At 37.4% G+C, this 72089-nt stretch overlaps 3 protein-coding genes across 3 annotated transcripts in view; all 3 read right to left on the bottom strand.

Annotated features, from left to right (window-relative positions):
* Positions 1-3626, bottom strand: part of LOC103697560 (inactive TPR repeat-containing thioredoxin TTL3-like) — a 4884-nt gene extending 1258 nt beyond the window's left edge. Inside the window, exons 1-5 of the mRNA XM_008779444.4 lie at positions 2192-3626; positions 1207-1402; positions 937-1121; positions 512-845; positions 193-397 (exon numbers count right to left, since the gene is read on the bottom strand). Of these exons, the coding sequence (XP_008777666.2) occupies positions 193-397; positions 512-845; positions 937-1121; positions 1207-1402; positions 2192-3126 (1855 nt within the window). The 5' untranslated portion in view covers positions 3127-3626. The remainder of the gene's footprint in view (positions 1-192; positions 398-511; positions 846-936; positions 1122-1206; positions 1403-2191) is intronic.
* Positions 3627-19323: 15697 nt separating this feature from the next.
* On the bottom strand, positions 19324-49727 carry LOC103695938 (SCY1-like protein 2). The gene is made up of 14 exons (XM_039119556.1): positions 49008-49727; positions 46520-46624; positions 44313-44423; positions 43614-43796; positions 41835-41961; positions 40211-40272; positions 40039-40125; positions 37959-38045; positions 36498-36611; positions 24274-24402; positions 22975-23037; positions 21202-21363; positions 20911-21029; positions 19324-20831 (listed from the first exon to the last, which is right to left on the bottom strand). The coding sequence occupies exons 1-14, from the start codon at positions 49497-49499 to the stop codon at positions 19898-19900; spliced, it is 2775 nt and encodes a 924-aa protein (XP_038975484.1). The 5' UTR covers positions 49500-49727; the 3' UTR covers positions 19324-19897.
* Positions 49728-52131: 2404 nt separating this feature from the next.
* Positions 52132-57498, bottom strand: LOC103695939 (ketol-acid reductoisomerase, chloroplastic-like). Its single transcript, XM_008777391.4, has 10 exons — positions 57155-57498; positions 56955-57047; positions 56174-56239; positions 54787-54927; positions 53962-54189; positions 53660-53777; positions 53448-53587; positions 53197-53364; positions 52847-53002; positions 52132-52733 (listed from the first exon to the last, which is right to left on the bottom strand). Exons 1-10 carry the CDS (start codon positions 57452-57454, stop codon positions 52365-52367), a joined length of 1779 nt encoding a protein of 592 aa, XP_008775613.2. The 5' UTR covers positions 57455-57498; the 3' UTR covers positions 52132-52364.
* Positions 57499-72089: the final 14591 nt, after the last annotated feature.

Below are 72089 nucleotides of genomic sequence, written 5' to 3'. Positions count from 1 at the left end.
AAATATCTACTATGCGGTGAAAAGGTGTATTTCATCTAAAGAGGCAGTTTGATGTAAGTAAGATTGATATAAACCTTTGCACCTGTAAAAAGAACATCCAGCTAGACTAAAGGAGGTCTTGAGCAAAGAGGACTACAATGTAGAAAGCTCGGTAGCTTGGAGATTTGATGCGAATAGAAAGGGAAAGCTCACCAGGTAAAGATATTGCTGCTTGGAATTGTTCCATACTAGTAATCTCCTCAACTTCCCCACCAAACTTCATATTAGAGACTTCCTCACCACGAGATGTTTTCAACGCAACCTGAGCATGGAAGAAGGCTTCAGCCACCTCAGTATTACCGGGAAGCTCTTTTCTTAGGGCTTCATAATCCCGCACAGCTTCAGCCCAGCGCTCGAGCTACCAACCCAATGAGAAACATTAAACAGATCAATCCAAACTGTTCTTGGTACCCTGATCTCACATGACATTGGTGAACAGAGGACAAGAAACAGACAATTAGAGACAATTTACCTTCACATAGGAGGCAGCACGTCTGAGAAGGGCCTTGGTATAACTGGGATGGATCCTGAGGGCTTCATTGCAATCCTCAATAGCTTTCTCCCACTGTCCAAGCTTCGACCGGCAAGCTGCTCTGTTGCAGTGGAGGACTGGGTTTGATGGATCATATTTAAGACCTTCCCCATACGCCATGCATGCCTCTGCGAAGTATCCAGATTTGAAGAGCTCATTTCCTTGAGCTCGAGCTCTGGACACAGATCTCACATTATTCAGCATTGCTGTCACATCTGCATTTGTAGGATCTATCTGCCTGCCTTTCTCAGCCATTGCAACTGCATTCTCAAACCTGTAAAAATCCCATTGATCATTCTCATTCATGCAAAACTTTTTTTTAAAAAAAAAGAAAACCTTGTAGAAATCTAAACTACCGAGCTCACCTTCCCAATGCCATATCAACTTGGGCTCGAACAATGTAGATATAGGAATCTGATAGCATACCAAAAAATTTGATCTGCAAGGAAGATGAGAATGATGTATCGAATTTAGGTGCACTTGATAGAGCTGAGTCAGCCTCGTCAAGTTGATGGAGATGGAGAAGGGCTTCTGCTCTCGATGCAATGAGCTGCAAATTCCAACGGACTATGACTTCTACATTCATTTATCCTCTCTAATGACTGCTAAGAAATAACAACCAATATGAATTTTACCAATGGAGAAGAGTCTGCCCCTGCTGCAATGGCTGCATCAGCTTCCCTTAGTGCGCTCTTCCAATCACCAATCTTCCTAGCATCCATACATTTGCCCAGATGTCTGTCCACTGCTTGGTGCTTCTGCAACTCAAAAGGCTCGGGCTGCTGGCCCCCAAAGTAGATATGCCGCTTTGCATTGTCAACCTGCCCCAAGCTGTCATAAGGAATCGCTTAAACAATGTGATATAGGAAAAACAATTGAAAGTTAAAAGGATTACACAAACCTAAATTGGGAAAGGATACTAATTATCGGGGAAAAAAAATTCGAGAAAGCATAAGAAACAGATTACAGAGAATCACTTCATTCTATGACGTTGAATAAAAGTTTATCTCAAAGCAGAATGACTGGATGAAGATGGACTAGCAATTCAATCATTTTTCAGGAAGAAAAGGTTCTTTCTACCATTAAATATCTACCAAGCAACCCTTCATATATAAATTTTGATGCCAAGTAGACCACAGACTCGTCGATGTCAGGAAAATTTATCATCAAAAATGAAGAGCCAACAGTAAAATTACAACTTCAACCAAACAGCGTAAAAAGACAACAAATAAACCAAGCAAAGCTGCAAATTATAAAGCAACTATATTTCTCCTACAACAGACAGCAAAACAATGTGAAAGGAAAGGGAACGCAGAGCAGCAGATCACACCAAACTACGAACCATGGGTCTGAGCAAGAGTCGGCTCATATCAGACGACAAAAGGCATTCACTGAGCCAGTCTCCAACAACCAAGGACAAACATGTGACAGGCAGATCAAAAGAAGAGATCTGTAACTAACAAAGATCGAATCTTTCTAACAACAAACACAGGCAGGCATCAGAACAGCACATCCAACTCATAAAGATCAAATATTTCCCCCAGTAACCACTTTACAAGGATCTAAATCTCTCGAGAAAGGAATTTAAATGAAGAAGAGTAAATGCATGGGATTTCTCACCGTAAGTATAGCGAAGCCAATCTCTGGTGTGCCCGGTCATTCACCGGATCCAGGCGGACCACCTCCTCGCACTCCTTCACCGCCTCCCCCAACCTGCCGAGCCCCATCAGCGCCGCCGCGCGGTTGCTCCGACACGATGCTAGGCTACTCCGGTACGCGGCATTGTGCCGGCACATCGCAATCCCTCGATCATAGAGACTCAGCGCCTCCGCGAACTGCCCCCTTTTGTACTGCTCGTTGGCCGCCCTGGTCACCTCCTGTAGATCCGAGCTTGCCATTGCCCTCCGCGCCGCGGAATCCCCCAAATTCCCCATCCCCGCCTCCCCACCGACCTTCCCCGAGACGGCGCCGGCAGCCCCACCGCGCATTATACTCCCGTGGCCGTAATTCCCGCTGCCGGATCCCAGCACGTCGCTCCTCGGCGTCTTCTGGGCGATCATGCCCGTCTTCCCGATTATCCCCGAGGGGCAGATGTTCCCCGCCGGAAGCACATTGGTCACCGGAGAACTCGCCGAGCTACTCCCGCCGCCGCCGGAGTAGATGAGCGGTCCAGGGTCGGTCCAGCGGTGGCCGGGCCGCGAACCCCTGCCGTCCAAGGCAGTGGGGCTACTCTCGCCGGAGAGCTCCCCGGAGTGGTTCCGCCTCCCGGGAGCACCGCCGGAGGCGAGGTTACGGGCGGCGGCGGCGCTCGCCCGGGTCTTGCCGGTGACGGAGCCGGAGGAGCTGGAGCTGCTGCTGGTGTTGGTGACAGCGGCCGAGGCGGCACGGGGCTGGAGCGGCGAGACGGGGGAGCCGAGATCGAGGGCGAAGTCCTTGGAGTCAGGCTTGTTGGCATCAAGAGCGAGGGCGGAGTGGAACCGACCGGAGGGAGGCTCGATCCCGGCATCAAGATGGGGCCTTTGTGTCCGGCCGGCCGGCTCGCCGGGGCGGGACATCTGGGCTCGAGGCGTCTCTTGGGCTCGCGCGGCTTAGATCTCCTCCGGCCACCACACCGCCCTTTGCTTTTCTTTATTATTATTATTATTATTTTCCTTCCCTTCTCCTCCACCACTCGGATCACCGCCCGTGGCTAGCTGTTGCAGCTACAAGAGAAGGCGAGAATAGGACGAGACGCAGTTTTTGGACAGCGATGGAGAGCTGAAGACATAGAAGAAGAAATAGACGAGGACCGAGAAAGAGAAGGGGTTTACAGTGGGAAGGATGGGGATCTCGTGATTTGGAAGGGAGAAAGCGAGGAATGAATGTGGGTAGATTTGGTGATGGACAGGAAAGGAGAAGAAGGGAGGAATACAGAGGAAGAGACGAGAGGAGAGGAGAACAAGAAAAATAAAAACAAAACAGGAGAGAGTATGGGACAATAAAAAGGGGCAAACTTTCGCTACTTCACCTCCCCCCTCCGCTCCCTTCTCTCTCTCTTTCTTCTCTTTCACGAGAACCCTTGCTGTCCTCTACCTTCTCCCGTCGCCATGTATAAATACGGTATTCTTCTTTCCTTCTTCAAATTTCGTCCAGAAACATTCAATCATTTGCCCATTGTTTCAGATTTCATCTCCACTTGTCTCCCAGATTTTCTTTTTTTTTTACCATTTTTTAGACTCTTATATAAACCTCATTTGTTCCCTTTTGTCTGTCGCATGCAAACATCTAAATCTGATAATTTTGACGGATACTTTCTGTCTTTCTGATTTTTTTATTTTATCCAATTTATATCAATCTTTACATCAAGAATCCAAGATCTGCGTAAAACCTTAAGCCCCGTCCTTATCTATCTCCACTGTAGGGACCGTATAGTTTCTTTCCTCGGCCCTTTGAATTGAGATCCCATCACGCTTCCATCTAATGAGCTTGGATTTCTTCCGGATTTTTTAAATTTTCTTATTTATAGAAATTTGCTTTCTTAAGAAAGATTTGCTTCTCGTTAATTGATCTTTTCGTGTGCAAATATTTATTTCCCGTTGTCTCTCCTCGCCCAATTTTCCATGCAAAATTTATGGTCAGATTCCGTACTTTCAACACTTCTCTTCTAACGCGTGCCAGAAGCGAGGAGAGATTTAAACCCCGCGCAGGATGACCCGAACACCCCCATCAACTGCACGGAATTACGAACAACCCAAGAAAGTTACCGTGAGACGGGCGGGGGCTTTTTGGTAATATGGATCGCCCTCGCGACAGGGGCAACTGACCATGTGCCGTGCGCTATGCCAGCTGGCTCCGTTTAGGGAACCTAGGCGCTCCATCGCCCTCCAGCTGCCCATCAACGGCGACGGTGACGGCTCTAACAAGATGCCGCGGAATATTCCGTCAAGAGGTGATCCAAACGTGGTTTACCGGACCCTTCGATCGAGACCCGATGGAGCGGCTTTTGACCTCGAGGAGGCGGCGAGTCGGGTCCGGTCACCACCGGCTCATCACGCGGCCTGCTCGGCAAGTTAATAAAAGGTAATTAAAATTAATTGTTGTGAATTAAAGCTAGGAGTGGGTTTTAAGACCATAATTGAGTGTTAATAAAAAAACATAATTAATATGGTCAGGCATCGTAGTTGCTAGTTACTGGATTCATGCTTTATTGTTTTGCACATTTTGAGTGCATAGAATTTGAATTAAGTTGCATGGATTTCTGTTCCAATTGAAACCATTTTTATATTTTTCAATGATTTTTTTTTTGCTCTATAGGAAGTAGGATGTGTAGAAGCTGGCTAAAAGCCAAGATAACAATTGGATCAAATTAGGTCCTTCTACAGCAACTACAAGAGGCTTTGCCAACTTTTCATATTGGTACCCTCTAGTGTGCAAGCAGGGTTTCCATGTACAACAAGTTAAATAAAGTTGAAAGATAGTATCAAAAGATTAATCAATTCATTTAAAATATCTAATTTTATAGGACACAATGATAAAAAAAAAAAAGTATAGGTTATCTAACCTCTTTATGTAGCTGCTTTTAGTACTATTAGTATGTTTTTGGATGTGATGATGAATGGATAAGAAATGATATTAGAGGAGGACAAAAAGAAATAAATTACAATTAATTGCATAACAATTACTTTTCTACTAAGTGAATTACAGGAAAGTTTACTCAGATGTATTCCATCTTTGCAAATGGATTAAATTCGGTTCATTGAATTTTAATATAGCTATCTGACAGCGAAAATCAACATAGAAATCTTGCTATGCATGAAGGGGTAACAGAAAGATGGTACTTTCCTAAATTTGCATCTAAAACTTGTTAATGAATAGGAAGGAATAATAGTTGTTTTAATGTATAGAGACTTCAGTAAAAAGGAAAAACGAAAAGAGAGAGTTTGATATTCCCAAGGCCCAAGCTCACTTATAAGACATGCTATGTCATTGCAAACTGCCTTGACAAACTATTTTAGTTTACTTTCCTGATTTTATCTAAAACTTGCTGATGAATATGAAGGAATAATATTCATTTTAAATATAGAAAGACCTCAGTAAATAAGGATATAGGAAGATTACAAAGCCTTTTTTTATTACTATGGAATCATCGCAACAACTAACCTACACCTATAAAATCTCTTATTGATTGTGTCTATGATCTTGTCTACACCTAACTCATCTATCATCGTGTTGCAAAATTAATATGTGATCAACCTTCAGTTACGAGGTCCAATATGATGGAATAGTTATGGATTCATCTTTAAAAAGAAAGGAGGGAGGTCTACCTTCTTAGAATTGAACTTGAAACCTTTTGTTACTAAGCAAAAAGGTATGATTGCTAGGGCAAGCCTCAATAGTTGTAGATTCATGCATATAGAAATTAGCTTACCTTTGTTTTTGTTTGCAAGGACTTATGCTGTTATTTATAAGTAGAGTTTAGGCATGATGCAAATCCTAGTGCAAGAATAAGTATGGTAAAATAGATAAATGACTAAACTCCTAGTAAAAGAATCATCTTCTTTCCTAAGTGTAAGAAGGTGTGTCATAATGTCAGGTTCAACATATATATCTAGACTAGTTTTAATAGATGCAATTCACATCATCCATGAGATTCTTAATTTGATGCGCGACTTACTTCACTCAAAACTTATCGATCCCTCTAATATTTTTCTTTAAACATCCAAATCTCTATTTTGCCAATAGAACCAAATTCTCTACCATCAAGGGTAATAGAATTTTTTTTTTTTTGGTAGTAAAGGATAATAAAAAAACTGTTAAATATAAAGGAATGAACGACCTTAGTGTTTCATTCCACCAATTGACCACTCATCAACCAATTTCTCTTAATAGTAGATCTACCATTATATGGTTTCCCGACGGCCAAGCCAATTCACAAGAAAAGCTAGAAATCTTTTAGGTCGACAATTAAGGATATAATTCTGACAATGTGATCTTGTATGTATTTGCTAACTATAGGATACCTTTTCTATGTATATTAAATATTATTGATGTATAAACTTTGAAGCTATAGTGATAAGCAAATCTATTGAGAATTATTCTTGTTCCCTCTAATGGCTCACTCTGATAGTATTCCTATATAGCACAAACATCTAGCATTCTTCTTCAACTTTCAATCATGCCATAACAAGAGTTCTAGATTATTGTGAGTGCGATAATTTCGGACATGTTTGTGAGATAATATTTATGGCATATAGATTTGTCTTTATTGATATCATGTTCTTGTGCCTATAAAGATTTAGAGAGAATACCATGTTAAGCCTTCATGGTTGAATTCAAATTCTTAGAAAAAGCCATACATACAATACATCTATACCTAATACTCTTTTCTATCGTGACAACTCCTCTTCCCCCTTATTTACCCCCTTGCCTTGATGGAAATTGGCTTCGCTGCGCCCTGAATAATCAAAAAGCTTTGAAAGAGAGCCTACATAAATAAATAAATAAATAATAGATAATTTGCTGAAATGATTTTTAGTATAATTTTTCAAAAATATTTATATGACATCTGATAATCCATAAAAAATATATTATAAGGTTTCATAACATTTTTTTTAAAAAAAAGGGTCTCACAGCCAGATATCCCAATCCAAATGTGCGCGCACACACTTCTCACACTTTTGTTCTTTGTTACGGTTGGTGTGAAATTGGTTCTCATTCACATACCAGTGAAAAATTGGCAATCATATAATTCTTTTAATTTATAAGTTAAGAAAAAAAAGGCAAAAAAGAAAAAAAAAACTCTACCCTTCCGTAGGACAAACATTAAAAGAAAAAAAAAAGGAAAAAAAAAAATAGACTAATCCAAGTTTGGCCAAGCCTTGGGAGCCTGGGACACTCAGCTTAACCCCTTATCATCTCTCTCCATGTACAATGGGGTCCAAAGTGGAACAACTTGACTTTGGACCATGTTATAATTCTGCCGCTGGTATCCGTTCCAATCAAAATTGGCCGACTTTGTACTCTGATTCACTCGGAAAGGTCCACCAAATTCTACGGTAATGATGGAGCCATCCTACGAGACAAAAGATCGCGTTGCCCCTCCGGTGGTCCAAACTTGTGGGCTCGGGCCCACCACCCCCATATCATTGCTCTCCCGAGGCGTGCGAGGCGCGGCCTCGCCGCGTCGATGTACAGAATATCTTATCGTCTCCCAAAACTTGGTGCTGCATAAAATCTTATATGCGGTACCGGCAACCTCTATTATGTTTATTTAAGGTCTACCGTATCGGTACCGACTTTCGTACTAATACCACACTAGCATAGTATCACTATAGTACAATATGTGGTACGTCTGGCATACCGAATGTTGGTACGAGATTGGTAACAGTACTAAACTAGTATGGTACAGTACATCCGGTACTATTCAGTATTGCACGTTACAGCATACTATGATGCTATCTATAAAACAATAGAGAAAGAAGCTAAATACCATTATATAGATTATTTATGATCATTTTATTTTTCTGGATAAAATGGCATCTTATTGAAAATTCAGCTTTTTAGTTAATTTTTCTCCACAAAAATTGTTATATTTAGAAACTAATAATTTTTTTAATTCTATTAGCAGTGATTTGAAAACTGATACCATTATTTTTCCATAATTCTCCATTATTCTATGTTATAATGCTGTTATAATAGCCATTATAACAATAATTTTTCTAGTTCAAAAAATTTTGAAAAATATATTTTGAGATAAACAATGGCTGTTATAATCGGTTCCCATAAAATTCTGATAGATTTGCCATAGACGCATAGAAAGTTTTTATCTAAAAAAAAAAGATTTACATATATATGCCAGTGCTTTTACCAAGATGTGGCATTCCCTGCTTTGAAATATTTGGACAATGGTTAGTAATGGATGGCCTTTCATACAAGGACCGGAAGACTTTTTTAGAGCCTACCACTCCAAGAGTGTCTTATGGGCTAAGAAAGTGGTGTTGCGTGAAATATTTCGATACTAAGTATATATTCAGAGAGGCCAATAGGGCTGTGGACTGGAAGACTTTTTATAGAGCCTACCATTTTGAGAGTATCTTATGGGCTAAGAAAGTGGAGTTGCCTGAAGCATTTCGAAACTTATTGTTTTCTAATTTTATTGAATGTATTTATATTTGTAATAATATGAAATGCCGGGTTTTTTAAAAAAAAAACAGAGAACGGAATAGCGCGAGGTAGAAACGACACGAGAATTGAAGCAGGGGAGCTCTCGTACCTCAATCGTTATGGGTGCGAATCGCGAGGCATATGTCCATGATCCGAGGGCTAATGATGGCCGATGCATATCCGGGTTCCCGGATGCAATCATTCCTTCAAACTACCCCGATTATGACCTATGATTACGACACTGTTTCGCTGCCAGATTGGTTTTGGTTGATATGATTGCAGAAGGAGAACTCGGGTCCGGAGACATACTTCGATTTTTTTTTTTTTTAATCTATTAACGTAGTAACTTATGAACCATTTGGATTTTTTTTGTTTGTATAAATACTATTTAGATGTAAGAGGGTGCCAATTATTGTAGGTGACCAAGTTAAAGCGCTTGGCTTCATGAGATCTGGTGGGTAAGATGTAATTGAACTTTTCAAAGTTTTTTCAGTTGCAACAACTTGCCTAATGGCCAAATTGGCCATAAGTCTAGTTGCAAACTGATGGCAGCTTTTTTTTTGGGGGGGGGGGGGGGGGGGTGGGGAGGGGGGACAAAGCTCTCGAGGGAAAAGAAGAAGATATGTAGAGAAGAGATGCTCTGATACCAAGCTGATGGCGGACCACTGCAGAGAGAAGAGAGAAAAAGGAGGAAGAAGAGGTTATAGAGACGCAGGAAGAAGAAAAGAGGCTAGGGTTTATTCAATCATTCAGCTCCCTAATATATGAGAGAGCTGGCCTTTATATAGACCTTACATCGACTCAAACAATTGACAATATACCAAAATTGGACCTTCAATCAGTTGACTAAGTCCACTGATTGATTACATACCAAAATCGATCTAGTCACTCGACCCAATTACATGACTTAATTAACTTGACTAATAATAAATTGACTGACTAAATTGACTTGACTAAAATCAAAGTAAATAAGGTAATAAAATAAAAGTGACTCAGACTCAAATGGAGCCAATCTGAGTTTGACTCAATCCAGTGGCTCAGGATCATCTAAATAAACGGCTATGATGTCCCCATCACAAACATTGAGGGCACAATAATGGCTCCTAAATTAAGTTGTTTAAGTCTATCTTTTAAGCTAGTTATAGCTGACTAGACTATGAAAATAGGATAAATGCACTATGATCAAGCAACTAATTACAGCCAATAGTTATTTGTAATCAAACAGGCCCCTATCTCTTTCGATTTTGACCGGTTTCAAGTTTTTAGCATGCAAACCCTAATTGATGCACGCGATTAATTCAAAAGGAGGTGCTTGACTGAAGGTTCCCAACCCAACAATATATGATTGTTTGAAATAGATGGCACATATTGCTGAATGTTAGTCCGAATGGTACAACTTGTGCGGGATTCGATTCCAAAAGTTGTTCGTTATGATGATCCTGCATATGAAATCCTTGATTTTGCGAGTAATAATGAATAACCCCTCCCAGATCTTTAAAAAAAAGATATATGCGCATGTACTAGCTTTTCTATTTCTTTGTATTTCAGAGTTTGTATTTTTCAGGGAAAAAAAACTGGTCAAAAAATTACTAAAAGAAGATGGGATGCTAAGAGACATATATCAAAAAAAAACTAGATAGAGTTCAGCTTTATGATCTGCAGTATTGTATGAAGAGAATGAATCTTTTTATCTAAGGATCAGGAGAAAAAAAAAAAGGGTATAACTCAAGACAGAAAGTGTTCCTAGGATTTTAAAAGAATGAAAAAACAACAATGGAATTTTTTTAAGAAAGCCTTCTGGGGTAGGTTTAGTGCTGTTGTTGTGTCTCACATATAGTTGAACATCACAAGAGGGAAACATTCAGTAGAATTTATTTTATATAGTATTATGAATAGAGATAGTATCTGTTATTTTGAGAAGCCATTCTGTCCTTCATTGAAATTTTGATGTGATGAAGGTAGCGATGCTGCATTACTCAAATCAAATTATCCTGCATCAACTCTAATTGCCTGTATCTTTATTACAAACTTGTGAATCTAACTGCTAATTTCGGTACTAATTTATAAGGACATGTTGGTGGTTGATGATTGACGCCCTTCATCCTCCTATTTACTTAATCAAGATGCTTGCATTTAAAATTTCTTCATATGGTTCAATGCACCAAGTTTTAGAGGACACAATTCCTGAGTCAATACTTGTTTAGCATTCATTTCCTCCACTACATGCAAAAGTAAAACGATGCAAATGGCAAGGCACAGCATCAGAGCACATCCTTGGTTCCAATATGCAGAGGTTTTCAGAACAAGCAAAAGCCAACTTAAACAGGTCTGAAACACACCTAACTAGGCTTTAAATATTATGCCAATACCCTCCTATACACAACCATTCCCCCACCCGTGATATCCAACCTTTGAATTGGTGGGTTCTCCATTAAACAAAACAACTTCTTTAATCACTTGGATGTATTCTTATCACAAGTGTTAATGGACGTGTTATGCCACAAGAAAATATCACAGCTAATCATAGGTACCAAATCCATGCATAATTAATAATATACGATCGCAATAGCATATGCTACGGTAGAAGCGTGTATACCGTACGACAAGATGCACACGATTTTGGGTCAATAGATCGATTAGTCCACTTGATTTGCCCCATCATACCAGATTGTGCTTAAATTAATTAGTGAGAGGACTAATACTAGGAGTAATTCTGTCTCACATGGTTTGCTTTTTAAGGGGACATTCTTTCCCTTCTCTGAAAAGATTTAGTAACACATGTTTGTCGATAAGATGCAGAGAATAATGAAAGACCTGCTACTTAATCGTGGATCTTTTAATTGCGCAACTAAAATAACTTAAAGCTCCTGGTTTTGGAAAGACAAAGTACACTGAATTGATAACTATCAGATGGAATAAACCCAGCTGCCCCAGCTCGGAGAGCAGCGGCCTTTGGTACAGATTTCGTTATGTAACCTTGGACAAAGCCAGAGAATTGGCATTAAAATATGGATAGAGTGCAATTTATGCGCCTCCTTCTTCTTCCTCTTCTTTGGCACCTCCCCACCGTGGGGGTGGGGGGCTTCCTGGCGGCGCGGAAGGAGGTGGGGCCGTGGCAGCCATGGGAAGAGGCTCGGGAGGGGGCCGGGCCACCTCTTCTTCGGTGGGAATGGAAGATCAATAGGTGCATAGGCTTTTTCGATATTTTTCAAAAAATAAATGGCTCTCAAAGACTTGAAGTTAAACTTAGTAAAATTGTTGGATCGAAGATTTTAGTTATGGTCAACTGAGACTTTTTGTTATACCAGGGTCCTTTGGAGAGTGGGGAATTAATTACCCCTTTTTTTTCTCCTGCAGGAGCCTCATATTTCAAGTTATGAAGATGAGCACTTTAGGAGTCATTTGTAAAGACCTAAGGCTCATCAAGCTAATAAAATCACCATGAACCAAGTACAGTTCAGGACTTCATGTGTCCTTAACCATTGAAAACGCTTAGCTTGCTAATCTCCACATGGTAATAAATTTTTATCCCATACTTAATTACAGAAGGAAGATTAGATGCTTTTTAAGATGTCGATCGGTTGTGTCCCCCCATCCAAGAGACCAAACTTAAAGCCACTTGGACACGTGAAGTCATGGTCTTGCCCTTCTTATAACGTTGTTTAACAAGCTACACAGAGGAGGACACATGGTGCTGTCAGGCCCTTCAAATTTTGAGGTAGATTAATTCCATGGCATTGTTGAAATGATTTAGAATATAAAGTACTTTCTCCAATGGAAGCTTTTCTATGGTGTCCCTTAAATTAACTTCACTGATAATACCTGGGTCCTGATAAAAATGACATTGCTTGGAAGGACAAGATCCCTGTTCATCTCGATTGGTCAGAAGATATTCATATTTTTTTGCTTTGCAAAGGAGTCGTTGGGGAGATCATGTTACATATAATAATCATAGCACCGTAATGTAACTAAGGGGCATTCGATTATTTTGATCAGCAGATCAATCTAGTGAGACAAGGGGGGGTGCACTAAAAGCATGGTCCAAAGTTTGGCTTTCATTAATAAAGAAAAATAATCAGGGTGAAGCATAAATTAAGTAACAACAGAATACTTCAAACAGTAAAGAACAAGCACTAGTAGCAATGGCAGCAAACCTTGTGCCAGTTTAAGAAATCCAAGAATATTTTTTGAATCAATTGCAAATGATTCTTGAACAGCTTTGGAGCAGCTCATTGCTTTACCTAACCATTCCTTGAAATGGTGGGCTGGGCCGGTAAACCAATGATAAATAGCTGAATACATGAGAATTATTCTAGAACTTGGAGAGTGAGAGGAATTATTCTAGAACTTAGAGAGTGAGAGCATTATCGGTTTAATAACGTAACAACTCAATGTCTCACCCAAAATGGCTAGTCGAAAGTTATTATTTAGGTTCCTTAATCCTGTATAAGTATCCAAAATCTACCCAGCGAATAACCGATGTGGGACTAAACACACACCCCACGGGTCCTCACATACTCCTCCGTTTAAGTCCTGAAGTCCTCGTCAGGCTAAGGGTTCAAATCTATTCAAATCTAATCACAAACACTACGATCGGCCCGTGGTCAGCCCCAATAGATCCGTGCTGCAGTGTCCCCTAGTTCACATAGGTTATTGGCCGGATCCGCTTTGATACCATTTGAAATAACCTAGGATTTCATCCAAATTAGCTAGCCGGAAGTTATTATTTAGATTTTTTGATTCTGTATAAATATTTAAGATATATTCAACAAATAATCGATATAAAACTAAATACATGTCCATATAAATTCTCACAGATGAGATATACAGTAATATCCTACCCTTAAAGATGGCTATGGGAGCCGTATGTCGAGGCCATGGTTTGTTGCACTAAAGATATGGGCCTTTGCTTAACATTTATTATGAAACCTTTTCCGGCCACCAACTAAGGAAAAGGTAGTTGAGAGCCACCTGTCCCCTTAATGCAGTCCCCAACTACTTCTGATTATTTTATTATGGCTCAATGCGGCAAACTATTAGAGAGCACTAGCTGAAGAGTTTATTCTTCAAAGTACAGAGGAGTACTTTTCGAGGCCTGCAAGCCCAGTATTAACCATTAACTAATGAGCACAGATCATCCATAGTGCGGGGCCAGCACCGTAGAGTGCTGTGCGGCCATACGTAACATCCTGGCATGAAGCATTTTATTTTCTAAATTTATTGAATACATTTATACTCATCAGGTATAAATCCATTCGTTCTATATAAAAAAAAACCCATCAAATAAGATAGTTCATGAACACATGTTATGTCATACACAACGCACATTATATGATGGTCGTCCATTTTTTGATAGTAGCCATCCAGAAATGCGCAGCAATCAGCAATGCACTGCCGTGTCATGCAGAATTCTGATTGTTAATCAATTTTCCTACGCCTCTTCATAAAGATTTCTGTTGCGATGGATTTGGAGGCTTGCCTTGAGAAGGGTCAACTGGTTCTATTAAGGGGAAAAATTAAGAAGCTGTGTAGAAAACATTATCATGATCCATCCAAGTGTAAATAGTTTGTTTAAAGAATGGAGTTTGGAGGTGATCCAAAGCACGTATTTAATAGTTGGCTTGCTTCCCTATCCGGCAAAGAATTGCATAGGCAAATGGATAATAAGCTTAAAACTTTTAGTTTCACATTTATGCAACAACAGTACTCAAATTTCTACTTTGCAAAATGAATATATTATAGCACACCTTCAGGTACTTTGATTTGATTGATTTCAGTTAGAGAAGCTGAATAACTTTATGTGATCTCACCAAAATCCGCACCGGCCACCATCATATATAAAAACGATTTGATATCTTGTATGGTTATGGAATTCAATGACAATTTAGTAATTTATTTCAGACATCGGATAGATCCAGAGTATCTCTTTAAGCTAACTCAAGATCCAGTTTAAAGTGAAAAAGCTTATAGCTCTAGAAAAGTGGCAAACATCATGGAGTACAGGAATAGGGAAAGATGTTAACGACGACGATGGATAAAAATAAAAAAGCAGATCTTTTGGTAATGCCAAGTTAAAAAAACTGATCTTTTTGGAATAACTTCAAATTGTTTACCACTTTACCTTGCGGTTTATTATTCTTAATCTCCCTTCGAGGGAATGACTCCTAAAGATGCACACGACCTCAACTTCTCTATTTAAAGGTTCGCTCACCTTTCTGCTCTTTTGTTCCGTTCTTGTTGTTGTCCTTCAATCCTAATTCCAGTGACAATTATTCCAACCTTGAAGGAATTATCCCATCACAGGCCAAAATGAAGCTTATCTGTGAGGACTTATATATGATTAAGGAATCCAAATAATATCTTCTGGCTAGCCATTTTGAGTGAGGTTCTGAATTGTTACGTTATCTGACGGGTCCTAATCTTTTCCTCCAAAAAATTTTCCAAGTTAAGAGAACAAGAAAACAATCAAAGTACGAACTGCTGCTCCTCCAACACCAGCATGGCAGAGAAAAATACGTATCCAAGGTCCTATCAAGTTACAAGAAATGGGAACACTGCTACACCAGACCCCATGCATCTCCCCCCATCTCCCAAGAAGCCCACCATGTGGGCTTTGAGGGGAGTAGGAATGTCTAGGAGCAGGGAATCTCCAAAGTGGGACAAAGCCTCTCCCAGAACCCAGTACAGATACAGAAGAAAAGTAGGGACACCGCAATCATCAGCTCCCCAGCAAAGAGGTTTACATCAAGAAGGACCCAAAAAAAAGAGAAAAAAAGAGAGGTTTTTACTAGCGATGGAAGGGAGGAGGAATGAGGAAGCGGGGAGAGTTCCTAGGTTGCTTGAATCTATGTGATGAAATCACGTGGGCAGGAGGTGGCGGTGAGGGGGGGGGGGAGTTTAAGGTTGTAAAGTATTGGGGCTACATGTGGTTTGGCATCGGGGCACGTGAAGGGAGCTGACCCGGCACGTGTGCCACATGGTGGTGGGGTTGGGTTCCACAATGGAGACGGCACTGGATGAGGTTTTAGCTCTCTATCCATCCTCTTGCTACTTTTGTTCTTATTCCTCTTCCCTTGGTTCTTATTCCCAAGTCTTGCTACTTTGTCTATTTCTCCCTGCTCCTCCTTTCATGGAGGTTTTTGATTAAAAAGTTTCCAGCATTTAAAGCTTACTCCTCGTGGGATCAAAATGTTTCTCCAGATAAGCTAGTCGTGTAACGTTTCACTTAAATAAATTTATCTTGATCGGATTTCCCTACTTATTTTAGAAAGTGTTTCCCTGCAAAGGGATGATAGATTCTGTTGGGTGGGTTTGGTGATAGTGGCATGCATCCAAGTGCTTGGACTTTTGAGGATTTTTGCGACCGCAATACTGGCTACTTGAAAGAGGAAGAGACAAAGCATGGCTGGAGCTACAAGTTGCCATGTTGTCATGGTAAACTAAAGTTCTACTAGGATACTAAAGCAAGAAATTTAAAAGGCTAAAAACAATGATAGATTAAGTATGATGGTAAAGATAATTTTTGGTTGTTCGATTGGCAAAAGAGGCATCTTTTTCTTGAGATTATAATTTAATACTTATAAGTGGCTGATATTAATTGCTGGGTTAAGTGTCATTGCTTAACTTTCGATACTTATTTTTACTAGTTTGTGACACATGGGCCACTGCTATCATGCATTATAGTTATTTTCCCTTCACTACTCCTATATTCTTGGTAGTTGTAGCATTCCTCCCATGTTCTGGATTATGGTATAAGTAGTGCTAAGATAAGTATAATTACTTGTTGGTTTGTGCCACAAGGCCTACTATGCATGGCAATCACCTTCTTTCTACTGCTCCCATATTCTTGATAGCACTATCATTCATCCACATACTGAGTAGTGGTATAATTGCTGGTTAGTTACTCTTTAGCTTCCACTTTATAAAAGACCTCATCTTAGGCTGATAGCTTTCACCTCTCTTGCTCTACACTACATTCACTTGATCTGCATCCTTAGTTTTTCGGCCTGTACTTACCTTAATGTATCGATTTTTAGATCACAATAGTTGATGTAAATAGAAAGTTAATGTCAGATCAACAGCTGATTGTAAAATCTGTTCAAACCTCATAAAATCTTCTACACCTACTCATCCGACCTGACTGTTATATGCATCTTTTTTTTTTTGCCTTGTATTATATAAAAAAATTGAGACAGGATGTGTTGAGGTTAGGATTTTGTTGACAAACAGGTATATTCCTGTACTTCATCCTCGCTCATGAACGTTAGGCCTGTGGACGTAACCATATAAATTGGTGCATGTTATTTTTTTTTCTTCCTTTTTATCTTTTAAAATCTTTTTGTTCTCCTTCATTTTGCACTTTAAGTACCTTGTTTCATCTACTCCCGTTTCAACAATGCCCACTTTCATATTTGATGGCAAAGGGCTTCAATGATGGTGATGACCACCCACACCCTTTTACGGTTAGTTGGATCGGTGGTGACGTGATATGAAATATGATGAAAATTTTGGTTGGGGACTACGAAATAGATCCCAGTCCTTGCACCCTTTCTCCCATCCCAATTGTGGTTCTGGACAAGGGAGATAAAAGGTTTCCATCAAATGGTGTGGCATGTGAAACCCAGTAAGAAAAGGATGGGCTTGGGCTGACCCGTTGCTCTTCTATGGCTTGATTGCGGCCAACTCCATGCAAATATATATAGGCATCTGAATTATTACTTTTTTTTTTTATGAAAGAAGAGGTGTGAACCACCCACTTTTATTGATAAAGAAGCAATAAATACAGGGATCTTAGAGGACTAATTGTGCAAGAATAGCAGCCAAATTACAGAACACTATTAGAAATTAGAGGGGGAGAAGATAACAGAGGCAGCCAAAAGAAACCAAGCTCCAATTAAGAGACACTCCTCAAACCGAAACAAACAGCAGAAGAGGTACTCCTGATCAGAGTCAGGGAAACTCTCATCATATCCAGAGTAAAGATGGATCAGAGCCGTAAAAGATGGATCTGAAGTACTACTACTATTATTATTATTATAAAAGAAAGGAAGGTCCACCATCCCCGAACCTTTTATTGTCGAGCTGGCCTTTTTCATCCACATCCCATACTTTTCTATTGGCCTGTCTGGCCACATGCCATTCTCCTCGCATCACCTTCCACTCCAACCTAACATTAAGTGTCAGTCTTTAGAAGGACCTTTTCTTAATCAATGAACAGGTGGCAGACTTCTTTTTGCGCACTACAACGGGGTGATGTCATAGTTGGAAAGCTGTACCCGTTCTGTTCTCTTTCTGTTGTTAACGAGTGCTGTTTTGATGTCACTTGAACAAGAAAGAAGAAAGTGAGCAGGTCCCAGATGAAAGCAAATCTACAAAGCCAGTCTTTTACTGTTGTACCAAACCATGGGTTGAGGATAGTTTGACATCCAATCAGGAAAAAGGCTCGACCATGGGGAGGAACAACCATGGAAAGCATAAAAGAACGGCTAAGAGCACAACCATACAGCTTTCAGCAAAGGTCTTCAAAGTGCAAAGCCGGGACAACTCAAAATGCTTCCTGTTTATAATATACTGTAGTTTATCTTCTCTACTCATCACAAAAAAGAGGGACAGAAGGAAAACAGGATGATCCTTAAGCAAAGCATGTTCTGAAATTTTAATTCTGTCAACTTGTCTTTGTATCGGACAGATCCAGTCAACTAAGAACTAGCAAGTTTCCTGCAAACTTGCATGAGCTAGTACAAACATTTGTCACAGATACGTGTCATGGGCTGAATAGAAATCAAGACGACGAGGGCTCAATAAGCTCCTGTGACATTTTAAAAAGAGTTAACCAGTGCATAGCCACAGACTACAGCTTCTCTAAATAAACATTTTGTCTGAAACATATTTTTATCAAATTCAGGAAACTGTGCATATCTCATAGAGAAAGAAGCTATACCATCGAACGACCAAGTTACACCTTTGGCAAGACTCTTTTTTTTTTTCAGCTGAATTTTCATTAAAACATATAAAGATTAAAATTTGTCCCCAGAAGGAAGCAACTGCTTGAAGAACTACTAATATAATCCCGCTCCCACCATGCAGAAACAACGGGCATCTCTGTCCAAAGTCACAGTAAGTTCCTTACCCACTCACACACAAAAAAAAAGAGGCCAAGTTGCACCAAGTTTAATTCCTACTTCATCACCCCATATCCCATTACACATTCTGAAACCAAGAATACAACGGCAGCAGGACTTCGGATACCTAAGCATCAATTCAACCAAAAAAGAAAGAAAAAAAAAGAATCCAGTTTGCACTAATATCCAGCAATCATCAACACTTTAGATACCCCGGCAACAATTCAAAAATACAAAAATCCTATTTGCACTAACATCCAGCATTCATCAGGACCCTAGATACCTTGGCAACAAAATAAAAAGTTCACACTGGTGCACCAACAACCAGCATTCATCACACACGATAGCTCACAAAAACCCCAAGAAACGACCTATCAATAGGTACATTTCTTTAACTCGGACTTTGGCCGGGCCTACAACCAATTCAATCATGTTTGCATAATACAATTTTGTCCCATCTCGCCATTTGTTTGATACACTAGTTGGAGCTAGCAGTAAAAGGCAAATTATTAAATTGGTGCCGTACAAAGCAACTCTATTTGTTTTGTTTGTCTATAATTACATTCTTGACGCACAAAGCTTCCAACAGTTTCCATTCAAAATTACAAACTGAAGCACTATACAATTTCTCTCCTAACAAACTGTTCAACAGTATAACCTCATTCAAGTTACTGTGAGTTTCCATTTATGCTGGACAGTTGGAAGATCTACACCAGTGGAAAAAATGCATAAAACTACAATAGAAGTAGCCTCTTTCCATGCTCAATCAGATCTCTCACACTAAAGAAGAGAAAATGGTTCCATGCAGACTTCCTTTATTATCACCAATGACCCGGCAAAGGGGCTGGAGCACTTCCAACGAACACATAATATCAACAGGCACCATCACATTGCCGTGTATGTTTGCATTTCATTAGATATGACCATGGAACTCGCTAGGAAGAAAATTCAACAATATCCATGACCTGCAGTCTGGATATGTTACTAGATGCTATCTCAAGGGAATGAGCGACCCAAGGAAGCTGGTCTGCCAGTTTCAAACAAAAAAGAGTGAATAGAGGTTTCATTGCAGCAAATCCAAAAGAGGCGGTTGATCTGACGATACTTTGGAATGGCCAGATCGTGATGCTTTTGGGAGCCCCGAACGCCCTTGGTTTCTACCCCGTCCTCTTCCAATGGCACTGGTGGGAGGCGGTGCAAGCTTTGGCATAGGCTGCCCATTGTTTGATGAGGAAAAAATGGATCCAAGGTCACCTGTTGCTTTACCAGCAGATTGACCAACACTAGAATTATGGGACCCCATACCCAAAGTCGACATTGAATTTCCAAAACTTGATCCTGAATTTCCCTGCTTCAACTGACCAAGTGTTTGAGAATTCAAGCCCAAACCACTTAGGTTGTTTGTATTTGAGACCGAGCTTCCCTGATAAGGTTTTGACTGCCCAAGAGGATTGCTGTTGCTCCACAATCCTGCGCTGCTAGTGTTGGATGAAATTCCATGAGTGTGACTTGACTTAGTCAGAGACCCTAAACTGCTGGCTGAATTGCTTGGCTTGGGTGGCCAATTGGCAAAAGGATCTAAATCATCAAAAGCACCATCAGGACCTCCTGAGTTCTGCTTCTCATTAACTTGCTGTGTGCTGAAGCCAGTCGAAGAATTTGATGGAGGCCACTCAATGTCAACTGGAGTACATGCAGTGGGTGTTTGCTGGGTAGGTGTCAGTGTGAGAGATTGCAATGAAGGAGCTATAGCCAGTATAGGCTGTGAACTTGGTAATGGCTGCTTGGATTGTATGTTTGACTCTAAAGATTGAGAAGAAGTGGCAGTTTTCTTTGTTCTGGGACCCCAGTCCTCATCCCACGCCGGGCTGCTCTTTGCTGTCTGTCCAGTTGATCTTTCTAATGATTCAGAATGAAGCCCGTTAGATAAAGATGATGCTGAGACTTCAGGAGTTCCAGAATCAGTCACTGTCACACCTCGTTTTTCCTCAATCTTTCTGTCAGTAAGGGATGAGCCCAGTTCAATTGATGTGATGCATGAATATGGAAGAGAGGGATTTGCTACACATACAATACCTTAGAATATCTTTGACAAACAGCATGTATTTGGCAAATTGCTGGATATTCAACTGTTGGGAGGTAAGCAGAGGGAAGAGCAAAGGAAGTACATGCTCTAAAGTAAATTCTATGCCATACTGAAAAGAAAAATGAAGAAAAAAATGAGTTGCAGTCCAGGCTTGCTAAGTGAAAGAAAAATCCAAGCTGAAGGAAATGAAGAATTGGAGATATAAAATACAACAACACAGGGGTATATCAAGGTCGACCAGAAATAATATCAATGCAATAAATTTATAGTAGCAATTTTACCTGTTTATAAATGGAATTTGCCACTCCTAGGGTACACATAAGTGTGGGTGCAGACCGGTCAACAGCAGTACAACGTTGAATTGTTTGCAATATGTCTAAAACTGCATGTTTGTCAAGAGAGGTAACCATATCTCCAAAGCAACGCAGGGCATTCACCCGCACCTGGTAATGATGCAAGAAACAAAATCTATGTGATACAGCCCACTCGTTTCCAGGTAATAATTTTGCAAGAGAAACCTAAAGTTAGGCAATACATGCATCTGACACAAATTAAGTGGAATCAATCTGGAGGTCACTCAGTACCGCCCCACTTTGAACTATCGTAGGAAGTCAAACTAAATGATAGCAATGCTAAGGACCATACAATTCACTGGCTCTTTGCATAGTTCCCAAAATGGGATAGGAACATGCATCGACCAATCTGATAGAATGTATTAGACATATATAAACTGAAAAGGTGTCCAATATAACAATAACTCACAAAAAATCATAGTTCATCTCAAATGGAAGATTAGTAAATTTTTAAGTGCACTGATGCTGAAATCTATATAATTTTTTTTTTCTAATGCTCTGAAGATGAATGTGTTAGACCTTACACCATCCTGAAAATCAGTCTCTAGGACAAGTCCAATGGAAGAGTTACGGTTTAGCTAACCTAATCAAATGGCTCTAAATAACAGCTTCTCTAAAATGGAGTACCAGTTTAGAGGCCTCCTATTCATTGGTATTACATGAATCTTTTTATTGTGGGGAGCAAGTTGGCTCCACTGGCTAGTGACAATAATTGTTTGTTTTGGCTGTGAATGGTGAGTGTGCTGCCCCGGGATGTGAGCATAGATGCTTCAAGATGCCAGCTAGTGTGCATCAAATCCACAACCAGCAGAAACAGATCGTTGCCACTGATCAGAAGTTCTAATCTCAAGATGTAGTCAAGCTTTTGAAACATGAATATAGCGAGACTCCTTGATTTGTTCAAGATATTCATCTAAATTTCCATCTTCTATTTCATTTTCTGCAATAACTGTACAAGCATTTCAAACTTTCAATGTTCGTTTTGAGAATTAGTTTTAAGGATTTAATCGTGCTTCCACAAGATTGTCAAATAACTTGAGAAGGATTTTTCAAGACTGACGTGTATCATATCTTCCTCCAGTACAAGAAAGAAAACCAAGTGCACATTGGGTTTGTAAACAAACACTTACAAGCCAAGAGAAGGAAAGACAATTGACATAACAAGCAATGGCTTCAAGAATATCAACAGATAAAAGAAAATACAGTTGAGTAAATGAGTCATATAAATGGATCACAAGCTTCTGGAATATTACCAAAACTTGCGACTGTGAACTGGAAACTACATCCCATCTATATTCTTTATGCATCAATCAAGGTATGACATGTGGAGCGCTGACAATTTTTATGAACAGCTCCCAACCTAATGTTAGTTTTCTATGGTTTTGGTAATAAAAACCAATAATATTCTTAGTCACAACACTTTGGGGAAAAGATGGGGATGTAAAAACAATAATACTCTTTTGCATTATAGAAGCTAAATTTTAGTTCAGTCAACAATCAATTCAGAAGAACTAGTGACGATGTCTTGTTTGTTCAGGACTGAGCAAGTTCAGTCCACTGGCATAGCAGCATAAGATAACTTCCACATACTCATAAACATTATCATAAATGATCAATAAAAAATGACAGAAATGATCATTTCTATGTAACATGCACTATTGAAGAGGAGAGGGGCAGTGTACCAAAAAAAACAACACATACCGCAGCAATAGTAGTCTTTAGAGCCAAGCCATGAACACGAGGCAAGATAGCTTGCTTCACTATCTGCAAAAAAGAAGCTAAAAGCTGTTTCAAAACTTTAACTAGAGAGGAACATATCCCAACCATCTAGCAAGCAGATCTCCATATGCAAGATGGTCACAATTCACTATGTCCATTAAAATCAATAACTTTCATGGGAAAAGGAACATTCAGCAATTTCCAGCGACAGTAAAGTATCGACACATACAGGACCTCATAAAAATAATCTGGGCATGCTGCAGCAAGAGTAAAGATCTGCCTCCACATGCATATAAAACTGGCTACAAATTGACGACTATGATTACATCCATTCATGTAAAAACCTGAATCAAAATTTCATGTAATCACTACACGTGCCTCATACATAGAAATATATAACTATCACAATTAGCATACATCTCTTATAATTTAAGTAACAATTTGTTTCTTGGAGCATTTGCTAAGTGTTTAAGAGCCTTCACATGCAGTGTCCCTTAACTTATGGGTTTACATGATCAAGTGGGTTCAGCGTCACTCTAAGTAGCCAATCTGAAATTTGCACACCTAGGAACCCAAGGAGACACCTAGAACAAGAATTGAAGTTTATTACATTTACCTTTAAGTTAGAATAACACTAAAGAAAATAAACATCCACTAGATCAAGTTATAAAAAATAAACATCCATTAGATCAACTCAAAACACTTATGAGGCACATGGACTCAGATAAGCCAAGCCTTAATACTAAACCAAACTATAGTGTATGTACATGCTACAAAAAGGAAGCTAAAGTAATATTACAAACTAAAGAATTATAGAATTATATATGGTGTTTGCCAAGAGATTCTGTACTTTATAGAAGACCAGGTTATTATTTTGAGTTGCTGCATAACAATGAAAAAAGAGGGTTTACTGGCTTAACAGAATATGATAATAGCAATACATTAATTAGATCCAGGGCTATATAGCCACTACATTCTAAAAACAATCTCACTAAAACTGAATAAATATAACTATGCATTAATAGAGTCTAATATGCATGTTTTAGTGTCTAGATAAGTGCTTGCAAGATACGTTCAAAAAAGTCAAAAAAACATAAAAGGAAATTTAAACAGGTTGCAGATATGAAGATATTTTTGCTGCTATATGACAATAAATAATGTATTGACCCATCATTTAATGATCAAAAAAACCCAACATCAAAAATCATATAATTATTAAGGTCACCTTATCAGAGGCTGGCTAGCACTGCATTCATGCTTAAAAGAGGTCATATTAATTACCTGCATGTCAAGTTGCCTTGCAAGGGGAACAGTTCTCCGCAATACCTCTTCTTGTATACGAGCATCTGTATCATCATACGCCCGAACAAGCAAGGGGAGGACGTTCAATATCAAGTGTTCTTGACTTGCCTACAAGGGATTCAAATCCATATGATTGTGCTCAAGAAAACTTAGAGGAGAAGTCATAAAAATGCTACTGCATACACCAAGCTGCTTGAGCTTCTTAACTTTTTAGAACCAAGGTTTCTCTTGCTCAGACTAAGAGTGTCAATTCTAAATATAACAAGCAACATTAAGCTAATTATCCATAAAATACTGGAAGAAAAATGTGAAGCAAAAAAAGGATTAATCTAATAACAGATAATACATTGTTGCTTCTTGCATCCTTCTATAATTGCAACATGGTATCACTTCAAAGTGCCAACCACACAACAAAATAGAACCATACATCAGTAAAATGTAGTGGGAAGAATGAACTTCATAGCCAGCATCAGCTTTCAAATTCTTAAACCACTTAATTATCAAATGCTAACTTCATATCATGAAGTTCTACACTGATAAATGCCATGTTTAGTCAAAAGCAAGCCCTGTGGATTCTAAATGAGATATGCAAGATGCTCATTCAAATGAAAACCAAAGTACTTATCTGTGTAACTTCAACAGTACACCATGTAAAAAAATCAGCATATATAAATAAAATAAAAGGAATGGAAATTAAATCTTGATTTCTCAAATTGTTATTCAACAAGAGTGATGACCCAAAAATTGATTTAAAGATTAATTTTGATGATCACAAAACCTTGAAGTATAATTACTAATGCTTGTGTGGCAAGAAGAAAGATAATTTGTTTTGCAAGGAACATATCAAGTTGGAAAAATACAAGAAGGCTTCAAAAGCTCTCAAGAAAAGTTGGAAGAAAGCTACACTTCATTGGCCCAAGTTTCAAGTTCAAAGGATTCAAGTTGGAGGAACAAATTCAAAGAAAGATTCAAAAGAATAGTCCTCGAGTCGACTCCTGGAAGTTCCGAGTCGACTCTGGCACTCTAGAGTTTCAAGGAACAGTGCTCGAGTCGACTCCGGAATTCTGCGAGTCGACTCCGACTGAGAACAGACAAAAAGACAGAGAGTTGATTTTCAGCACTGCAGTGCTCGAATCGACTCCCAGCCGAGTCGACTCCTGCCTCAGCCGAGTCGACTCCCAGCCGAGTCGACTCCTGCCTCAGCCGAGTCGACTCCTACTTCAGCAGAGTCGACTCGAGCACGCTGGGAGGCATAACGGCTAGTTTTTTCTCAACTCCAACAGCTTTATTTTTGTCTCTAACGGCTAGATTTTTGTTCCCACTCCCTCTAAAGCTATAAAATCAAGAGGAGAGCAAAGGGAGAAGGGATGGAAGTGGGAGAGAACATTTAGGGAAGAGATTTCAAAGAGATTACAAGAGAAATCTCCCAAAAGCACAAAAGGGCCATTCAAAGCAAAATAGAGAGAAGAAGAGCATCCAAGTGAATCCCAAAGCTTCCTCTTCAACTGTGTGCTGCCTCAGTGATCTTCTACCTCGTGCCAAATCAGAAGAGGGTTAAGTAAAGAAGAAGCCGAGTTCCTTCATCTACAAATTTGTTTGAGGGCTTCTTCTCTTTACTTTACTTGTTTATATTTGCTATATTTGCTTATTTGAGAAGCTTGTATTTGATTTAAATTCTTGCTCTAATATCTTGTAACTTGATTCAATCAAGGGAGTGAATCAAGGGGTTAAGGTTTGTTGGTGAGCCAAAGGAAAAAACCAACGTTGTAAGGTTGTGGTTGGTGAGCCTTTGGGAAAACCAACTGGGTTGATTGTGAACCCGGAAAACAATCGTTGTAAGGTTGTGGTTGGTGAGCCTTTGGGAAAACCAACTGGGTTGGATTGTGAGCCCGTGAAAACAATCGGTTGGTTCTAGTCGGTGAGCCTGTGAAAACCGACCGACTTCGTTGTGATCTCGCAAAACAACAAGTTGGGTTGTGAGCTTGTAAAACAACCGACTGTAATCTGAGGGATTATAGTGAAATTCCCAAGAGGTCTTGGGGAGTGGATGTAGGTGCTGGGGTGCACCGAACCACTATATATCTTTGTGTTTGTGATGCCTTATTTCTTGTGTTTCATGCCTTACATACATACTTGACTGTGTAATATCTCTAGCTTTATTTCCTAATTGATTATAAGAGATTGTTCAGAACTTGCTTAGCTTTCACTCTATTCTTACAATTCACATAGATTAAATTGATCATACAACTATAAGTTAATTTAGGATCAATTGCGTCCTAAAGCCATAGCATAATTGCTCTAGCTTAGTTTGTCACTGCATTACTTATAATTACCTAGAGCTTAAGTAAGTAACATCTTATCATTCCGCTACATTCAATTTAAAGTAAAAAATTAGGAAACACAATTTTTAGAAAACCCAATTCACCCCCCCTCTTGGGTTGTCATCTTGGGCAACAAGTGGTATCAGAGCAGGTGCTCTTCTATTAATTATAGTCTTAATCGACTAGAGCTAAAGATTATGACAACCCCACATAACTTATTATTTGCCGAGGGACTTTCCATAAACAGACCTCCACTGTTTGATGGAACTTACTATATTCAATGGAAAGCTAGAATGAAAATTTTTGTTCAATCACAAAACTATAAAATATGGAATATCATTATAAATGGACCTCACACTCTCTCTCAAAATGTCAATGAAAAAGACTTAGCACAATTGAATGCTAATGCTATGAACTTTCTATATTGTGCTATCCATGAATCTATATTTTATAAGATTTCTGCATGCTTATCTGCTAAAGAAATCTGGGATACTTTAAGAAATATTTATGATAAATCTCAAATTAGATCACATGTGCTTCAATTGCATACTAACAATGAGACTGCAGAATCTTCCACAGTAGACGAGTCGACTCCAAGTATTTCAGAGTCGACTCCCAAGTTAGCCGAGTCGACTCCAACAAGGCCCGAGTCGACTCTGAGGCAGATCAGTTCAAAAAACAAAGAATTCGGTGATGGAAACAAGGATCCATTTCCAAACACCGAAAGATTCAAAAGCTTTCTAAAGACAAAAAAGAAGAGGAAGCAAGAAGAAAGAAAGAAAGAGATAAAAAGGAAGAAAGTTTTGACCAAGGAAGAGTCAAGCAAGAAAATGAAAGCTAGGAGCAACAATGATGATATTAGCTCCAAAGAACTACAAGAGGTAACTAACTTTTGCTTTATGGCACAAGAAGATAAGGTAAAATCTGAATCTACTTCTACATCAAATGATTTTCAAGAAGAATTTTCTTATGATGAACTTTTAAATGCTTTTCATGATTTGTATGGAGAATGTAGAAAATTAGCTATGAAAAATAAAAATCTTAAAAAGCTAAATTTGAAAATTTCAAAAGAAAGAAATTCTATTGCTGAAATACAAGACAAACTAAATTCTGAAAATAAAAGCTTAAGATTAATTTCAGAAGAATTGATTCAGAAAAATCATAGCTTAATCAAAACAAATCAAAACTTAAGTAAAGAAATTAATCAATTAAAATCTTTTATTAACAAATTTACTGTAAGTTCAGAACGATTAAAAATGATGTTTGAAAGCCAATATGTTGCTTATGATAAATCAAAACTTGGCTTGACTCCTTTACTTAACAATAAATCTCTAGAGAAAAAGGTTATCAATTCACCAAGCAAACCATTAAATAAGATAACTTATTTCAAACATGAAAAGAATGGGCATAACAACTTTACCTATCGTTCTAACATAATTAAATCAAGTGGTAAAGTTATTATAATTAAACAAATTTGGGTTCCAAAAGGAACCATATGTCCTAACTCTCAAGGACCCAAGCAAGCTTGGGTACCCAAAATGAAAATATGAGGATGTAGACATAGGTGTGCCAAGATACCCATGGAATAAATATAACTTTCATACAAATGGGTGTTCTAGACACACGTCAAAAAATGAAACTTAAAATATACTTATGAAAAGTAATTTTAAAAATAATAATAATAATAATAATAATGAAATCAGTAATCCTTGCATCTCATCATTATTTTTGCTTTAGTATTTGATTAAAATATGAATTGCAAGTATTGATCAATTTTGTGATATAAAAAAAAAATACTTTTGGAAATATAATCAAATCACTTCATCTTATAGTATGCGTTACTCACTATTGGATAAGTTGCTAAATGATTAATCAATCTATTAAGAATAACTCTATGAATTCTCTATATGCTTGATTGAGAGTTTTTATCCATGGCATTATTGTTTATTGATCATAGATATAATAATGTGTACTTGGTATGCTTTTGAATATATGCACTATGAATACCAAGATTAAAGAAACCATCTTTGGCATATAAAATCAGCTCATGCTAGTATATACTTAATCTCAAAAGACCTTGCCATTGGCTTACTTAGATTATCTTCTGAAAGGTCAAAGTTTGCTATGCATGTTAACTAAGGAAACAAACAAAAATCAATTTCTAAATCTAAAGATGTTGTTTCCATCACTAAGTTTTCAAAAGCTTACATTAGTTTTGTTCTTGGCACTTAAATTGAAATATTTTCTGCATTGGCACAAACTCACAAAAAGCGATCAAATGAAAAAGGTTTGCAAACTATGAAAGTAAAAGAAGTATCATGGCATAGTCTTGAAAACCAATTTTTATCAAGTTGTGCACAGAAAATAATATTGAATACAATTGTTTCTGCACCAAGAACACCATAAGTAAAATAGGATTAATAGAATCCTTGAAGAAATGAAAAAGGCAATGTTGTATAATAGTCATCTACTTAAATGATTTTTTTTTTAAAAAAAAGACTATCATCATTGCTTGTCATATATATGGTTTCTATTAGATCTATTTTTGATGAAAACTCCATTTAATTTTCTGAAAAATAGAAAATGATCTATTGCATATCTTTCATATTTTTCAGTAGTATATGTTATGCTTGATATGGTCTTTTGAAAATAATGCCAAATCTGACAAAGATATTTCTATTTTTTGGATATCATTCATCAAGCAATGCATATGGAACATTTAATCAAAAGATCATAGTTGTAGAAATATCAATTCATTTTATTCTTTATGAGACTAATGATTTATTATCAAGATACTAAAATCAAATTATATATGTATATGGTTAATCTTTTACATATAACAATCTGAAAACATGTTAATAATTAGAACCAAATTGAGTTTTTCAGAAATGCACTTAATGAAGAAAAATTGATGACTACTAAAAGACTAAATCAAGAAAAGATGAAATAGATCTTGATGAAATTCTTGCATGATTAGAAGTAAAGATCATCATTATCATTTGCTTGCTTTATGAGCTTTATATTCTATCAAATGAATGTGTAGAATGCACTCCTATGTGCTTATTGTATTAAAAAAGATATATGTTAAATAACCACCATATTTGAAAACACTCATTATAAATATGATAAAGCAATATATGATTTGGAACAAGCATCAAAAGCATGATATAAAAGCTTGAGTAACTTTTTTGATAGAAAGTAATAGTGATAAATCTATGCATCAAAAAGAAGAATTTGTGATATCTTATTTGCTCAAAGTATACATTGATGACATCATTTTTGGTTCTACTAATGAAAATTTATATGAAGATTTTACTAAGCTCATGCAAGGTGAATTTGAAATATGTATGATGAATGAATTAACATTTTCTCTCGAACTCCAAATTAAGACAAACAAGAAAGGGGATCTTCATTGACCAAAGTTAGTCCACAAGAAAACTCTTATAGAAGATTGGCATGAAGAAGGTATGTCTATGACCCCATCTTGTAGAATTTGAAAAGGATGAGCAAAGTAGATCTATTGTTTTAAAGCTGTATTGAAGCATGATAGAATAAGTATTTTATCATACAGCTAGTAGACCAGATTGTATGCTCATTATGTGCCCTTGTGCAAGACTTCAATCTAACATTAATAAGTCATATTTTATTGATAACAAATAAATCATAATCTGAATTTTGATAGAAACAACTGTTTAAGATAAGTTGATTAAAACTTAGCTAGCGTGTCTTATTGATAATTATCTTAAGTAAATAAAATCTAAACTAAATTGATTTTGAAAATAAGAAATTGATTTGACCTTGATAAATCTTCCTATTGCCTCACATGCTTGTCCTTGAATCATCTTGGTTAATGAAACTATCTCTTTAAGTTCCAGTGACATATGCTTGCTTATATTTCGGCAATCTCTTGAGTAAAATGACTCAACATTCAATTATTGTCATATCGTACGTTGAGTCATCTAGTTAAGAAATATATGGTATGAATGTTTTGTATCTTGAAGAAACTAATGACTTTCCTTCAAGAAAGAAAAAGTTTTTGTTAATAATGCACAATCCTTAAGCAAGAAAATGAGAGATTTCAGCTTGAAGGACACCTCCACATAAGATACAATAAACATTCACATGCAAACAAGAAAGGGGACCTTCTTCAGCCAAAAGTTTACACATAAGAAATCTAGTAGGTATTTGACTGAAGAATGCAGAATGAATCGGTAATTCTAGATACCTCTCTCATAAATTAACTGAGCAAAGTCAATAACTTAAATCTTATTATGGCATGATTAAAGTCTTTAATTATTAATTTTTGATATCATGTCTATATATGTATTGATTGACTTATACTTTTAGAAATTGTTTCATGGTTTGCCCAAACTAAAATATATCTTTGCCTATATCATAACCATGAAATACACAAGTTTATGCTTAAAATGCTGATTTGAATTGACTTGTGAGAAGCTATGAATTCTTGAGCATAATGAAAATGTTGTTTGCATGATATACATCTATATGATACATAAGATTATTTCTTTATTCTGCTCTTTCATGTAAATTACTTGAGAATAACAAAAAGAGAGAGAGATAAAGAAAAGAAAATGGATATTATTCAAGAGAAGTAAAATCTAAGTGAAGGCAAATACTTCAATCTTAAGAAAAAGCAAAACAAGCATAATATATTCGGCACATTTGTGAGACTTGTGTGAGCATTCTTTTGAAAGAGATAAAATCCGTAATTAATTATACTTAGACAGGGAGAGTTTGAAGTGAACGTTTTAACCTTTCTATATTGCTCATCATAGGGATGGTGCCAATGGGGAGGCTAGTGGTAGTACCCGGCACTATTTGACCTAACTATTCGGTGTAGGGTATATTAGGGACGGCACAAGAGGGAGGCTAGTGGTAGTACCTCGTGCCCCTTCCAACTCCACCGAATAGGGAGCAAATAGAGTATAGAGCATAAGAAGGTAAAAATGAAAGACAAAGTAAATGAAAGTATATAAGAAGAATCAAGTCAAATTTTTTAATCACTTGAAAACACATTTTAAGGATGAAATCAATGCAAGATTATATTTAAATAGGAGTTTATTTGAAAAGAATTGATTTTGATCCTTGACATGCTTGTTCTTAATATTTTAATGCATGACTTAATACAATATATTTTGCATGTCGCATGATGTTTTGAATTATGGGTTCTCAATATTTTGTAATGCTCCATGCTTGGATAATTTGATTGAATGTTTGAAATACTGCATAAATTTTTTTTTTGGGTATTATTGAAAAGAAATTTCAGATTTGTCGTTCACAATCATCTTTAAAATCTGAAAGTTGAATAAATTTGTAAAAAGGAGAAGAGAAAGATATCTCTATTTAGGCAAAATGAATTGATCTTGATCTATCTTTCTACTTGCCTAACTTTGATACATAATATCCTAATACTTGTTAAAATATCCTCCATTTTGTATCGAAACTCAATATTAAATACAAAGATTCTGAAAGTGCTCTAATGTTATTGAAATATGTGTTTTCAATCTTAGTAATTTAAGATGAGCTACAATGTAGAAGATACATATCTCAAATTATAATTTTGAAAGCCTTCTTGAAAATTCTTATGAAAATTCAGAATCTGATTTTGTATAAAAGCTTAAACTTAACTTAAAAATGCTTATATCGTTACATCTTTGTAACCTTAGTTATATGCTTCAATGATCGCGTCATTCAGGAGAATAACTCAATATGATTTCTAAATGAAAATTTTAACATAAGAAAAACAGAATTAATTTTGACGCCTTGGTTGATTGTCTCGATACGCATCCGAAACATATCTTTTCTTATCCTTAAAGTGTACTAATATTGGTCTAAATGATGTGTCTTTCAATGATCTTGATTGCAAACAAATATTTTTAAATATATAATTTTATTTTGATATTAAAAAGATTTATTGTGCTTCATGTATACATTGCTGAAAAACTATGATTAAGAAATTGAGTTCTATAAATATATATACTTCAATGATCATCTATATGTTTTTCTCTCCTACATTATTAAAGACTTCCATCAAAATATATATATATATTATTAAAAGAGTGAATGATCTTAAGTCTAGAAACATTTCAGCTCACTCAAATGATTCTTAAAAGAAAGAAAATGTAATTGCTTTTGAAAGAAATTGAGCTTCAAATGAATCATTTTCTGATTAATATTTCTATACATTTTCTCAAAGATTTAGAGAAAGCATAACTTGTTCTTGAAGGATTAGAAAGAGTAATTACTACAAATTTTGAATAATTCTAGATCACTCTACATTCTCGATATCATAAAATTTCAGTTCTATTCACGCTTATCATCAAAATCTGAAATTCAACAAAGAAAAGAATGATTAAAGAAGAATGCATTTTTTGAGGGGGAGCTTTGGATATTCAATCTAAATGCAAAATATCATGTCCATTTGATAAATATCTTCTATACGTTATGGATTGATGTTGATGAACCTTCTTATATTGCAAGACTTGCTTTAATTATATAATAAGTTTATACCTTGAGATGAGTTCTATAAAGGTTGTCTTATCTCAAACCTTGAGTCTTATGAAAATAAGCTGAAACTTATAGAAAATATATTTTCGAGATTGACAATTTTATTGAACATTATCTTCAAATTCTAAACTCTTAAATGAAATGATCAATTGAGGGAGAGAAAGAAAATCTCAGAAGGAGAGATTTTATGAAACTTAATCGCATAAATCTATAACTAAAGGAGAGAGAAAGAATACTAAATGAAAAGTGATCCTAATACTCTCCAATATGTATCATCTGAAATTTAAATCTGAAAATCTTTATGATACACCTTGAGGCTTGTTATTTGGTTAATATATCTTATGTATAAATCATAAACCAAATTGCAATTCAAAAAAATTAATCTTAAGAGCCTCTAATTTAATGAAAAAGGGAGAGAATAATGTGTTGAATTTTAGTATCTCTTAGAAAACCTATTTTTGAAATTCACTAATGAGTTCTTATTGGCTTGTTCTTTAGAACTTCAATTTTGTGCCAATTCATTATTATATGTACCAAAATGTGCTTCTTTTTAAAGGAATAAAGTCTTTAAAAGAGCTTTAAAAGAACCTTCAAAGCTTTGAATTTTATGTATGCTCTAAGATATATCATAAATTGCATGAATTCATGTTTTGGTATTTATGCCACAATATTTTTACATCATAAAAGAACTTTGCAATCATACTTAATATATTGTTCTTATACTCTGAAAATTAGTTAAATTGCTCTCATGTTGCTAAAATACTTAATATATTGGGCAAAAGATCTTAAATGAACAAGCTTTCATACTTATTATTAAAGAATGATTAGATTTTCATTCGTGCTTTCTTTGAATATCATTCTTGGTACTTCTTGAATTAACTTGATTTGAAAACTATCTTTGGAACCACATTCGATGTGTTCTCATTATAATTGGCTCTGATCTATGCTCATTAATCTTTTTCTAACATTATTGCCTTGAGTTATATGATTCATATTCTTGCAATAATTTGACATGCAAATCAGAGTACAAAAAGGAAAAGAAATATTTGAGTACCATTATCTTTGTGCTTAATGTTTCATTATCTTACAACCTTTTTGATGTTGTCAAAAAGGGAGAGAAATATCTGAGTATATGCTCATAATGCTTTATGTGTTGATTATGTTAAGATTAAATCTAAAGCATTATCATGAAGTATATTTTAAAGATATATATTTTCTACTTCATGCAACTTAGCTATGCATTACTTCTAGAACACAATATATTTTATATTGCATATACTCCAAGTTTTGTCATCATCAAAAAGGGGGAGATTGATGACCCAAAAATTGATTTAAAGATTAATTTTGATGATCACAAAACCTTGAAGTATAATTACTAATGCTTGTGTGGCAAGAAGAAAGATAATTTGTTTTGCAAGGAACATATCAAGTTGGAAAAATACAAGAAGGCTTCAAAAGCTCTCAAGAAAAGTTGGAAGAAAGCTACACTTCATTGGCCCAAGTTTCAAGTTCAAAGGATTCAAGTTGGAGGAACAAATTCAAAGAAAGATTCAAAAGAATAGTCCTCGAGTCGACTCCTGGAAGTTCCGAGTCGACTCTGGCACTCTAGAGTTTCAAGGAACAGTGCTCGAGTCGACTCCGGGATTCTGCGAGTCGACTCCGACTGAGAACAGACAAAAAGACAGAGAGTTGATTTTCAGCACTGCAGTGCTCGAGTCGACTCCCAGCCGAGTCGACTCCTGCCTCAGCCGAGTCGACTCCCAGCCGAGTCGACTCCTGCCTCAGCCGAGTCGACTCCTACTTCAGCAGAGTCGACTCGAGCACGCTGGGAGGCATAACGGCTAGTTTTTTCTCAACTCCAACAGCTTTATTTTTGTCTCTAACGGCTAGATTTTTGTTCCCACTCCCTCTAAAGCTATAAAATCAAGGGGAGAGCAAAGGGAGAAGGGATGGAAGTGGGAGAGAACATTTAGGGAAGAGATTTCAAAGAGATTACAAGAGAAATCTCCCAAAAGCACAAAAGGGCCATTCAAAGCAAAATAGAGAGAAGAAGAGCATCCAAGTGAATCCCAAAGCTTCCTCTTCAACTGTGTGCTGCCTCAGTGATCTTCTACCTCGTGCCAAATCAGAAGAGGGTTAAGTAAAGAAGAAGCCGAGTTTCTTCATCTACAAATTTGTTTGAGGGCTTCTTCTCTTTACTTTACTTGTTTATATTTGCTATATTTGCTTATTTGAGAAGCTTGTATTTGATTTAAATTCTTGCTCTAATATCTTGTAACTTGATTCAATCAAGGGAGTGAATCAAGGGGTTAAGGTTTGTTGGTGAGCCAAAGGAAAAAACCAACGTTGTAAGGTTGTGGTTGGTGAGCCTTTGGGAAAACCAACTGGGTTGATTGTGAACCCGGAAAACAATCGTTGTAAGGTTGTGGTTGGTGAGCCTTTGGGAAAACCAACTGGGTTGGATTGTGAGCCCGTGAAAACAATCGGTTGGTTCTAGTCGGTGAGCCTGTGAAAACCGACCGAGTTCGTTGTGATCTCGCAAAACAACAAGTTGGGTTGTGAGCTTGTAAAACAACCGACTGTAATCTGAGGGATTATAGTGAAATTCCCAAGAGGTCTTGGGGAGTGGATGTAGGTGCTGGGGTGCACCGAACCACTATATATCTTTGTGTTTGTGATGCCTTATTTCTTGCGTTTCATGCCTTACATACATACTTGACTGTGTAATATCTCTAGCTTTATTTCCTAATTGATTATAAGAGATTGTTCAGAACTTGCTTAGCTTTCACTCTATTCTTACAATTCATATAGATTAAATTGATCATACAACTATAAGTTAATTTAGGATCAATTGCGTCCTAAAGCCATAGCATAATTGCTCTAGCTTAGTTTGTCACTGCATTACTTATAATTACCTAGAGCTTAAGTAAGTAACATCTTATCATTCCGCTACATTCAATTTAAAGTAAAAAATTAGGAAACACAATTTTTAGAAAACCCAATTCCCCCCCCCCCCCCCTCTTGGGTTGTCATCTTGGGCAACAAAGAGCTTTTCTTTTTGATAGTTGAGAAGAGTCAAACTACACATGCATAAAGGCATTTACAAGCATCAAACAAAATTTCATGCAGTTCTACAGGAACGAAAGCACTGAGATAACAGGAAGAGCATCGTATTCAAAAACCAAAGCAAAAACGGAAAGACCACAAGGAATTAGAGAATGACTACTCTGATATTCAGAACAAAAGTCTTGCACTTGTTAAATTTCAAAAGCCTAACAACTGGAATACTGTCACAAGCCATGAAAGCATGAACCCATAGTTATCAAATACATAGATTGAGAGAAGCTCTATCACCTTGTTAATAATCAACTCTGCATGCCTCACAAGCAGAAGAAGTGTTTCTCCTGATGCAGAACTAAAAACTGGGACAAGTGCAGGCAATGTTGAAATCTCAAAATCATCCTTATCCTACAGTAAAGCAACACTCAAAGGCATCAGTCACCATATTAATACAATAGACAAGATGCACCTATTTTACAAAGAGTAGAGACATGATCAACATAGTTTCAGCATATATACATGAACACCAGAAAAAGAATTGGCATGGAACTGCTATACATACTGGCCAGGTTGCAGATTGGGAAAAAAACTACATCTAACTCCAATTTTAGACTTTGTCATTGTTGGAGAAGTTTTGCATCAGTGGAAGGATAATAACAAAAAGAGTCCTTCATGACGAAAAGAAAAAGGATTGAAGTATTATCGAATATCTTCAAAAAAAGAGAGCAAAATCAAGTAATCCATTCAAATGGCAAGATGTTGCAGCAGATAATGCTGTACTACAATCAAAGAGATAAATTAAGGTCCCATTGGTATCACTTTTTTTCCCTGTTTTTTATTTTTAAAAATTAAAACATGAAATCTGATGCAAGAAAGATGTTTGGTTCCCTCATTTTTATTTTTTATTTTTAAAAGTAACTTCCATAATTTATAGAAAAAAGTGGAAATGAAAATTTTTTTACTTCCACTATTTTTAAAAATAACTTTTTGAACCATGAAATCAAACCGAGTCTCGGCTCCCATCATTTATTTCTGTCCTCAACTACTACTACCTCGTCGCCTCCATCCCCACCTCCTTCACCAAGAAGTTCCTCCCTCTTCCTTCCCTCCTGCCTCTCCACCCCACCATCCTCCTTATCAGCAGCGGCTTCTCTGCCAATAATGAAAACAACGATGTTGTCAAAAACAACAACATTCAACATCGTGGTGGTGGGAGGGACCAGAATGTATGTGAATGTCAAGTGTTATGCTACCCTCGCCAGAATTCATTCAGCATGTATCCATGAGACAGACGACGCCCAGCAATTCATGGTGTATCTCACGTATCCTCCACTTGATGATCGCTGGAGGTTGCATGCCTAGATTCTACCGTGGGAAAGGCACCGCAAAAGGATTTCCTATTTTGGCATACCAAACATGTTTTCCTATTTTTTGTTGTGAAAAATAAAATAATAACAATGACTACCAAACAGGTTTCTGTTGTCAAAAATTTAGAAAGAAATAGAAACAAATTTTCTATTTTTATTTTTTTTAAAAAAAAGTGATGACAATGCCAAACACAGCCTAAATCATATCCAATCAATTAAACAAGAGTAGGCGACCGAAATTCCTTCCATGAACAGATATATAATACTGAAGCATGTTTTGTACAATGACAATCCTCAAGAAACAGAATTGGATAAGGAAAGATTATCACCATTCTTCACACTGATTTGGATGCCACAGAGATTCAAAGGACCAGAACATGAAAAATACCTGAGAATCGGCTATTGTGAGAACCATGGGTAAAATCATTGGCTGCATAACCATATTTCGCAGCTCAGCACAAAGAGGTGGAAGAACCTGTAAAAAAAAAAGTTAACAAACTACATGATAAAGGCAATGCAATATAGGGCTTTAATTTTTCTGAAAAAAAAAGAGATTTAGAATACTAAAAAGAAAATCTACCTGAAAGGAGGCACAGAGCTTTTATCTATGTCAACCTTACTTGTTGTAAAACTACCTTTATAGAACTACCTTTCATTTCTTCCCACTAAATCTCTTATCAATACTTGCAGCACACAAGAAAGAGTACATATCACAGAATCATGTGATCAGCCAAGTAGATGACCTTGTATCACCTGTCGTGCTTTATTAGTTAACTTAATCCATCACATGATTATTAATGCATATCTGCCAAGATGTTTCTCTAAAGAGAATGTGTCATGATATCTATTAGGAAGCCAAGATTGTGAAGCCTCATATTGGCGTTTAAGTTTAGCTCAGTATATATAACATTGAGGTACATGGGCTGGAACGAGCTCATGTCAAGAAAAGAATTGATTAAGAGAATCAACCTTTATAGAACTACCTTTCATTTCTTCCCACTAATCTCTCATCAATACTTGCAGCACACAAGAAAAAGTACATATCACAGAATCATGTGATCAGCCAAGTAGATGGCCATGTATCACCTGTCATGCTTTATTAGTTAACTTAATCCATTACATGATTATTAATGCATATCTGCCAAGATGTTTCTCTAAAGAGAATTATGTCATGATATCTGTTAGGAAGCTTAAGATTGTGAAGCCTCATATTGGTATTTCAGTTTAGCTCAGTATATACAACATTGAGGTACATGGGCTGGACCGAGCTCATGTCAAGAAAAGAATTGATTAAGAGAATCAACCACGCCATATATGAAACTTTGCATTTCTACAACATGTATAATGGATTTACAGCACATATATAAACTCTATCCTTGTAAACCTAGGAATCTTCTAGTTGTTTAATCCCAAAACTTCTAGAGAATTTGATTAATAGAAAAACAAGAGATAAAGCATATAAAGTGCATGCATGTATAAATATTTTTTATTTAATATGATGCTTATCATGCTTTCACGACATTCTTGAAACAATAAGCAACCAGCAATGCCACAATGCACCAAAGTGCTGGTGGGGATCTACAGTAACCATAAAAAAATGCACCTTCAACAACTATGAGGAGAAAATGGTATAAAGCATGCATATTAACACAAATAAATTTATATTTTGAAAAAGAATCTCTTGCTTCTAATTCATTAACTGATACCAAATGGATTGATGCAATTTCCTTCGCAAAACCCTTCTTTTTGCACCTTCATAAGTCCAGCAACAATCTTGAAGATGTCAAGTTGTTGGCACAAAGTGGAACACTGTAATGCATAAGGAAGGCTTCCTTGCACCAACTGGTCTCCCAGGTCATGGACAGAATACTCTCTTGCTTGAAGTTAGTTTGGCAAAGAATGTTAACATCAATTTGTTTAAGATTGGCATCATCTTAAGATCAAGACATAAGAATTTCTCAATTTTCATGATGATCGTTAAAGGAAAGACAACTAGAAGATAGGAAGTACAATTTTATGTAGCGAGAAGTTCTAGACAACACAATTGACCTGGGCCTAGGGTACCAGCTAAAATCATAAAGGCTCTGCGATGTTAGTAACACTAGACAATGTACTCTGTTTTAATCCCATCATGCCGATAGCTGCAAAAGAATATGCAGCTATAATGAACTGCAATGCAAATGGTACTTTTCTAGAAAGAAATGCAAAATAACTCTTAATGACGAGAACAAGAGAAAGAAAAATATATATGAGGCTTGTTCTTTTGTAGAAAGGATTCAGTTCTGTGTTGAAGAAAGTATCTATATGTATTTTTTTCTTTTCTTTTGAAAAAAAAATTCAAATATACAGAGATAATTCCTTGGAAACCAAGTCCAATGAATGCAGTTCCTAGAATAACTAAGAGAGTGAAATGACTGATATCATAGACAAGATAACGTAGATATATGGAGAAGTAAAATGAATCAAACCTTATACCGCAGCACACGAGCATCAAAATCTTTCCACATATCAGATAATGCCTTTAGAAACTCAGTCTTCTGCATATTATCTCTTTCCTGAAAAATGATAAAACAAGAAGATTAGAAGTCTCAGGCCTTTAGCTAGAAACAACTAAGCAAACTCAAAAGCAGGAAACCATACAAGCATATGGTCCAGGAAACGAAGAGCACGCAACCTAGTATCAAGCCGGAAAAAAGAAGAACCTGCAAAACCAACAAATCAGTCTTGAGATAACCAGCAATACTATCTAGTGAAACAAAAGTTTAGCAACAGAAGTGACATTGTTCTGGAATCTTGCCTGGAACTTATTAAGTAAAAGTTCGGAATGATCAAACAGATTACAAGTGTCACAACAAAGGTGGTCCAGTGCACGAGGCTTGCATGAGGCTTGCACTATTGTGAGGTTCAGGGAGGGTCAGATATATGTATCTTTACCTTACATGCCGAGAGGTTGTCTCCGTGTTTCGAACCCATGACCTCCAGGTCACAATGGAGCAATCTTACCATTGCACCAAAGTTTACCCTCAAGTGCCACTTTTTAAGTGTCACAGGAATGGATCAGCAAAAACTTTAATTTACTTTATAATTTGACATTAGATATCTATGTCTATTACAGCAATTTTTTTGTCATCGAAAATGTTCAGGGGAAAAAAGAAGAAACAAGAACTTCATCGCTAAATTGATTAGCACAGGAAAAACTGCCACTTATAAACTATGATGTCCCACCCCAGTCCTACAGTTACCATCTTAGGTTATCGTTATCACTTATCATTAAAATTTATATCCCAATAATGGCAATTTCCTCTATGTATGAACTCTGACTTCTTGTGTATAGCAATAATGTAATAAATTAGCAATAATATATCACTGTATTTCATAATTCAAGCCCCAACAATATTAGAAACCTTCTATTCTAACTTTAGTATGCATATTACTGCATAACATTTCAAAGGTTCTGACTGTTCCATACCATCAGCAAGTCTTTGTAGTTGATCACCCATTATATTTGCCCAGAAATCTCATTTATTAAATATCATGAGACTCCTCAAGAAAAAGTTGGCACATACAATCTTCTTTGAGTTTCAGTAAACTTACATACAGCTTAAATGTAGCACCATTAAAGAAGGCCAAGCTTGTGTTAGGTGGCTGCTGAAGTACACATACATACAAGCTTCTCCAAGACCCATCAGGTTCTTTATATTTCCTTTAGCTAGCTAGTTATAGCATTATTTTCCTTGTTTACTATTAGTAACAACTCAGCTCTTCAAATAGAATATTGACCTTATCTTTCATATACCCATTTTTCTTTTAGAAATGTTAGAACTTGTAATCGTTGGCTTATTTTTCATTTATCTTGCCAGCCAACAGCATGCAATAAAGTACTTAAAGTAGTTCATCCTTTCATCACCACCTCAATATTTAAATTAGGCTTAATAAAGCCATAAGAAAAGAAAAACAATATTGATATTGACCAATAAAAAAATAGAAACTAATTAATGAAACAATGCTTCTAATTTCTTTCAAAATTGAACAATTAAGAATTAAATATAATTTCAAATGAACTAAAAGGAATCCATGAAAACATTGGTAAACAATTCAATCCAATGCTTTTGCCAGGCAGCTACAGCATACTAGTTCCCACATGAACAAATGTTGCAAGAAAATGCGAGATATTTAGTTAACAGTAATCATTAGGACCAAACTCATTAAATATTCAAACACTGATAATAGCAAACCGAAAGCAGATTAATAGTCATGTTTCTACCTGTGAAATCCGAAGCGCTTGGCCTAGCTGCCTCATCCACAGATAACATACTCTGCAAGTCCACAATCAGCTCCGGAGGAATGACTGAGAATGCTTCACTTGTTAAGTATGTCAAGCTATTTGTGTACTGTAAGAGCAAACAACTATTATAAATAAATTATGAAAAGTAAAGAGATAGTATCTACAGCCTGTATTACTTGAAACGCATCAAGGCAAACCCATCCATTGCTCAACTTACCCACAATACTTTTACTAACATATCTAAATAATAATGGTGTCAGTTAAAGAAGAATAGCACAAATAATCAAACAAAAATTGCATGTACATGATGATGGGAAATTAAAAGAATTTCCAGACCATACAAACAAACCAAAGCTTTTTTTGTTATCATATCTCAAATTATTGACACATCAACTATAATATGCATGAAATTGCCAATAGGTAAATAAAACATTCAGAGAGAAAAAGCATGGTCAATCCCAATATCTAATAATAATACATCATGGCAGACACAGAAACAAATGTAGACCTATTCTGGAATCATATCATCTGTGTGCAGACAAAGAGGTTTTTCAGAAATAGCCTTACGAAGCAATCAAATCTTCCCATATATTCTCCTTGATATCACTGACTAAACAATTGCAGTATAAACACAGCTGTAGTTTACCCAAAAAAAGGTCAGAAAAAAAGACTCTTGGAACTGACAAATTATCCAATAAGCATAGCTTAAAAAAAGAAAGATGCTTTATGGGTACAAGATGGATTTCTCTATGTTTTGTGTTCTTGTCCACTGATTCTTGCAAAAGCTGCATACATTATCAATATAAATTTTTCAGATCATTCTTCATAGCTTTCATTGATGACTTCCAGGGTATCTCCCTCCTCTTTCACACCAACACATTCAACTCTTTACAGGAGTCCCCTCAAAACTTATTTTTTTGGTGGCCTAGCCACGACCTTTATTTGGAGAAGCTCCAACAATTCATCTAATAAAATCTTTTTTAAGTTCCAGACTCACATTACCTTGTTCTATCGTATAACCAACTTAAATTTCTCATCTCTCCAATGACCATTCCTATCCATACAAACAGTTATCTAAGTCTCCGAACATCAATACCGTAAGCTTTAGAAGTTTCCAAATGAAAAGGGAAGAACACATGATCTAACACTGGGAAATGCATTTTATCCATAAGCAACAAATCACAAGCCAAAGAGACAAATCAAGACATAATCCTCAAAGCCCAATAAAAATAGAAGAAAATTCATGCAAATGTATATCAATATATACAGCGATTTCAAGATTAATTAAGAAAGTAAACAGAATTGATAGTATTTAAACATGGTTGGAATTGTGGACTGGCCTGTTCCTCGTGCAATCAGACTAAAGATATATTATTCTCACTTATACTTTTCAATGTGTTCATAGAAAATGTAAAACCCACCTTTTTTTTTTGGTACACCAGCTCCTTACACCAAACATATATGATACAGCCAACAAAAAAAACACACCTTGAAGGAGTACAAAATTCATGTTATCATCTTACAGACCCAAAGTTCACTGGTCCCAAACATCTATCCTTACCTAGTATTCAAGAAACATGCATTTAACTTCCACCAGTCAAAGTGACCACATTAATGAGAGGATCAATGAACTCAAGAAGAAATTTTCTAACATATCAAAAAAAAATAACAATGAAAGTAATCTTATACAAGATAAAATCTTAAAGATTTGAAGAAAAAGACTTTAGCTAAAAACAAACAATAAGCAATGATACACACCATCTTAACATTGTTATGACAATCCAAAAGTGGCTTGCGGGCAACCAAATGGTACGCGAGGCATCCAAGACTGAAAATGTCAGAAGAATATCCTGCAGTGGGTGCTTTGCCGCGAACCAATTCTGGAGCAGTATAATTTAGAGATGGTTGAAGGGGTAACATGGAATCCTCAACGTCATACTCCTGATTACACAAAAATCCAGCAAATAAAAGGTTTGGCAGCAATTTTTTGACACAGACAGATAACTACTACACAGATAATCATAATGACAAGTTCAAATGCAACATAACCCAGCATAGCAAGGTTCGCAATATCAGTGTACCACCCATACTAGACATCCCATACCACACTGGTATCAAACTGATATTCAGTATGGGGGGGCAAACCAAATATAGGCACAATGAACAAAATCTTATATCAAGTATACTAATACCATACCAACATGGTACCAGTGCAGGGTCTGGTATTGCAATTGAGAACCTTGCAACATGGTATTGATCAACCGATAATACTGGCATCAAACATAGAATATGAGTCGCAATATATAGTAGTAGAGTGCTTGCGTGTATCCATCTTTGTATGGGTGAAGTACATAACAACAAATATTAAAAAAAAAGAAGAAGAAAACAAGTTAAAGAAAACAGAAACAAAACACAAAGAAGGCAGTAGCCTGTCTTTTGAAACAGTTAAAAACTGACCGGATAATGAAACTGCTGCATGGATGTCAAACCACCTGAGACCTGGTCAATAGAGACGGCAAAACCAAACCCACCAAGCTTCCAAGCTCCACTTGCAGTTATAAAGACTGTCTGCAACAGCAAAATCAAGTGAATAATTGACATGCCAAAGCTTACAGACTACAGGATTATGGGATTGGTCCTTGAGAATGACCTTAAGCATAACAGTTCAATGCAGTGTAAGGGGTTACAGAATGCAAAAAATTGGTAACAAGTCTAATCAGGTTTTCCATACATTACTAACTATATGCAATAACCTGTACTACTTTTAACTAAGAAGTAAAAGAATTTTCATGTTGAAGCTCTATGTGATTCCACAGCATGACAAAAAGAATATTCCTGACAGAATTGCAAATGCAAAGTGATGAAAGTAAATGGGGATACAGGCATGAAAAGAAAAAATTGATACACAGAGAACATATTTGACAAGCAAATCTATACAGTCTTTTTTTACAATGAACATGAAAAAAATATAGAGTTAAAAATAATTATAATTTATAATAGAAGTCATATAAACATAAGTATCAAAGGAGCAGATCATAGAATATATTAGAACAAGATGTCCAAGTCAAAAAAAAGGTTTCGCTGGAAAGTTAACGGTTTCATGGTTAGTTAGACATGAAAGGACAGATTATCTAGTCATCTCAACCTATCATAATGCCCAAAATAAGTTATAGTGCTTTCAGGTCTGCTTTAGCAAAAAAAGAAAAAAAAGATCAGAACATGATTCACAGATTGTAAAAGAACCTCGTGCAACCCAATGTCAGCAGAACCGACCCGAACTGGCCCGTTTCGAACCATACCAGTGGCTCACTGGTACGATTCTGACTCAGAAAACGGGGTGCGTTCCTAGAGCTGGAGAAGAAGAAGGAAAGCGAACGGGGAAGGGACCATCCAGATCAAACTAGTTTTGCTACTTTTTCAATGGAAAAGAATTCAAGTACAAATGCCGTAGCAAGTTTAGCCAACAGTCCTTGCCCCCTGTACTAGAGAAAGTACGAAAGAGTTAGGTCTTTGACAAATAGAAGGTGTTCCAGTGTTGTATATTATCAGCCTTATACTGTTGCTTATCTCATTACTCACCACATGATGGGTTTGGTGCAAACCGCTAGCAAACTACCTACTACATGGCCAACCGCCTGAGAACCCAAATATCAAGGTCCAGACAATAAGGACAAATTCAGTGATTAATCCTCATCAATTATAGACCTATATCAAAGAACGTTAGGATCATCCTAAGGCACCTTCCCAAATATGAGGCAAGAGGAATTTCGCATGACTGTACGTAGATATAATTCAGAATATCTTAGTTATTGGAAGCATGTTGGGTGCATTGACAAATAAGCACGTCTCTCGGATGTGCTATCCTAAGTGGAAAATTCCTGCTACTAAGAGACTATCAATTAGAAGTTGATCTTAGCCAAAAACCAAAAGTAATGCTGAATTTGAAGTTCAAGGTACTATTTGCCAGCCATCGTACAAGATCCAATAGGCTCCATTAAAATGTCATGCATGCGACAAAAACAATGACTTTACAAGAATGCCCAAGAACTGTTAAGATTCAACGGAATATCTTCAGCATTCATCATGAACAGACTAACAGAGCAAACTTCTTTGGTCGACTAACAAATTTGAGTTGAGTTGAGTTAACTTCTCCTTGCGAAGTTTAGAACTCACTTGACCAACCAAGAGTACAGATAGAAAGGCACAGGTCTTGCCCTTCCAATTTATTTCTACTGGGCATGTTGCATAATTTTCATTTAAAATGATATCTCCATTCTTCATTTTGTATTACTTTTAGAGGAAAATTGGATCTCCATTAAGGAATGCATCCAGACTAGAGCTAGCAAATTAGGATCTCTAGGGATTCTCCTTTAGCTATAATTCACATGATCCCCTTTTTACTTTGAATTTGCATATTGTCCTTTACACCAGTGAATTTTAGTAAGTTCAATGAATCACCTATAAGCAAAATAGAGCAAAAACTAGATACAGATGAAACAAGCATAGAGTCAACAATAATAAAATAGACATGTAAGCACCACATGTATTCTAAATTTCTAATAAAACCATCATGATCCAGCAAGTTCACAAAAGTAAATATTCCCAAAAGAGCACAAATGAAGATGTTTCACAACATGACACTAGTTAAATCTGGAGTACTTAACCTCAGGAGATATAGCTCGATGTACAAGGTGAGCATTGTTATGAAGAAAATCTAAGGTTTCTGCAATCTGGAGTAACCCATGTTTGACCTCCAAGAGCCCCATCTCCTGCCAAAACATGGTTAAACTACCTGGTCATTTTAAGAAAACAAAGAAAAAATGATAACACTATTACTTAAACAATATTAGAATTCATCTGAATCATAAACATCCTCGAAGAACCGCCGCTAAAACAAACTAAACAATTGAATGATAAAATTGGTCTGCATCTGACTCCGTAACTGGACAACCCCAAAACCAACTACATGCAGAAGAAAAAAAAAAGAAAAAAAAAAACTGGAATGGACATGGAAACAAGATGAATCAATAGTAGACATCCAGAAGATGGAAGACTTTGTCATGCAGATATGGAAAGCTTTCCTAAGAATAACAAAAATCAAAAGAATCCAAAAATAGCAATTGACAGTACAGCGAAAATACGCCCAAAACATTGAACATCCTTTTTCTTATCATTATAAGTCAATCCTCAGACAAAATATGCCACATCAAAAGTGTCAAGCTTCCCAACACTCTATCAAACACCCAATGCTTTCCCAAGTTTCAGGCTAAGGTCTCAAGCTTACCATGCCTAGACTGTATGGTAACCCTTTTCTTAAGGAAAGAAGCTAAGAACCCAACCACCTGATTCTATGGTCTAATTATCAAATAAGACACCAAGTAAAGATGCCCCGTCAAACCATCACTCTGCACTCAAGAGTCAGTCAGGAAAGATCTAGTAAGATCATCAAGCAAGAAACAGAGGACAACGTAATAGAAAGGCAGAAAAAAAACTTCAGGGAGTCAGTGAGCTATTCCCACCTCTTTCAATGGGCATAATTTGGACAAAACAGAATACGTGAAATCTCGCAAATTTATTCTCTTGTCCAGATCATATCTATGTTCATTTTTTTTAGTATGCTAGTAGGATCTATGTAGCAAAAGATCTTATTTGGTGGGAAACAAGGAACAAAAACATATCAGACAATATATTGACAGCGTTAGACAATGTGACTGAGAGAATTATAAGCCAAACTCCTCAACCTAGACAAGGGGGTGCCAAGAGCAACAAGTCTCCATAAAGGATCATCTCCAAGCCCCTAGATTTCGCAAGTTTTAAATTATCAAATTTTGATAGTCAGAAAGAGGCTATTGCTGGATATTTATAGATTATATTGAGTTGCAATTGAGGTGGCATGAAGGGTGAGTAAAGAGCCATAAATACACACATAAAAATAATAGAAAGTTTATCAAACCAAATAAAAAGAATCAAATGCAACTCTGCTGCAGGTTTAGGATTAAGAAGATAAGGATCGTTAAAACTGACGACCATAATATTAGACAACAAAATTTGTTATTGCAACCATGAATTCATTCTAGAAAAGAAAAGAAATATATATTCTTAGGATTATATTAAAATGGATGAGGACAAGATGCACCTCTAGACATATATGTTCCTGTCTCATCCTTTAGGTCAACTAGGGTTTAGATGCAAGCTCTCTAATTGATACTAGGAAGTAAGCAATCTAGGGGCATATTTATATTGTTTGGCAAACTCATGAGATAAGACTATTTGAGGTGTATGAAAGAAAGTTTAGCTATATTCACAATGTATTCTGAATGTTTATCCAAGCTTAAAAAAACAGGCAAGAACTCTTAGTCATAGTTGCAAATAGAAATTAGCAGTGAGTCTTTAAGGAAACATAATTGCAGACAGCATCCACATGGATATAATCAGAGGTTGCCCCAATACGAATTGTTGTCAAATCTGTAATCAAGGCAGCTCCATCTATATAAATCTAAAAAATAATAGCATATAGCAATGAATTTCCACAATCCAAACACAATGCATATCGGCAGTAAAGCCTCAACAGATCTTGGTGGGTATACCTGAACTTAATTATATGAATTCTCAGCTTTCCAATTGCTTGCAGGCTAAATGGCTGAAATTGTTGACATAATGCTAGATCTTATTAATTTAATAACAATATATCCTATTAAGATCCACAAATTTCCCTTTTTCCTATTCTTTAACCCGAGCTCTTTGTAAAACCTTTCTTTCTTTCCTTAAATCAATATAAATTTATATTAATCAATATAAATTTACGAGATAAGTCATCTTATCCCCTTAAATCAATATAAATTTCCAAATCTTGGAGGGATTCTCCATTGTTATCCACTTCCCTAAATCTAACCCAAACTGGTAAAGCTCAATCAAGGCAAGCAGATTAATAATTCATCTATACCACCCATCCCACAATGTCCGGAGGTCCAGATCCCACTCCCCATATCTTGAAATTCCTATGGATCAGAATCATCTCAAGACATCACATCGATCAAAGCACCAATCGACGTCTAGAACCCCAGATCTAGATAAGAGAACAGCATAATATAGAAACGATTACATCTTGGGGGAGGGGGAAGAGAGAGAGAGAGAGAGAGAGAGAGAGCGTACCATGCCCCTAAGCTCCTTGGGGACCTTGGGGATGTTGTCGTGGTTGCCAAGGGCGTTGGCGACAGACGCGAAGAGAGGCTCGGTAACCATGGCCATCGCGTTCTTGCTCTCATCGAGGGCCTGGACGATGTGGACGACGCCCGGGTGGCGGAGGCGGACGAGGCGGGTGGCGTCGGCGCGAAGGAGGTCGAGGAAGGCGTCCTCGGCCGCCTTGGAGAGGCCGGCACGGGCGCGGGCCTCGGCGAGGGCACGCTTGTCGAGGACCCAGACGCAGACGAGCGGGTACTGGGTCGAGGGGGCGGACGGGCGGGGCCGGCCGGCGAAGAGCCGCCAGGCCATGCCCGGCCCGCCGGAGCCGATCGGGTCCAGGAGGTCGTAGTCCTGGAGCGGCCGCGGCCCGGTCACCTCCTGGACCGTGGTCTGTACCGTTTTCTCGATCACCGCCGCTGTCTTGGCCAGCGCCTGGGTCCAGGTCTTCATGTTGAGCGCCATGATCGATGGCACGCCCTCGAAAATTCGGGGTGAAAAGCAGGCGGTAGAAATGGGAATTTTAGAGAGAATGGGAGATCTTTTCCTCCGCCCACCGGACGCTCTCTCTCTCTCTCTCTCTCTCTCTCTCTCTAGGGTTTGGTGGTGGAAGGGGAGGAAAGAAGGGAGGAAGACACCGACATGGGCTGTCAACGGTGACCCTCTATACTCGTTTTACTCCTCTCGTTTCGTCTATTATGAATCTAATTTTTCTAAATATAAATATGAAAAAACTCGGCTTTGATGGTGCGATGCCTCGCGGATAAATATAAAAAAGGCGCACCTGGTGTGGGCAATTTTCTGGGAAGCTTAGGGGTTAAGGCTGCTACACGTCGTTTATCGGATGGATTAATCGACTGACGATGCGGACGTCCATTGCACTCCCGCTCGCAGGTGACCGTTGAGCTGAAAATATTATAAAATAGATAGAGGAGATGAGAGAGTACTGTAGACTGTAGTTGTATGGTTGTAGCAGGAAAGTGTGAAGGGGTAGGATTTCTCCATTGCTCACCGTTTGTCCTAAATTTCTGCTTGAATGGGAAGTTTAAAATAATCTGGTTCATGATGAGTCTTTTTTATAATTTGGTTTGAAATAGAGCATCTCATGAATGCGGTTGTTTCCTTGCTTGCTTAATTTTTTGACATTTTATTCAAATTCAAGACCAAGTCTTTGATTTGTTCTATTTAGATCTCCTTTTGATATCTTTTCTTGGTCTATACATCTCTTTATTAGCTTTGTCATGTATGCTCCATAACATTTCTAAACCAATTGAGCTCTTTTTCCCTTCTTCTTTTTTTTTGTTGGGGAAGCTCGTTCATGTCCCAAAAACCTCTCTTCATTGTAATGCAAGACTTACCAATTGTTTAGTTTCCAAGACTTCTCTCTTTATCATTTTGGAGTGACAATCACCTTCCCATTCCCTTGCAATTATATAGGTCAATCACTTTTTTCTTTTTTTTTAAGCACCGGAGTCACTGAAAAGGACCGACTCTTTAACAATTTATGGCCAAAAAATAACTTCTTAATTTAGAACAAGTCCTCCTTGGTCGGGACTATAATCCACGTTAATTCTTCCTGGATATTAGTAGTAGTACATGGCCATAATGATGATGCATTTTCTACCATGGATAAACCACTATTTAACACAGAAATGAAAAATATCTTCCTAAATAATCTCATTGCTTACAATTTTTCTTTTAATCTGAAAGAAGAGCTCCTCTTCTTTGGAAGTCTCCTGTGACAAACTTAAAATTCTGTTTTGGATACTTCTTCAAAACAAGCTCTGATAGTATACAACTTTAGAAAAAGAAACTGGACAGGTCCCTGATCTTGTGTATTCTGTGGAAAATTGGAAGAATGTGCTCTTCATTTCCTTCACAAGTTAGGCATGCATGGTGTAACAGCTCCTTTGGAAGATGTTAGGAGGAGATGAAGAACAAGATTAGGAAGGCTGACTAGCTTCGGTGGAATATGATATCTATAGCTATCTGCTAGAGACTTTGGAATGAATGGAACAGCAGGATATTCAGGGATAAAAAGCATTCAAGGTTGCAGATATTAGGAGCATTAAATACTTAATTAGGGGAAATGTTTGCACTGGGTAAGAGGAAACCATATGCAGTTGTTACGAGCTTAAGGAAATTAGGAGTGCATATAAAACTCGCCTAAAATTTTCTAGCTTCCACTTCTGTAAACTCCTCTGTTGTTCCCCGCCACCCTCTTGTAACTTCTGCTGCTGATTTTTAATAAAATTTTCCTGAAAAAAAAAAAAGAAAAAAACATACTGGTTTTTTTTTTTTGCCTCATATATATATTCCTACTTTAAAATGCTGGTAACCTTGGACATGGCATGTGTGGTTCACATGTTTGCAAGTATTGTTTCTTTTCAGCACAAGTTCTCACCCATATCTGAAAAAACAAACAAGCCAAAGAACAAAAAACTATACATTCACGCAAGCACTTATATCATCTCTCTAGTCTCTACTCTTCTATCATCTCTCTTACTCGAGCCATCTCACAATGTCTCAGAACTTATCCTGCGTCCTTGTTTAATATATAATGCACTTGGGAACCAAAGTCTCTCATTGGGGATCGTGACCATATTTGCTCCTAGAAATAATCCTAGTTATGAAGAGCATGCGATTTTCCTTCACGAGGCAAGATATCTTCAACACAATCCGCAGGTGCAACTGTAAAGTGCATCTTCTCTCAAGTTTCTCCTGGCTTTGTTACACTAAAACGTGCTCATTTTCATTTGCTGGAAATTTAACTGCACTTAAAGATACTTTAACGAGCATGCTAAGATACAGAAGATTGCTTACATAATGTTCGTCGTTGCAAACTTATGATCAGAAGAAGTTGCTAAACATACGTAAGAAGAACACTCCAAGCTGTCCAGCTTGTTCATTGTAGATGACAGATTTACTTCATGCAAACGAGATCAAAAGAAACAGGTTCATCGAGAGCATGGATTGGTCCAACATTCAGAACTGTAATCTCTGCATAATTAAGGCACCTTGCAATTCCATATCTGGATGCCCAGCTGTGTGACTCGCATCAAAAACTCGGTTATCATCTGGGCCAAAAAAAAAGATCTCAGAAAGCTACAAATGACTCCCAGATATTCCTCAATTACTGTCAAACAAGTGCAACGTACACACGATTGATGCCCTGCTATGCACCAATTTATTCAGACACTACAGAGTCATAGAGTGCACAATGTTCCCATGCACATACAACCTAGATGTTTAAAAAGATTTAATCCTAAGATTACCCTCTCCAAATATCTCACCGGCTCTGAGCTATATATCAAAATCTATTGTCATTTCTCAATTGCCAGTTTGTCGCAATTCTGGGCGCACAAAATCTGCATCAGGAGGCACGGATATGTCAACAGTCGGCCTCAGCTCTGCACAGACTTCAATAGCACCATGAACTGGATCAGACAAGAAGTTGCTGAGTAGGTCCTGATTAATAGGAGCGTTTTTGTCGACAGCTACCAATGCTTGCTGAGTGAGGATATAATCAAAACGCGGAGCCCACTTTCTTGATCCAAGGCGTGCGGTTGTGGAACAGTTGTCCACCATGAATGACACCCCACGAGCATGCATGAAAGGATTTAGGGAATCCACTGACTCGATCACACTCTCATTAATGATCTCTGAATAAGAATGTCCCTTCTTTCTTAGGATCTCAATCTGCAAAACATTTAATAAAAGAAAAATGTGTTAATAATTTCAGCAAATTTACATCAAGAATAAACTAATCCAATTAGTAAGGTACATTGAAAGGACAGGAGGGAATGTGATACCTGAGCCATCATTAGAGCCACATAAACCCCAGCAGTAAAGGGGTGCAAGGGGCCCAAGTCCCCCTCAGGTCGAGCTGCACGGACTCGCTCACCAACTTTCCACATTCGTGTCTGATCGATTTTACCCATTGGGAAAGCAGGAAGCCCTTCCTTTTCCTGTCAGGACAGGGGCAAAAAACCACCATTTTTTTAACATCCCTTTCTTAGCTCATATAAAGATATCAGTAAATCCATTAACAAGAAAATATTTATGTTTTCTTTATGGTCCAACTATAAATGCTTCAAACAAGTCATTACCACAACTCTCAATTAACTAATACTGAAAACACAAACCCGGGTTATAAGCTTACATAAAAGCGTCGTCCAGCTAAAACAACACTGCGAATTTCACTGCCACAGGCAACATCCTCATAACATTCATACAAGATATCCATGCAAGGATAGTATGATGCACTATATGCAGCACTAAATTCCTTTTTCCCTTCTTCAGTCAGAGTCTCGTATACAGAGAGCATACCCTGCATTTAGTAGTGCACGTCTATGAGTACCTGTGGCCCTGTACAGTCCCGGAAATAATATATAGCATCTTAAAAAAAGCTACCTTTGTTGAAATGGTCTTTGACATGATTCCAGTGATGCACTCAACTGTGTTTTTATAAGCCACTTCTTCACTCATTCCATTCTCAGTGTACCTTCTAAACAAGGCCTCAACAATTCCATGCACAGCACCAAGCAAAATACCTAAACACCACCAGATAGTCAGAAAACTCGTGAAAACATTTAAGCAACATATCAACAGGTATGGAGGCTCACCACGCTCCCCAAAAATGTCACTCTTGTACTCCTGCTCTAAAGTAGTGGCAAATGTAAAAGGAGATCCTAGAGCAACCGACCACCCCAGAGCAACATCTGTAGCTCTGCCATCAACATCCTGTTGACATAAAACAAGAAATTGGTGAAAAGATGCTAATCTATTATTCACACCACACAACATACGCTACTACATCGTTGCACAGCTAAATATTGAACGCATTATATAACCAAGTTTATAAATATATTTATATAAACAAAGACACACAAATTATTGAAAACCAACTTTAGGTTTATAGAAATACCTGATGTACAGCAAAACTGGAATTGATTCCTGCACCATTTATCTCTTTTCCCTGAACATACAACCTTCTCACTGATGGACCCATCCCCTTAGGACATACAGCAATCACGCTGATGTTTTTCGGGAAATCAATACTAAGAGATTGCAAATGCCCAAGAAGAAAACCATGAGACAGCCCCAGAATGCTGTTTGGTTTCATGTGAGAGAACACTTTCTCATAGTTGTCTGCCTGCAGCACAGTATTAATACCAAAAAAGTGCACATTTTAGAACTTTACACAGAAGTGCAATGGTAAAAGTACCATTTACAGTAAATTTAACTAGAAATATATTAAAAAGTAACTTCTCCAGTCTCTAATTGTAAACTTAGAGTCCAGATTATTAATTTATGCAAGTCAAATAATCAAGAGGAGTATTCAAGAAAATTGATCTAATAAAATCAAAACTTCTAGAAAAATAACAGGTCAAAAATTACTCAAATGTATATAACAGAACTGCATTCAACTGATAGTTCAGATAGAAATAATGCTAAACCTGTTAGTTATGAGGTTGTATTTGTTTCCAAGAGTTACGAATTATTTTTGGGTATTGAAACGCTGTGAATTCTTGAAAATTATACAGATAAGTCCTGATCTAAAACAGAGTAAACATTAATAATTGCTATCTTAACATAAGACCGAATGAAGAACTATAGTTATAACAGAAGGAACTCATAGCACCAATTCCTAAATGTTGACATTCAGAAGTATATATTATACCATGTGAAGAGAGGCACAGATTAAATCAGAAACGGTTTAGAAGTTTTTGTGTATGACGTAAATGCTAACCTGTGCAGAATCCGAAATCAGCAACAAGACAAGGTCACTGCCTGAAATTGTCTCCCAGATATCACCCAAGGTTCCATTTTCTTCAGTAAACCCAGCAGCACGTGCTTCCTCAAAGGAACGAGAACCTTTTCTCAGACCAATCTGTAGATATAAACATTGCAGAGTATACAATCATGTCAATAACAAAACATTTTAAGGGATAAAAAGAGGTCCCAGTTTCTCCAGTAATAAGAAAAAAGAAGGCATGACATTAAAAGTAAAAGATTGTCTACAACAAGGTAGAGAAGATAAACAATGTAGGTTTACAATAATAGATCAAGATCATTCAGACTCTTTCACAAGAAAAAGAGCATTTAGACCAAAAAAAATGTGCTCTCTAACACTAACAGTGAAAAAATAGATTTTTTTCAGAAAGCAACTCATCCAAAGTACTTTCTTCATCTCGAGCAACCTCTATTCCTCTTTTCTCAAACATCTCACTAACTCACATGTGGTGGGATACTGCAAGAACTTTACTCTTTTATATCATCTAAGGGGAAGGAGTAAGGTAATATTCACAACTCAACATTGTCAGCAAGATATTGGGAAGCTTGATGCAATCAAGCAAATCTCAACAAAATTGACCATGTAAAGTCAGGCAGCAAGAGCGAGAAGTCTTAAGTCTGATATTCTCTTAACAAAGAAAACATTTTTCTCTATAGTGATTCCCCTTCTAACAAGCCTTGACCAGGTTCCTTATAATGTTCCTCTTCTAACAATGTTTCACAGAGTTGTTAGCATTCAGATGGTATAAAAATTCAGATAAAGGATTAAACTTTGCATGGTGTAATGCAAAAGACTGGGACGAAAATAGAGAAAAATCTCATCGTTATTCAACCCCACTTTCTAGTGCCATAGACTCCTCAAAACTAAAACAGAAAACAAGGTTCTATCTTTTTTCTTAAGGAAAAAAAAAAAAAAAGAAGTTATCGACTGGAACATTCCACCACAGAGAAAAAACCTAGAAGATGGGCAAATCAAATAGTAGATGGTAACCCTGAAAATTTTGAATCTGTGCTGGTTAGAGTTTATTTTTGCGTTTGAAGTCAGGATGGGGGTGGAACTCAGGCTTAAATTGGAAAGAAAGAGAAGAGATGGTTCATTTAGTGGCTATACTAGCATATGATGCTCTTCTATATCTATTATCTTATCATGGCAGTCTGACTAATTTAGAAGATTGAAAACTGACAACATTTTACATATTTTCCTTGCGGTGACAGTCCCCTTGTAGTCAGCAATTGAGAGTAGAATATATGAATTGGTTCATGCACAGCTCAATTGAGCAGATTGTCATCTTCCAGTGCTCAGACAAATGCAAGATTGTGTAAAATATAAGAAGCAGTCTCACCTTGACCGCAATGTCTGATCGTGCCTCTGCAAGTGAATCCCTCAAGTTCTGTGCTTGGGCAGGACCCTGCAAAGCAAACAGAGAAATTTTACTATTGGATGCGCTAAAGAGGTTGATAGCCAAAAGACCAAATATCAAATCGAACACTAAACATAGGCAAGGAATGATGAAGGCAAATCATTTGTTTCCAAAATAAAAATGTTTGCACAAGACTGTCACAGAATCTGGGGTAAAGACGGGGCACTTTAGGGTTAAAGAGAACAAAAGAATAGCAGCTATTCAAGGAGCTACTCCAGATTTTCCAAAAGAAACATGCAACAATGGGCTTGCAGCAGTAAACTGATTTAATGATGAGGGTAAAAGACTAGCCACCTTAATGAGCAAGGGAACCACCCTTAGATATCCACAGAATCATGACCTAAAATTAAAAGATATGTGAATAATAGCCTCAGTTTTCCCCTTAAATAGTGTGCATCGGTACCCATCAACCGTTTATGTTCGGTATCTCATTTTCTTAAAATTGATTTGAATAGCAAACAGAAGAGAATGCCAAGATGAAGGAACCCATATGTATCTACTAAAAATTACATGCGGTTGCGTGTATCTTCTAGTTGTTCACAGAGAATGTTTGCAACAATCTTGTGCATTAAATTTCATGACTGCTCTTCAAGATCAGTAAACTCAACAGCTACATGGATTTATTTTAGAGCCAGTTGATTTAAAAAAAAAACAGCAAAAAAAGGAGAAATTAAGGAGGAAGGGGAAAGACAGGATTTTTCACCTGGGATCCCCAACCAATCACGCCAATCTGCTTGATCCCCTTGAAGGCATCTGGCAACAAATGGAACAAATCCCTCCCACCTCTAACAATATACTGATAATAAAAGGAAACAATAAACACATCAGAACACTACAAAGAAAGGGTTAAAAAATTGGGGAAAAAAAAGAGAAAAGATTTGAGAATAGGAGAGCGTCCAAGACCTCATCTTGGCCGGCGAGGGTGACCTTCTCCTTCTTAAAGACAGAGGTCTCGAAGTCAAGAGAGGGGGCGGGCTTGCTGATGGACGGCATAGAGACCATTCGAGCTCCGCGGGCGCCGCCGCCGGCACGCCCGGCCGCGGCCGCATCCGTGTGGATCCGGGAGAGGAGAAGCCTCGGGGATCTGGAGTACGACGACGAGAATCCCAACCCAAAAGCTAGGGTTTTGGGGGCCGGCTTTAGGGTTTTAGCCTGGGAAGGGGCGGCGATGGAAGAAGGCTTGAAGGATGTCGCCGCCGCCATCTGTGAGGAGTGGGTAAGAGAGAGAGGAAGAAAAGATAAAGGCCAGGCTTCCGTGGTTATACTTATATAGCAGACAAGATTTTTATGACTAAAATATGCTGTTGTCATCCTAACAGCGGAAACTCAGCTCCGAGAAATCTCAGCCGTTAAATTATCTTGTCCTCATAAAAGGAAATGATAGTACACGGAGCTTGCCTATCGTCGATGAGATCCCGTGTAAGAAGTACACGAGAGCACTTGGTAAATTATCGGGGGCTTTCCCAGCTTCGTAAATTTGCACTTTATGAAAACAAACTTTCTTAGAACGTTTTTGCAATCTATTTTGCGTATGAAAAATAGCCAAACACCAAATTAATACTGTTATTAAATAAAAAATATCCTGAGCATTTCTCTCATTGATATTTTGATTCATTAGGTTCTATTTGTTTATATTTTCTAAAATATTTTTCGTATGTCACTTTGAATAATTATCATACATGAAAACTGTTAGCAATAAATCACCTAAATAAGCAAATAAAACTATAATAATAATTAATAAAAAAGGAATAAAAAAAATCTATTTTAGCACAAAAGAAATCTATTTTATAGAATATGTAATAAATTTAAATCATAAATTGTAAATGCTAGAGATCTACTAATATTAAATTTGAAATGAGGTAAAAAAAGATAGCCTGAAAGAAGGCAGGTCGAAGCGCGTGGACGCTATTCCAAAAAAGTATTTGTCTCCACGTACGGGTCTCCCGGCAATCCTCCTCAGAGATACGACAATCCTAAACTTCTTATTCGGTGCGTCTCGAAAGAAGCCAATACGAACCTGATCGAACTTGCAGATCCAGCAAAGAACGAAATAAAAAGAATAAAATAAAACTTTGCTAAATGTAGGCGCAAAAAATAAAAACAGAAAATGGCTAAGAGGAGGAAGAACAATTTTTTTCTTGCAGAATTTTGCCAGAATTTTTCCATGTCAAGAAAGGAGGAAAATGGGGGTATTTATAGCCTTTTTGGGCCAACGAGACGTTGGCCCAAAAAGGCATCAAGGAGGCGTATCCCCGGACGTGTTCGCGCCTTCCGCGGATGCATCCCCGCATTCCACGGACACGTTCTGTCCGCAGAGGGCGCCAGCGCGCCCGCGAACTGGTGCAGGTGCGCGCTCGAGACACATGTCTCAAGTCACACGCTAATTAATTTTTCTAACAATCCCACAGAAAAATTAAATTTTAAATAATTTTAAAATCAAAAACAAAATACTGGATATATTATATTATGTAATAGGTGTAGGTACCTTTCGGTTTGAACATTCATTTAGTGATAATTGATTACATCTGTGGTGCCAAGGTGGTCTTAACCTTAAACCTCGATCAATGACTCAGATTAAATCAACAGCACACATAATATAATCCGATCTGAGTTCTAAGCGGGTTGCGCTAATATGGCCATGCGCAGGTATCTTTCATGTGCTTTTTAGGAAATCGCCCATTTTCCATAATCGCGGCCTCACGACTACACATATAGGTGAGTCTTAATTAGGAAGCTCTTGCCTCTTGGGTCTTCGATTTATTAAGAGTTATACAAACAAACTCATCATATCGCTTGCTTTTATGAGCACTAGCACCATAGGGATGAGAAAAACATAAAACAGTGCTCCTCTTAGTCACACTCTGGTTTGTTTCTACTTATTGAATCTTTTAAGGTTGGGTTCCCACCATGGTGATCTATATTTATAGGCTAAGCCCCATCCTCCTCGACGACTCTAGAACTACTGTTCTAGACTAAAGCTGATCACGAGTCTTCTGGCCCACCCAGCCCGGCCCGAAATTTTTCGAGCTTGGGCATTAAAAAAAGGCCCATGGGTTGGGCCTCAGCAAGAAAAGCGGCCCGACCAAAAAATTGGGCCAGGCCTGGAAACTTTTAAAAATGGCCTGGCCCAGCTCGGCCCGTATTTTATATATAAAAGTAGAAAAATAAATCCAGTTTTAGAGAGCCCATTAAGTTGTTGGGCCATTCTGGCTCATTTTCAGATTCCAAACAAAGAAAAAATTGGGCCTATCGGGTCGGGCCTGGGACCAGATTTATAAAGTTGAGTCGGGCTTGAACAAAAATTTAAGTCCGACAGTCGGGCCGGGCCGAGCCTGGGCATAGCCATCGGGCCTAATTTCTGCTGTAGAGCCCAACCCGAGCCCGGTCCGGCCCAGGTTTTGATCAGCTCTATTTTAGACAAACCTTTTGTAAGCTGATCAGCCAAATTATTTTTGGATTTTACAAAATTCAAAGCCATAACGTTATTTTTCAATTTATATCTTAATGATTTATGACACATTTTTAAGTGCATGTTCATTTTTCCATTGGTATTTTCTTGGTAGCACTTATCTATTGTAGATTTACAGTCACAATGTAAGAAAATAGGTGGTAAAGGTGACTCATCTACAGGAAGGTCTATAAGTAGATCTCTAAGCCACTCACCCTCAGTGCTAGTGGTGTCCAAAGCTATTAGTTCAAACTCTATGGTATTCCTAAATATCAAGGTTTGTTTAGTAGATTTTCAAGACACAGCAGTACCTCCTAGGAGAAAAACATATCCTGTGGTAGATTTAACATCTAAGGTATCGTTGATCTAATTAGTATTACTATAGCCTTCTAGAACAGCAGGAAATCCACTAAAGTGCAAACTATAAAACTTGATACCCTTAAGATACCCAAGGATCCTCTCTAATGTTGTCCAGTGATCTCTATTTGGATTAATAGTATATCTACTAAGTCTATTTACAGCATATGCTATGTCTAGTATGGTGTAGTTTGATAGGAATCCTAGTGAGCTTATGATTTAAGCGTACAAGCTTTGAAGGATATGAATTCTTTTGTTCTTCTTAAGGTGTGTAGAGGGATCAAAAGGAGTAGAGACAGGCTGACAATCGGTATAATTAAATTTATTGAAAATCTTGTCAACATAATGATTTTGAGATAACTCAATTCTATTTGCACTTCTAATTATTTTGGTATTTAAAATCAAGTTAGCTTGTCTCAAGTTTTTCATATCAAACTTATGACATAAGTGTTGGGAATTGTATCCTAAATGTCAATCGTCAGCATATTGATGATTGAATTTTGTAAATGAATTGACAAATTAATAAAGTATTATTTGGCATTATTCATCATTTCATCTTCAAATGAACTCTTATATGATGAAGTCCTTAGGACTTATGTTATGATAAAGGAGGATTTATCTTTGAGTCCTTAAACTTGTTCGCGACCAAATGATATGTTGTTACTAGGACGACAACATTATCGAGATTAGGTCGTTGTGTGACATATACGTTGGTTGTCCTCTTAACCAAGGAGTGTGGAGACACTGGTATGCCATACAGGTGAAGTGTAGGAGTATATTTCATTGAACGTGACCAATTCCGGAACGCTCTACTGTCGAGAGATGTTCCGAGTGGATATGGGTATAAGTTTGGCCCTCTGACCTGAGACCGCAACCTGTGACTAGCAAGCAACTCACTGTACTTTGGTACCGGACTACCTGAATTTCTAATTCAGTGACGGAAGGTCACTGGGTGCAGACAAGTACTTGCGTAGTCAGTTGTGAGTCAAGATGGAATTGACCCCTCCTGCAAACAGGAGATAATGTCTTGTGATTAATTTAGCAAAACCTTGGCCAGGGTAATCCCAGTGAGGAGTCACGGGATATCTAAAGTTAATCACATAATGGATGTACTAATTATAGGGTTGACAGTGATCTCTAAGTCATCCTGGCATTAGGAGTCAAAGGGATTGAATTATACAGTAACCATAGTTCAGGGTTCCAGAATATTTGCTTCGCATATATTCGGCCTATTCGGACGTCGGGTACCATTGCTAGATGGTCACATCGATTAGTGTAGGAAGTCGTTCCTATACTACCGGCTTAGGTTCGAACCTATGAGGTCACACGCATAGAAGATTCCTGATTGATCAAGAAGGCTGATGAATGATTAAGAATCATTCAGGGGTAATTTGGTCAATTCGATTGGCAAATTATCTTATAAAATAATTAAAGTAATTATCGAAGGATTAATTAGTAATTAGATTGCTAATGAACTCAATTGGATTGAGTAATTAGACTAAGGATGAGCCAAATTGAATTAAATTCAATTCTGGGCTCAATCAGGGTTTTTGACCTGATTGGATTAGGTCTGAATCAAGAGGACTTAGGTTGACCAAATTAAATTAGATTAAATTTGTGCTTAATTAGGGATTGACCTAATTGGATTAGGTTCAACCCATGGTAATTGAATCATTCTAATTGTTAGGATTTAATTAAATTAAATGGGTTTGATCTGAAACTATTCGGATCTTGAAATCCACTTGTCACATATCCATGCATGGCGCCATAAATTGATTTTTAATATGATTAAAAATTAATTTAATTTATTTAATGGTGCCATGGGACACTTGGCAACATCAGGGACCTCTTTCATCATTAGATGGGTCGAAATGGAGAGATAAATTCATGAAAAGAATTGGATAAGATCAAATTCTCTCTCTTCATGACATATGCCATCCTTATCTTTATCTCACTTCTAATTAAGGTTGAATTTCGAATTTAATCACCACAAAATCACCACGTGACCCTCTAATCTGATTAGGGGCATGGGAATTTCGAAATTGAAAGAGGGAAGTGGCAACATGATGAATGGTTTAGATTAGATCAAGCTTCATCATGTAATGGCACATGAACTTGAATTTTGAATTCAAAATTCAAAACCCCACAAAATCCTCCACAAATATGGGATGGTTGGCATGAAGTTAGGTAGGAGAGCAACATTAAAAGGACCTCCATCATCTGGTGGTCGAATTCAAGGAAAAAAGAGAGAAAAAGAAGAAGAAAAAAGGGAAAAGAAAAGAGAGGAACCCTAGTTCATGCATGGAAAAATTCTGCATTCAATCTAGCTGACTTCTTCCTCCTCTAAGTCCATCGCGCCATTAGTGTTAGGGGTCCCTGATAAGAGTCTTTAGATCAGATCTAAGTCCTCTTCAATCCCTTTAAACCTTTCCTCCAAGTTCTTCCAAGAAGGCGGATCAAAAGTTGATAGTGTTTGGAAGATCAAATTTCAGCCTCAAGAAATTCTGCGCAAGCTAGCACTTCCGCAGGATTGGATCTCTTCAGGAACTTCGCGTCGACTTCTCGTAGAGGCCATTCGTGTGCGTGGCTGCGAAGTCGAGGATCAGATCCACAAGTTTCATCCATCATAAAAGGTATTAATCCTACATTAATCTTTTATTATGGTGTCAAGATCTAGGTCTGATTCTCCGAGGTTTTACCCTCTTTTGGGGCTCCTCATGGAGATATCTCCAGAATCCATTCAATGGATATTCGGAGATTAATCGGAATAGAGTTCTTAAGTTTCAGATCTGATAGTTAATCATGCATGAAAGTTTTAGCATAATTGTTTAAACGATTCCGGCATAATCCTATGTGTTCTTAAGGTGCTGATTTCTAGATTTGATCTTGTAAGCATGCATGAATTAAATTGTTTGATTCGATTTTTTCGCTGCATTTTAAAACTTAAAAAGAACTACGTATGGCTTGATCCCCCTTATGAAGGGGTACGTAGGCAACCCGATCAGGTTCAGCCATGGTTTTAAAAAAAAAAAAAAAAAAAATCCGCATGCTTAACACCGAAGAACCTAGGATTCACTTTCAGTGGTATCAGAGCCAGGTTCATGTTTAAACTTTTATGTTTTAATTCTTGTAATTAAATCTAAAATCATGAGCATGCTTAGATTAGATCTAAAGTATTTTTTATGATTGATTTAATTGCTGATTATGCATGATTAACTAGATCTGAAATTTTGAATGCATATGATGCATGTTTGTGTTAAGATTTGTAACATAAATAAATCTGAAATCATAATATTGTTTAGATTAGATCTAAATAAAATTTATGATTCATATGATCTCTGATTTTAATGAACAAATCAGATCTGAAAATAAAAGTAAAAAAACAAATGCATAAGATGTATGTTGTTTGTATTAATTCATGTTGTTATGTATATGTGATGCATGAACATTAAATATAATGACTTAAACATGAATTTAATCTGATTACATGTGATTAATTACAAAAACTCAGATCTGAAAATATGTTTTAAGAACTGAAAGATTGTAATTAATATGTAATTAAAAAGAAATATGCAATGATCAAAACTTTCATAAGTCTAAACTTAATTGAGAATTAAGTGTTATGAAATAGAATTGTAACTCAATTAATTGACATTGCATAATTCTTTGGGCATATGGGTTAGCTTGAATCAAGTTCCTAGGATTGGGTTAGACCTAAGGTTAGAATCATACATGGACAAATAGAATTAATTGATCAAATCTAATTAAGTAGTAACTAGATTAGGTCAAGAAAATTCTAGATCAATTTACAATAGTTGTAGATGGATCAAGTCCATGTCTTTGATTAGACCAAGATGGAACTTGATTTAGGCTCAGAGGTGTAGCCCGAGTCATTTGAGTAATCAAATCGAAATTGATTAACCAGTCGGTGTCTAAGGTAAGTTTGGCAGTTTTGACCGGTGGTTTTTAATTGGGAGCTACTCGCACTGATTCGTCTTTGCCGAGTTAATGGCATATCCCTTCCACCGATCTCACTTACCTGGCCGACATGGTCAATCACATTTTGATTGGATCACTTAATGATTCGAGTTAGCCCATGCCTATAAGGAAAATCAGTTTGACTGATTTAGGTGTCTCCTTAACCAGTTTGAGTCTAATCTGATTTGGTGAAGTCAGTGGGAGAAATTAGACTAACCGGATCTTCTCATCTATCCTAATTATGAAATCCTCTAAAATTATTAAGTCCTTAAAATGAAATGGTTATGGGGATAACTAGGTCATAGCCTCCCATTAAGTTGGGTGATAATGGGTCCAATGTTTTGATAATTATTGGAGGCGCGACACGCCTGGTACTTATCAAGCATTGGAATTGTCATTCAATATATGATGAGTTAAGTGTACCTTCAATAGGCGGTCAGGTGAGCCGAGCCACACTCGGGCTTGGTCGTCTATTAGTTGATTAGACTTAACCCTATCATTTAATGGTTGGACCTGACTAGGGTATTCGGTGGAGGCGCCACACGCCTGCCGAAGAACCTAGGGCAAAATTATCACTAGAAGTTGCTTGGTGAAGCAACTGGTTTAGAACCTACCAATAGGTGCATATGGGTTAGCCGAGCCACACTCGGGCCTATATGCGATCTATTGGGTTCTAGTGCCCACTAAAGAATTAGGAGTAATTTTTCGAATTGGAGGTAGAGGCTACCAATTTGTATAAAATAGTGGGAGTATCTTTAGACTAAAGTCCAAGTCTACTGTGTTTAGTCAATTCATATACTAATAGCCAAATTTTCTTTTATGTAGAAATGGCCACAAGTTTGTCACTTCGCTCATTATTGGATAATGACAAGTTGACTAGTCCCAACTTCAATAATTGGTATAGAAAGCTGAAAACTCAGCATAGTCAGACCAAAAGGATTAAGGATGACCAAAGTCAGGCAGAATGCTTCTATTGTAAGAAGCAGGGGCATTGGAAGAGGAATTGTCCTCAGTACCTTACCTCACTTGATCCGAACAGGCTAAGCAAGAGAAAAGGGCAATCAGTTGCTGATCAAGGTATTTATATGATAACACCTTGTAATTTCTCTATATGTGATAATTCAACCTGGGTATTAGATACTGGAAGTCCGTTTAATATATGCAATTCATTGCAAGGACTTCAGGTCAATGAGAGATTTGAAAACAGCGAGAGATTCCTGAATGTTGGAGATGGAAGATCTGTTCCAGTTCTAGCTTTAGGAAATCTCAAACTTGTTTTCAATTCTCATGTAGTTGTCTTGAGTGATTGTCACTATTGTCCTGCATTCTTATTGAATGTAATTTCCGTAGGCCTTTTGGCCATGAACGGTTATGAAATTTCAATAAAGAAATATTCTTGTGATATCATTATGAATGGTGTTACTGTAATGAATGGACAATTGAGCAATGGCATCTACTTGTTATCACAACCTGTTAATGTAATGTACACGTCAAGTAAGCGTTCTAGAATAGATAATGTCACGGATGTCTACCTTTGGCATCATAGGCTAGGTCATATTAACAAGAACAGGATGAACAGGTTAAGTAAAGAGGGAATCCTCAATGTTAATGATTGTGAATCATTGACAACCTGTGAGTCATGTCTTCTTGGTAAGATGACCAAATCACCTTTTACCGGAAAAGGTGAACGAGCCAGTGATTTATTGACCCTTGTACATTCTGATGTATGTGGGCCAATAAGCACAGATGCTAGAGGTGGGTATTCATATTTCATTACGTTTACAGAGGACCTTTCTAGGTATGGTTATGTCTATTTAATGAGACATAAATCTGAAGCATTTGAAATGTTCAAATTGTATCGTAATGAAGTAGAAAAACAAACTGGAAAGAGTATTAAAACTCTTCGATCAGATCGAGGAGGCGAATACCTTTCCAATGAGTTTTTGACATATTTAGGAGAGAATGGGATTCTCTCCCAATGGACTCCTCCTGGTACACCACAGTATAACGGTGTATCAGAAAGAAGAAATCGAACTCTGTTAGACATGGTTCGATCCATGATGGGGTTTGCAAGTCTGCCCATATCCTTTTGGGGATATGCACTTGAGTCAGCCTGCTACATTCTAAATAAGGTTCCAAGTAAGTCTGTAAATAAAACACCACATGAGATGTGGACTGGACGTAAGCCAATGCTGTCTCACCTTAGGGTTTGGGGGTGTCCAGCATATGTCAAACGTTTGAAGACAGACAAACTTGAACCCAAGTCTGACAAATGTTTCTTTGTTGGTTATCCTAAAGAAACTAAAGGATATTACTTCTACTTTGCTGAAGAACAAAAGTTATTCGTAAGCAATAGAGCTGTTTTCTTAGAGAAAGAATTCCTTAGTGAAGGAACTAAAAGCTCTAATGTTGAGCTTAGGGAAGTTCAACATGTAGAAGATCCGACACTATCTACTGAACTAGTTGAGTCAGATTTGATTAGATCAGATCCAGAACCCATCTTAGATGCACCATTAAGGCGATCAGGTAGAGTACCACGTCAGCCGGACAGATACTACGGTTTCTTGGTCCAGGACGGGGATCCTGTCGAACTTGATGAAAACAATGAGGATCCGATCACCTATATGGATGCTATGCAGAGGCATGACTCTGATGCATGGCTTGGAGCCATGCAATCCGAAATGGAATCCATGAAGGTCAATGATGTATGGACATTAGTTGACCCACCCGAAGGGATTAAACCCATAGGGTGTAAGTGGATTTTCAAAAGAAAACGGGGCGCAGACGGAAAAGTAGAGACCTATAAAGCCCGTCTGGTTGCCAAGGGATATCGTCAACGTTGTGGTATTGACTATGACGAGACGTTTTCTCCTGTGGCAATGCTCAAATCCATTCGGATTATGCTTGCGATAGCAGCACACTTAGATTATGAAATCTGGCATATAGATGTTAAAACCGCTTTTCTAAATGGAGATTTAGAAGAAGAGGTGTATATGATGCAACCTGAAGGTTTTATATCTGCAGATGAGTCTAAGGTGTGCAAGCTTCAAAAATCCATTTATGGATTAAAGCAAGCTTCACGGAGTTGGAACATACGATTTGATAAGGTGATCAAATCATATGGCTTCATTAAGAATGAAGAGGAACCTTGCATTTATAAATGGGCAAATGGTTCAGTTATTATATTTCTTGTTTTGTATGTGGATGACATTCTTTTAATCGGGAATGACATTCCTGCATTACAAGGAATAAAGGTTTGGCTATCATCTCAATTTGCCATGAAGGATTTGGGAGAAGCATCTTACATCCTAGGGATGAAGATCTATAGAGATAGATCTAGAAGATTGCTTGGATTATCCCAATCCACATACATTGATACTATACTGAAAAGGTTCAGTATGATTAATTCCAAGAAAGGCTATCTTCCAATGGGCCATGGAATTAACCTCTCTAAAAGGGATTGTCCGACAACCTCTCAAGAAAGAGAGACTATGGATAGAATTCCATATGCTTCGGCAGTGGGATCTATAATGTATGCCATGACATGTACTAGACCAGACGTGGCATACTCACTAGGAGTAGTGAGTAGATACCAGTCTGATCCAGGTAGCAACCACTGGAAGGTTGTCAAAACCATCCTTAAGTATTTGAGAAATACTAAAGATCAGTGGCTTATCTACGGTGATTATGACTTAAAACTTGAGGGATATACCGATTCAAGTTTTCAGTCAGATCAAGATGATAGCAAGAGCGTGTCGGGATATATCTTCACTCTTAAGGATGGGGCCATCTGCTGGAAGAGTTCCAAGCAGCATACAGTGGCAGATTCTATATGTGAAGCAGAATACATTGCAGCATCTGATGCAGCCAAGGAAGTCGTATGGTTGCGCAAGTTCATCACCGAGCTGGGAGTGGCACCTTCCATTGATGGTCCAGTTCCTATATTTTGTGATAACACTGGAGCCATAGCTCAGGCAAAGGAACCTAAAGCACATCAGCGGACCAAGCATATTCTGCGACGTTATCACCTGGTTCGAGAGATTATAGAACGAGGTGATATTGATCTTCAGAAGATTGACACAAAAGAAAATCTGGCTGACCCATTTACCAAAGTCCTCGGCATCAAAGAGTTCAACGAACACAAGTCGAAGATGGGTATTAGATACTGTGCCGATTGGCTTTAGGCTAAGTGGGAGTTGTTGGGAATTGTATCCTAAATGTCAATCGTCAGCATATTGATGATTGAATTTTGTAAATGAATTGACAAATTAATAAAGTATTATTTGGCATTATTCATCATTTCATCTTCAAATGAACTCTTATATGATGAAGTCCTTAGGACTTATGTTATGATAAAGGAGGATTTATCTTTGAGTCCTTAAACTTGTTCGCGACCAAATGATATGTTGTTACTAGGACGACAACATTATCGAGATTAGGTCGTTGTGTGACATATACGTTGGTTGTCCTCTTAACCAAGGAGTGTGGAGACACTGGTATGCCATACAGGTGAAGTGTAGGAGTACATTTCACTGAACGTGACCAATTCCGGAACGCTCTACTGTCGAGAGATGTTCCGAGTGGATATGGGTATAAGTTTGGCCCTCTGACCTGAGACCGCAACCTGTGACTAGCAAGCAACTCACTGTACTTTGGTACCGGACTACCTGAATTTCTAATTCAGTGACGGAAGGTCACTGGGTGCAGACAAGTACTTGCGTAGTCAGTTGTGAGTCAAGATGGAATTGACCCCTCCTGCAAACAGGAGATAATGTCTTGTGATTAATTTAGCAAAACCTTGGCCAGGGTAATCCCAGTGAGGAGTCACGGGATATCTAAAGTTAATCACATAATGGATGTACTAATTATAGGGTTGACAGTGAGCTCTAAGTCATCCTGGCATTAGGAGTCAAAGGGATTGAATTATACAGTAACCATAGTTCAGGGTTCCAGAATATTTGCTTCGCATATATTCGGCCTATTCGGATGTCGGGTACCATTGCTAGATGGTCACATCGATTAGTGTAGGAAGTCGTTCCTATACTACCGGCTTAGGTTCGAACCTATGAGGTCACACGCATAGAAGATTCCTGATTGATCAAGAAGGCTGATGAATGATTAAGAATCATTCAGGGGTAATTTGGTCAATTCGATTGGCAAATTATCTTATAAAATAATTAAAGTAATTATCGGAGGATTAATTAGTAATTAGATTGCTAATGAACTCAATTGGATTGAGTAATTAGACTAAGGATGAGCCAAATTGAATTAGATTCAATTCTGGGCTCAATCAGGATTTTTGACCTGATTGGATTAGGTCTGAATCAAGAGGACTTAGGTTGACCAAATTAAATTAGATTAAATTTGTGCTTAATTAGGGATTGACCTAATTGGATTAGGTTCAACCCATGGTAATTGAATCATTCTAATTGTTAGGATTTAATTAAATTAAATGGGTTTGATCTGAAACCATTCGGATCTTGAAATCCACTTGTCACATATCCATGCATGGCGCCATAAATTGATTTTTAATATGATTAAAAATTAATTTAATTTATTTAATGGTGCCATGGGACACTTGCCAACATCAGGGACCTCTTTCATCATTAGATGGGTCGAAATGGAGAGATAAATTCATGAAAAGAATTGGATAAGATCAAATTCTCTCTCTTCATGACATATGCCATCCTTATCTTTATCTCACTTCTAATTAAGGTTGAATTTCGAATTTAATCACCACAAAATCACCACGTGACCCTCTAATCTGATTAGAGGCATGGGAATTTCGAAATTGAAAGAGGGAAGTGGCAACATGATGAATGGTTTAGATTAGATCAAGCTTCATCATGTAATGGCACATGAACTTGAATTTTGAATTCAAAATTCAAAATCCCACAAAATCCTCCACAAATATGGGATGGTTGGCATGAAGTTAGGTAGGAGAGCAACATTAAAAGGACCTCCATCATCTGGTGGTCGAATTCAAGGAAAAAAGAGAGAAGAAGAAGAAGAAAAAAGGGAAAAGAAAAGAGAGGAACCCTAGTTCATGCATGGAAAAATTCTGCATTCAATCTAGCTGACTTCTTCCTCCTCTAAGTCCATCGCGCCATTAGTGTTAGGGGTCCCTGATAAGAGTCTTTAGATCAGATCTAAGTCCTCTTCAATCCCTTTAAACCTTTCCTCCAAGTTCTTCCAAGAAGGCGGATCAAAAGTTGATAGTGTTTGGAAGATCAAATTTCAGCCTCAAGAAATTCTACGCAAGCTAGCACTTCCGCAGGATTGGATCTCTTCAGGAACTTCGCGTGGACTTCTCGTAGAGGCCATTCGTGTGCGTGGCTGCGAAGTCGAGGATCAGATCCACAAGTTTCATCCATCATAAAAGGTATTAATCCTACATTAATCTTTTATTATGGTGTCAAGATCTAGGTCTGATTCCCCGAGGTTTTACCCTCTTTTGGGGCTCCTCATGGAGATATCTCCAGAATCCATTCAATGGATATTCAGAGATTAATCGGAATAGAGTTCTTAAGTTTCAGATCTGATAGTTAATCATGCATGAAAGTTTTAGCATAATTGTTTAAACGATTCCGGCATAATCCTATGTGTTCTTAAGGTGCTGATTTCTAGATTTGATCTTGTAAGCATGCATGAATTAAATTGTTTGATTCGATTTTTCCGCTGCGTTTTAAAACTTAAAAAGAACTACGTATGGCTTGATCCCCCTTATGAAGGGGTACGTAGGCAACCCGATCAGGTTCAGCCATGGTTTTAAAAAAAAAAAAAAATCCGCATGCTTAACACCGAAGAACCTAGGATTCACTTTCAATAAGAATTGCTTTACTTCATCAACTATCTGAATATCTGTCCCAAAGATCAGTATATCATCTACATAGAGGCGCAAGATCACAAATTTATTTCCAACTCTCTTATGGTATACACATTCGTCTGTACTATTGATTTCAAATCCAAATGTCAATATGATTTCATCAAATTTCAAGTGTCATTACTTCGGTGCTTGTTTAGGACCTTAGAGAAATCTGAGTAATCTACAAACTTTCTTCTCTTGGATTGGGATTATAAATCCCTCTGGCTGGTCCATATAAATTTTTTCATTTGAGTCTCTATTTAGAAAAATTGTTTTCGCATCTATCTGATGAATCACTAATCTATGGATGGAGGCTAATGCTACCAGGACCCTAATAGTAGTAATCCTAGCTACAGGTGCATAGACATCAAAAAAATCTATCCTAGATCTCTGAGTAAAACTCTTAGCAACTAATCTAGCCTTAAATTTATCTACAGAGCCATCAGGCCTAAGTTTCTTCTTAAAGATCCATTTGCACCCTATAGTTTTACAGCTAGAATGAAGATCAATTAGTTCCTAAGTATGATTTTGGATAATTGACTACATCTCATTGTTCACAGCTTTTCTCCAAAAAGGTGAATCCAAGAATTTCATTGCGTCTTCAAAAGTAGTTGGAGTGTCCTCTATAAGAAAGGTATAGAAGTCATCTCCAAAAGTTTTCTCTACCCTAGATCTCTTACTCCTAGGTTCTGCTTCTACTTGTATTTCTCTTGTTCTTATTCTACTAGAGCTACTAGCTATACCACTATCTACTCTAGTCCTAAGTAAAAAAAGTGTCTTCAAAATATGTTGCATCTCTGGCTTCTATGATAGAGTTGTTACTAATATCATTTTTTTCTGAATTAATCACTAGAAATCTATTGGTATTACTATTGGCTGCATATCCTATGAATGTAGCGTCTACTGTTTTAGGTCATATTTTCTTTCTTTTAAAATCAGGTATTTTCACTTTTGCCAAGCACCCCCACACTTTCAAATAGCTGAGATTATATTTTCTATGTTTCCAAACTTTATATGGGGTAAGATCATTATTTTCAGAGGAAATCCTATTGAGGATATAACAGGCTGAAACTAGAACTTCCTCCCACAAATTCTCTGGTACTCCTAAGCTTATAAGCATTGAGTTAACCATATCCATTAAAGTCCTATTCTTCCTTTCTGCTACTCCATTTGATTAGGGAGAATAGAGA

Source organism: Phoenix dactylifera, unplaced genomic scaffold (assembly GCF_009389715.1).
Source record: "Phoenix dactylifera cultivar Barhee BC4 unplaced genomic scaffold, palm_55x_up_171113_PBpolish2nd_filt_p 000572F, whole genome shotgun sequence".
Classification (NCBI taxonomy): Eukaryota; Viridiplantae; Streptophyta; class Magnoliopsida; order Arecales; family Arecaceae; genus Phoenix; species Phoenix dactylifera.
Note: the sequence above shows the minus strand (reverse complement) of the source record. Positions and strands in the feature narration are given on the sequence as shown.

Bases quoted from the DNA above. Each gene is read 5' to 3' on its own strand.
- LOC103695938 (XM_039119556.1), bottom strand. From the start codon at position 49,499: ATGGCGCTCAACATGAAGACCTGGACCCAGGCGCTGGCCAAGACAGCG. The intron at 44,424-46,519 runs GTTAAGTACTCC...TTGCTGTTGCAG, and splicing joins ATCGAGCTATATCTCCTGAG to ACAGTCTTTATAACTGCAAG. The intron at 41,962-43,613 runs GTGTGTATCATT...TTGCTCTTACAG, and splicing joins GTCATAACAATGTTAAGATG to TACACAAATAGCTTGACATA.
- LOC103695939 (XM_008777391.4), bottom strand. From the start codon at position 57,454: ATGGCGGCGGCGACATCCTTCAAGCCTTCTTCCATCGCCGCCCCTTCC. The intron at 53,778-53,961 runs GTATTTCTATAA...TTATGTCAACAG, and splicing joins CCAGTTTTGCTGTACATCAG to GATGTTGATGGCAGAGCTAC. The intron at 53,365-53,447 runs GTAGCTTTTTTT...TACTAAATGCAG, and splicing joins CAAAGACCATTTCAACAAAG to GGTATGCTCTCTGTATACGA.